The sequence below is a fragment of the Amblyomma maculatum genome, chromosome 1 (genome assembly GCF_055883805.1).
Source record: "Amblyomma maculatum isolate TAMU_Amacu chromosome 1, ASM5588380v1, whole genome shotgun sequence".
Taxonomy (NCBI): domain Eukaryota; kingdom Metazoa; phylum Arthropoda; class Arachnida; order Ixodida; family Ixodidae; genus Amblyomma; species Amblyomma maculatum.
This window is the reverse complement of record NC_139344.1, coordinates 307,651,333-307,723,421: the sequence shown is the minus strand read 5'-3', so window position 1 is coordinate 307,723,421 and position 72,089 is coordinate 307,651,333. Positions and strand designations below refer to the sequence as shown.

At 46.3% G+C, this 72,089-nt stretch overlaps 1 protein-coding gene and 1 pseudogene across 1 annotated transcript; one reads left to right on the top strand and one right to left on the bottom strand.

The window, feature by feature from the left end:
* Nucleotides 1–28,298: 28,298 nt before the first annotated feature.
* LOC146207020 (synaptic vesicular amine transporter-like) lies at nt 28,299–63,074 on the bottom strand. Its single transcript, XM_084576084.1, has 3 exons — nt 63,007–63,074; nt 28,457–28,515; nt 28,299–28,399 (listed from the first exon to the last, which is right to left on the bottom strand). The coding sequence occupies exons 1-3, from the start codon at nt 63,072–63,074 to the stop codon at nt 28,299–28,301; spliced, it is 228 nt and encodes a 75-aa protein (XP_084432210.1).
* A 5,306-nt stretch (nt 63,075–68,380) lies between these two features.
* Nucleotides 68,381–69,372, top strand: LOC146207019 (uncharacterized; annotated as a pseudogene).
* The last annotated feature ends 2,717 nt before the right edge of the window (nt 69,373–72,089 follow it).

Here is a 72,089-nt window from a genome sequence, read left to right as displayed (position 1 = left end):
GGGCCTATCTCGTCGCTCGTTTCGCTTGCGTTTCTATGGGCGCGCCTGGAACGGGCGCGTGATTTGGACACATAGGGACGCTCCCCGGCTTGATTTTTTTTTTGGTGGAAGGTATGCACCTTTATATTTCTGCCATTTTTCTAGATTATAATTCGACTAGGGGCCGCATGAATGATTTCTGAACTGATATGTAGCTTTGCGGTTTACGACAAACACGAGTAATAGAATATTTACCGCAAGTACTCCTGTGAGCGTTGTGTAAAAAGCATCGAAAGGAGTGCAAGTCGACCATGTGAGCCTTCACAGCTGCCAACATGTGCAAAGTTTCAGGTACTGTCGCGCCGAAAAAAAAAAAGATAACAGTTACGTTCGCGCACTCCAATGTTTGAATTTCTTTTCGCCGTTCTTTTTTCCAGTTGATAACAAAAAACACTAATGTCCTGATTTATTTCATTAAGGACAACTGTAGAAGGCTTTTCCTGCAACCCGAATGTAAATATGACGCAAGAAATTTAAGCAGCGGAACCCGTAGGCGCGCCTTTGCTCGCATTTTTTTTATTAGCATGCAAATGTGCATGTCGTGCATTAAAGCTGAATTTGAAGGTATGATGCTATAGTGCGATTCCATGTAAGATCAAACGAAGGATGGTCGGCCGACCTTATAAATTGATTTTAAAATTTAAAAATTGTTGACCGATGACTGGAAAGAAGATATTGTAAGGAAGAAGATGATACAGCGCCGAAGCTAACGACGATGAAGAAGCCGATCAGCTGGCGCGCGCACTGAGAGCTCGGACTGTTTTGTTCGGACGATTTTGTGCCTCGTTCTACGATTTCCTTGTGTCACCGGTCGCCGTCTTGAGTCTCCGAATAACTCCCAATAAACCCCTCTTCATTTGGTGGAACGTGCGGAGGTACGACCCTTAAACGATCACCGTGATGCTCCGCAGCCGTACGATACCTATGGCGACAAACGAGGTAGGCCAACAGCCGGTGGCAGCCCCTTCGCAGTCCATCTCATGCTCCGGTACCATTCGGCAGCGAGATCCCGCAGTTTTCAGCGGGCAGGGCGACCAGGACGTTGAAGATTGATTGGCCTCGTACGAGCGGGTGAGTCGTCATAACAACTGGGATGACCGCATGAAGCTCAACAACGTCATCTTCTACCTGAGTGATGTTGCTAACCTCTGGTATCGAAACCATAAGGCAGACATGCCAACTTGGGCCAACTTCAAGGCAAAGTTCACTGACGCTTTCGGTCGACCCGCAGTGCGGAAACTACGCGCTGAAAAAGCCTTGCGGGTACGAGGTCTGCATGAAGGGGAAACATTCACGAGCTACATTGAAGACGTCGTGGATTTATGTAAGCGTGTCGACCCGTCTATGGATGAGGCTACCAAGATAAAGTACATAATGAAGGGCATTGATGTAGATGCATTTCACATGCTGTGGGCAAAGAGCCCAACCACAGTGGCCTCAGTTTACAATCTTTGCCAGAGTTTCGATGAAATGCTCAAGCAACGCCTCTGCACTCGTCGCTCTTTCGCACCTGCTGCGTCCATCTCTGGCCTGGCTGTGAGCAGTGACCTTTTGGCTCACATCAAAGATTTTGTTCGAGATGAGGTCTCCCGACAGCTTGGGCTTTTGTCTGGTCCACGCCCGTCGTCTACAGCCCAGGTACTTACCCTTGCGATCCGACACACCATCACGCAGGAGGTTGCCGATGCACTTCCCAATTTTGGCAAGCCAGCGCCTGTCACACCACATGTCGACCCTGTTCCACTGCAGCCCACACCTCTTGCTGCACCACTAAGTTACAACCCCCCTGTGGTCGTGCCGCCTCTACCTGTACCAGTACAAATGCCTCCCACATATGCAGAAGTGACCGCCCGCCCTCCGCCGCCACAGTCTTTTGCGTACGTGCCGACTATGGCGCCACCGACTGTCGCTCCACGGTACCTATCAACGACGCCTCCCTACAATCCTTGGCGCACGAATGACAACCGGCCTATCTGCTATGCCTGCGGTATTCCAGGCCACGTCGCCCGCCTGTGCCGTCGTACTATGCGTTCTGCCCCTACACGCACTATGGCTGACATCAGTTATCAGTACGACACTTTACGCCCACCTTCGGGGACATCTCCAGGGCAGCCGCACAGGTCATCGGGCCGCCAGAACATTCCATTGCACCGCTCGCCGTCCCCTCGCCGTCGGTCCTTGTCGCCAATGCGGCGTCGCAGCATGACAAAAGACTCGGAAAACTAGCAGCCGCAGTTCCTGGGGCACGAACTGCGCACATTTCGCCTACCACAAGTCCTCGTCTGTCTCCGCCGAACATTCTCGAAGTTTTTGTCGACAGTATTCGTGCCCTTGCACTCGTCGATAACGGGGCCACTCTGTCAGTCATTAGCGAAAGTTTTTGCCGCTCGCTTCATAAAGTCACCACCCCGCCTTCTGGACTTTCTCTTCGCACCGCCAGCGCCGATTCCGTTCGTCCGTCTGCTGCTTGCACAGCGCGTGTAGTCATCGCGGACGTCTTATACGCCGTCGAGTTTTTAGTGCTTGCATGATGCTCGCATGACTTAATTCTTGGCTGGGATTTCCTTTCCCGCCACAATGCTGTTATTGACAGCGCCCGCGCCCACGTCGCCTTCTCTGCGCTCTGTGATGCGGTTCTTGACCATTCGCCATCTTTTTCTTGCGCCAAACTTGTTGTCGCCGACGACACCGACATTCCGCCCAACTGTGCTGTGATTGTTCCCGTGTGTGTACCGTTTTCTTTCGATGCGACTGTTCTTTTTGCGCCTTCTCTCATGTTCGCCTCTCGCCGTCACCTCCTTCTTCTCTTTGCTGTCATTGATATTAACTGCGATGCCGCTGACATAGTTGTTGCAAATGCCTCCACCGCTGTGGTCCCGCTACTTCGTGGAGAATGCCTTGGTCATGTTGAAGTTGCTGACCTCATCTCGCCGTTTGAAGTTGATGGGCATCTACCACAGAGTGCCCACGTAGCCTCCGTAACGCCGATTACTGAGTCTTCCGATATACCAAGTTGGGACCTTTTTCAATCGTCTGAGGCCAGTGACCTCGACCCGACTCACCGTGAACAACTGTTTGCTCTCCTCAACCAGTTCCGTTCTTCGTTTGGTGCTCAGACGACTTCCTTGGGCCGTGCGACTGAGGTTGTTCACCACGTCGACACCGGCAGTCATGCCCCTCTTCGCCAGCGCCCTTACCGTGTTTCGCCTACGGAGCGCCGTGTTATTGCTGACCAAGTCGACGACATGCTACAACGTAGTGTAATTCAGCCTTCATCTAGTCCGTGGTCGTCTCCTGTGGTACTTGTGAAAAAGAAGGATGGCTCCATAAGATTTTGCGTTGACTACCGCCGTCTTAACAAAATTACTCGTAAAGACGTATACCCACTACCCCGCATTGACGACGCCATCGATTGTTTACAAGGAGCCGAGTTCTTTTCGTCCCTGGACCTGCGTTCTGGCTATTGGCAAGTCCCTATGGCCGAGTATGACCGACCCAAGACCGCCTTTGTTACCCCTGATTGACTATATGAGTTCACTGTGATGCCGTTTGGTCTTTGCAACGCTCCTGCTACGTTTGAGCGAATGATGAACAACATATTACGTGGCCTCAAGTGGAACATTTGTCTTTGTTATTTGGATGACATCGTCGTTTTCTCTCCCGATTTTCCGACGCACCTCGTGCGCTTGCACCAAATCCTGAACTGTCTCACTGGCGCCGGTCTCCAACTTAACCTGATGAAATGTCGTTTTGGCGCCCGCAAGCTGACAATACTGGGTCATGTCGTGTCCAAAGATGACGTCCTGCCCGATCCTGACAAACTACGTGCGGTCACTGAATTCCCGAAACCGACGTCTGTTAAAGAGCTGCGCAGCTTCGTCGGCCTATGCTCATATTTTCGCCGTTTTGTCCGCAATTTCGCTACCGTCATTGCACCGCTTACAAAATTACTGAATGGTCCCGCCAACTTGTCTACATGGACCCCACTCTGCGACGATGCTTTCACTACGCTCCCACGTCTACAAACTTCACCGCCCATTCTCCGCCATTACACCCATCCGCTCCTACAGAGGTGCACACTGACGCCAGCGGCATCGGCCTCGGTGCTGTCCTCGCTCAACGCAAGCAAGGCTTTTCCGAATATGTGGTTGCTTACGCTAGCCGAGCGCTAACGAAAGCTGAATCTAACTACACCGTCACAGAAAAGGAGTGTCTTGCAATTGTGTGGGCCTTAACGAAGTTTCGCTCTTACTTATATGGCCGTCACTTCAACGTCATCACCGAACACCATGCCCTCTGCTGGTTGGCTTCCCTGAAAGACCCTTCTGGGCGCCTCGGCCGCTGGGCTCTTCGCCTTAAAGACTTTGACTTTGAAGTGATATATCGATCGGGACGCAAACACTCCGACGCTGACGCCTTGTCGCGCTCGCCGCTGCCTTCTCCTGCACCCTCGCAATCGATATCCGAACCCTGCGTTGCAGCTCTCACCTCCGACGACCTGCCTTTTGAACAACTCCAGGATCCCTGGATATCTTCGCTCCTAGACGTCCTCACCGCGTCCTCAACGTCTTCGTTCCCGCGAGCCTTCGTCGCCATGCTTCCCATTTTACGATCTGGGGTGGTCTTCTGTATCGCAAAAGCTATCGCCCGGATGGTCGCAAATGGCTCTTGGTCATTCCCGCCATCTTCGCACAGAAATTTGTGCCCATCACCATGTCGACCCGCAAAGCGCACATGCTGGCCTGTTGAAGACATACGAGCGTCTTCGCCAGCGGTACTACTGGCGGGGGATGTACAACTTTTTCCGCTGCTATATTCGGTCCTGTACTGCTTGTCAGCAGCGGAAGTCGACTCCGCACCCTTCCGTCGGCCCATTACAGCCTTTGCCTTGTCCAGCGCGAGCCTTTGATCGTGTCGGCATTGACCTCTATGGTCCCCTTCCATCTTCGGCATCAGGCAACGGCTGGATAATAGTCTCCATGGATCACCTCACTCGCTATGCGGAGACTGCAGCCCCGGCTACGGCTAGTGCTGCGTCACTTCGTTCTACGTCACGGGGCTCCTCGTGAACTTCTCAGTGACCGCGGCCGCGTCTTCCTATCTCAAGTGGTCAACGAGCTGTTGCAAGCTTGCCAAACAATACATCGAACCACCACAGCTTACCGTCCTCAAACCAACGGCCTCACAGAAAGGTTTAACCGAACGCTTGGTGACATGCTCGCCATGTACGTTTCTTCTGACGTGTCTAATTGGGATCAGGTGCTTCCATACATCACCTATGTCTATAACACAGCGTCTCAGGCAATGACTGGATTTTCCCCATTCTTTCTCCTCTACGGTCGTGAGCCTTCCTGTCTACTGGACACCATACTTCCTTACCACCCCGACAGTTCAGAGTACAGTTCTCTTTCTGCTGTTGCCCGTAATGCTGAGCAGTGCCGTCAGCTGGCGCGCTCATTCACGTCGGACATTCAAGATCTTCGCCGACATGAGAGCGATCATGGAAAGCCCGCTTCTGACTTTCCTACCAACACCCTCGTTTGGCTGTGTGTTCCGGCTGATTCAAAATTCTCTGCAAAGTATAATGGCCCTTATCGTGTATTAGAGCGTATATCACCAGTTAACTACGTCGTGGAGCCGGCAACGCCTTCTTCAGACCACCGTCGCCGCGGGCGAGAAGTTGTTCACGTCAGTCGACTTAAGCCATACTACGACCCCCTTGTCATACCCTCGCCCTAAGTCGCCAGGATGGCTCCCTCTTTCCGCCGGGGCAATTGTAAGGAAGAAGATGACACAGCGCCGAAGCTAACGACGATGAAGAAGCCGATCAGCTGGCGCGTGCACTGAGAGCTCGGACTGTTTTGTTCGGACGATATTGTGCGTCGCTCTACGATCGCCTTGTGTCACCAGTCGCCGTCTCCAGTCCTCCGAATAACTCCCAATAAACCCCTCTTTAATATCTGCAATTGGTTTTGCTGCCAAGTTTTTTTTCGGGGCACAGAAAATTAATAATAACGAGTGGAGTGACGCGGTTATGTTCATTGCTGTTTTTGAGAACTTTCGTTATTGATTACAGAAAGTATAATAAAGTTAGGAAGCTAAAAATGATCTCACTAAAAATATGCAAGTTTTTGTTTGTATTCAATTATTTTTAACTTTTTGCGAAGTGTAGGTTTTTCATTTGCATGAACAATAAAGGAGAGGTTGGTGCCGCATAGCGGTTCCGGTTACTGCTTCCCACCAAATTTATAAGAAACACCTGGCCTGTTTTTATAATATTTCTTGAAGTATAATAGTTGGTTCACAGGAAAGGAAAGTTGCAGTATCTGTCATAAATGTTCTGTGAACACCTGGACAGCGCCTTAAGGGAAGGGAGGAAGTTGGGAATGAAAGCGGAAAGAGAGAAAGTGGAGGGCTTAGGAGTAATTTCGACTAGCCGGGGATCTTTAGTGGCTGTTCCTGGCCCTACGGGGCTGGACCGGGAGGTCAACGCGCTTGCGGCGGGGGCTAGCCGGCCACCGAATTTTTATTTTGACGTGCACTGACATCGCACAGCAAACAAATGCCTTTTTTCGCCTCCATCGAAACGCAGCCGCCGGCGGTCGGGATCGAAACCTAGTACTTGGACACAGTAGTCGGGCATCTTAACCACTGCACCACCGCGGCGGGACAAAATGGCCCAGGAAATGAAATTTTGTCTATTTTGCAGTCCTTTGTCTCAAAAAAAGCTTGTGGTAGAGCGGCAATACTTCCACACTATGTTCTCAGCATATTCATCTATCAAGCTGCGAAAGCTTATATTTATGAGAGCACGTTGTTGGGCTAGTCGGTCATACATACTTAAAAAAGGGAATTGCGCTAAAAAAAGAGACACGGACGAGGAGAGGACATGGACGGGCGCAAACTCGCGACTGATTTTATTCAGAAAGAACACAAATATATATATACCTTGAAGCTTATCCAATCAATGCCTAAGCGCACATGCCATGAAAGTTCTCTCTTTCTTATACAATTTGATACTAGAATCGCTTACGCATTCATCACCTGACTTATCAATGAAAAAAGCCTCTGCGAGTTCACGTGCTACCTGGTTACGACTGCGCCTTAAGATTTTGGTTCTAGCCAGCAAAGGCTGGCATGCTTTATCAGGCGTAGCCAAAGGGCATGCGCCGCAATGTAAGGGCAAATTTGACCCTTTTCCGTTATTCATAGAGAGCTGATGTTCCCTTAGTCGTTCATTTATACAACGGCCCGTCTGGCCGATGTAAACTTTTCCGCAAGTCAGGGGGATCTCATATACAGCCCCAACAGAGCACCTGACAAACTGAGTGGCGTGACGTTTCGTGCAGTCTCGCACGCATTCCTCACCGGAGACAATCCGGGGGCACAAAGAGGCCAACTTGCGCGGGGCAGAAAATACCACCGGCACACCGTAGCGATTGGCTACATTCTTCAGGTTGTGGGACACCCTATGGATATAGGGGACAACCGCCGGTCTGGTCTTCGGTTGACCGCCACCTTCTTGAGGTGTTCTAGCATTAAAACTTTGCAGAAGCTTCTCTGCCACAGCAGCCACGACTGAAACAGGGAAACCAGCTTTCTCTAACCTGCCAACCTTATATTTATATAGCGTTTCTTTATATTTATATATTTATATTTATATAGCGTTTCAATACAGACGTACGATCACACTAATTTGAAGATAACAGCGAACAATGAAAATTTCTGAAGACAACTTCGTCCCCCTACTTTTTTACTTCAGCTCTCAAATTCATGAAAACATATTGCATAATTTCGTAGTGCTAGTAATTTCGGCCACTCCAATAACGCAAAATAACGGCTTGAGGGGCTAGTTGGTGCTGCATACTATTCAGAAATGTGGCGCAACAAACACAAACACAAGAGAAGAGACACCGCGCGTGTATCTTCTCTTGTGTTTGTGGTTGTTGCGCCACATTTCTGAATAGTATCCAATAACGCCCTTGCGCAAGTCTCAGCGCACGACGCGATTTGTGCGATTTGTGAATCGCACACTATTTTCCAACTGTGGCATAATATTGTATTTAGTCATTTATGTCTCCACGTTGCAAATTAGCTGGCAGACACCTGATTGATTCGGAAATTTGTACGTGTGGCGTTCCTGAAGCGCTTGTGGCATCGGACAGCACCGAGATGTTTTTCGAATTTTACCTTCACCAAAACACGGATTGCACAAAAAATACGATAAAGTGCAATGAGCAAGCAACGTATTCCTAATATTATTAGTGAAATGAAACTGTGAAGGTCACGGCGAAAAGAATGTTTTTTGGCTGCAATCGTTTATTTTCATCATTCGACGACGCACATTACCTTCATTCCTGTGCACAGTTTCTTTGTTTCTTTCGCGCAGTCCAGGCTATGCGTGCCGGTATCAAGTGTTAACCGCAGATCGAACGCGCGGCAAAACACCCAGTCTGACCGTTGGATGCCGTCTGCTGAGATAAACACGCGCATCCGGCGATAGATAGCTTTGCTTTTTTTGCGTGTTTGATACTTCGCTTTGCCACGGGAGCCCCACGTTCATTCTGATATCATCTGACGCAGCACACTTTTTCATGTGGCAACGGTTGTCGCGCCCTCGAGGGTGAAGCGGGTGCTCAAACCTCCCCGACAGCGGTTTGATCCTGCTTCCTTCACCGCCATATTATCGGCGTCTGGTTGCGGTGCGAACAAGGGACGGATAGAATAGCGAAGCTCCATTGCACATGCGTTAAACAGCTACCCAAGAGTCATTGACTGGTGGCATGATGTCACGAAGCTGCTCTTTAGTTGGCAATACGTGGCAATAATCTGCCAGAAGCGCGCCCGGTGCGCGCTTCCGAGCTGCGAGCGCAGCGTGTCGTCTGCTCGAGCAGACGACGCGCCTCTGTTCGCTCGGAAATGGAGTTATTTGTTTAGTCAGCGTTACGATAGTTTCTACCTGCTCAGAAGTCGGTGTGTAAATATCTATAAAGAAATGTCTAAGGGTTGGGGCCTTTTAATGATGATTTAAGTGGAAATTTATATATCAGCGCGAGCGCCGGTGCTCCATAAGCACGCCAGCAGAACCGGCGAAGAGTATGGCCCCCAGAACACGTGCTGCCCCAACCGGCTGCCCTCTCTTCCGGTCACACTAAGCGGCCGCGCGCTCGCTGCAGCGCGGCCGCGCCGTCGGAGCACCTCTCTTTCTTCCACCGTGCTCAGGAGCGAGGGCGAAAGCTGTGCTAGAACCCTCTTACGCTACCTATAGCTTCAAGACTGCCAGAACCGAGACCCCCGTAAGCTACAAGCAGATAAATTAAGGGGAAATGAGGGTGCTCGTTATAATACATGAAGGAAAGAAGCCAACAGTCGGCGAGGCCAAGGAAAGCATTGGGGATGGTACTTCGTCTTTTTTTTTTTTAATTTTTACTTGGATAATCACAGAAATTAGTAATTTAATCTGTTTAGGGGAAATATAAATAAACGCAAAGTAGAAGAAAAAACAACGTGCCGATGGTGGGAACCGAACCCACGACCTCCGAATATCGCGTCCGGTGCTCTTCCCACTGAGCTACATCGGCCGCTGTCCCCCCTGCTACTTTCTTAGGTATTTATGTTGTCTGTATACGAACCTTGAGAGTGTTCACCAGCGCCACCCTCAACCATAGCGGCGGACGTGGAACGTCCTGTGTTACCGCCAGCGTCACGTAGAACGTGATCAGGAGCGAGGGCGAAAGCTGTGCTAGAACCCTCTTACGCTACCTGTGGCTTCAAGACTGCCAGAACCGAGACCCCCGTAAGCTACAAGCAGATACATTGGTGAACACTTTCAAGGTTCGTATACAGACAACATAAATACCCAAGAAAGTAGCAGGGGGGACAGCGGCTGATGTAGCTCAGATGGATGAGCACCAGACGCGATATTCGGAGGTCGTGGGTTCGGTTCCCACCATCGGCACGTTGTTTTTTCTTCTTCTTCGTGTTTAATTACCTTTCCCCTAAACAGATTACATTACTAATTTCTGTGATTATCCAAGTAAAAATTAAAAAAAAGACAAAGTACCATCCCCAATGCTTCCCTTGGCCTCGCCGACTGTTGGCTTCTTTCCTTCATGTATTATAACGAGCACCCTCATTTCCCCTTAATTTATCTGCCTATAAAGAAAGGTGTTAAGCAAGGAGACACGATTTCTCAGTACTGTTCACAGCTTGCCTAGAAGAAGTATTCAAAGACTTGGAATTGGAGCAGTTAGGGATAAGGGTAGATTGAGAATACTTCAGTAATTTGCGATTTGCTGATGACATTGCCTTGCTAAGTAACTCAGGGGTATGATTTGCAAAGAATGATTGATGACCTAGACAGGAAAAGTCACAAGGTAGGCTTGAAATTCAATATGCAGAAGACCAAGGTAATGTTGAATAGCCAAGGGAAAGAACAGCAGTTTACGTTAGGTAGCGAAGTACTGAAAGTAGTAGGCGAATATGTCTACTTAGGACAGGTAGTAACTGCAGATCCAGACAATGAAAGGAAATAACAAAGAGAATAAGATTAGGATGCAGTGAATTTGGCAAGCCCTCCCAGATTATGACTAGCAGCTTACCGGTATCGCTTAAGAGGAAAGTATACAACAGTTGCATCTTACCAGTACTTACCTATGGGACTGAAACATGGAGGCTAACAAAGAGGGTTCTACTTAAGTTGAGAACAACGCAGATGGCTATGGAAAGCAAAATGGTAAGGATAACGTTAAAAGATGGGAAATGTGATGAGTGGGTCAGAGAAATAACTCAGGTCGCTGACATTCTAGCAGAAATCAAGAAGAAATGGGCATGGGCAGGACATGTAGTGCGAAGAGAGGATAACCGATGGTCGCTTAGGGTAACAAACTGGATTCCAAGGGAAGGAAAGCGTAGCAGGGGGCGGCAGAAAGTTAGGTGGGCGGATGAGGTTAAGAAGTTCGCAGGGGTCAAGTGGATGCAGCTAGCACAGAAACGGGTTAAGTGGAGAAATATGGGAGAGGCCTTCGCCCTGCAGTGGGTGTAGTCAGGCTGATGATGATGATGATCGATGAACCGATGAGTGGATGCATGGATGCATGGATGGATGGATGGATGATGGACAGGCGGACGGATGTATGGACGGAAGGATGAATGGATACATAATCTCCTGTATAAGTTTTCAAAGCTGTTTTTGTTAGGCTGCATTTATTCTGCGAAAAGCATTGCTTAAAAAATATTTCCGGCATAAATGTAACAACTGCCCTCGTATCCAAAAGCATGGAGACGGGCGTTTTTTTAATTTGCACGGAAACCTTGTAGCCGCGTGTCCGTCCCCCGTGGATAGCACGACGTGATAGGTATGCGAATCGTCAGATTCTTCGTCTGTCGCTTCCGCGTAGTTTACCGGATGGGTTTTCTTTCCTTGGAACATCGATTGTAAATGTCCAGTGTGAGGTTATTTTCTTTGAATCTTCTGGCCACCTTGTTCTGTGGCTTATTCAGAGACAGCAATCTAAATAGACGGCCAGACTGACCAAGCTAACAACGAATAATTTATGTACACATATGGACGGGACGAGAGTAGGGCAAGCAAGTAGGTCAAAGACTAAACACTAAGTTATCTACAGTCACCAGTTCGTTGGGTGGAGAAGCCGGTGCAGACGCTCCGGGTGGTCAGAGTTTTGCAGGGTCGGTGCAGTAAGGCCTCAGTAAGCATCAACGAATTAGCGGTGAGGGTGAGGGCATAAGAGTTCAGGATCTCGCTACAGAATAGGTATTCAGCTCTAACCGAGGATGGCGACATTACCCTAAAAGCAAGGAACAACAATTTCAGAGATATCATTACTGAGTGCGCGGTAGAAGTAGGCGGTAGGATAGTTAGAGAGGATACCGGTAAGCTGTCTAAGGAGACGAAAGATTTGATTAAGAAACCCCAGAGAATGAAAGCTTCCAATTCAACAGACCGGATCGAATTGGCCGAGATATCGAAGCTAATTAATAAGCGCAAGGTGGCCGATATAAGGAAGTATACATGGAGAAAATTGACCATGCTGTAAAAAATGGGGGAAGCCTTAAAGCGGTAAAGAAGAAATTGGGCATAGGCAAAAACCAGATGTATGCAATAAGGGACAAGGCGGGCAACGTCATCACGAATATGGATAAGATAGTCAAAGTAGCCGAGGAGTTCTATACAAATCTCTACAGTAGCCAAAGGAGTCACGACCGTAATGAGATTGGCGGTAGGGACAAACATTCAGACGTTCCACCAGTGACGAAGGACGAGGTCAAGAAAGCATTAGAAACTATGAAAAGGGGGAAATCAGATGGAGAGGATCAGATAACTACGGATTTGCTGAAGGACGGGGGGGATATCGTGTTAGAAAAACTGGCCACCTTGTATACGCAGTGCCTGGTGTCATCGAAGGTACCGGAACCATGGAAGGATGCAAACAATATCCTCATTCATAAGAAAGGGGACTCTAAGGACCTTAAAAATTACAGACCAATCAGCTTACTGTCTGCTGCGTATAAGGTAGTTACTAAGGTAATCGCTAATAGAATCAGGACAACCTTAGACTTCAATCAAGCAAAGGATGAAGCAGGGTTCGGAAACGGTACTCTACTATCGATCATAGCCATACCATCAATCAGGTGATTGAAAAATGCTCGGAATATAACCAGCCCTTATACATAGCATTCATTGATTACGAAAAAGCATTTGACTCAGTTGAAACCTCGGCGGTGATGCAGGCATTGCGAAATCAGGGGGTAGACGAGCCGTACGTGAAAGTTCTGGAAGATATATACAGTGGCTGCACAGCAACCATAGTTCTGCATAAAGACAGTAACAAAATTCCCATAAATAAAGGTGTTAGGCAAGGAGACACAATCTCCCCAGTACTATTCACAGCTTGCTTAGAGGAAGTATTCAGACTTGGAATGGGAGCAGTTAGGGATAATGGTAGATGGAGAATACCTCAGTAATCTACGATTTGCTGATGACATTGCCTGGCTAAGCAACTCGGGAGATGAACTACAAATAATGATTGATGACCTAGACAGGAAAAGTAGAAGGGTAGGCTTGAAAATCAATATGCAGAAGACTAAGGTAATGTTCAACAGCCTCGGGAAGGAACAGCAGTTTACATTAGGTAGCCAAGTACTGGAAGTAGTAGGCGAATATGTCTACTTAGGAGAGGTAGTAACCGCAGATCCGGACCATGAGAAGGAAATAACAAGAAGAATAAGATTGGGATGGAGCGCATTTGGCAAGCACTCGCAGATTATGTCTAGCAGCTTACCGGTATCCCTAAAGAGGAAAGTATATAACAGTTGCGTCTTACCTGTACTCACCTATGGCGCTGAAACGTGGAGGCTAACCAAGAGAGTTCTACTTAAGTTGAGGACAACCCAGAGGACTATGGAACGAAAAATGGTAGGGGTAACATTAAGAGATAGGAAGCGTGCAGAGTGGGTCAGAGAAATAACTCAAGTTACCGACATTCTAGTGGAAATTAAGAAGAAGAAATGGACGTGGGCAGGACATGTAGTGCGGAGAGAGGATAACCGATGGTCTCTTAGGGTAACAAACTGGATTCCAAGGGAAGGAAAGCGTAGCAGGGGGCGGCAGAAAGTTAGATGGGCGGATGAGATTAAGAAGTTCGCAGGGGTCAAGTGGATGCAGCTAGCACAGAATAGGGTGAAGTGGAGAAATGTGGGAGAGGCCTTCGCCCTGCAGTGGGTATAGTCAGGCTGATGATGATGATGATGACGTACAGAGCGTCCGGTGAAGTCCATGTGTACTGGCGCCTCCTGTGCTGTTGAAAATGAGTATTCACTATGGTCAGGTTGTTTTCTTGACAAAACTCTACTAGCCTCTGCCCAGATTCATTTGGCTCGCCAAACCGAACTTGTCTATAATTCCGGATATTTCTTCACTCCCGACCTTAGCATTCCAGTCTCCTATGAGAAAAACGACGTCTGATGATGGGGTGCGGTTTAAAAGGCATTGTAGGTCCGCATAAAATCTCTCAACGTCAGCTTCTTCAGCAGTAGTGGTCGGTGCGTAGACTTGGATAACTGTTATGTTGAAAGGGTCACCTTGGATCCAAAGTGAAATCATTCGGTCGTTTTTGGGGTTGTACCCTAGCACTGCTTTGCCCATTCTTCTGTTTACTATGAGAGCGACCCCATTCCTTCTCTTGGATTCGTGCCCACAATAAAAGACATGATGGTCGCCGGAGTTAAATTCTCCCATTCCGGTCCACTTGAGCTCGCTGATACCCAAGATATCAATGTTCAATCTGTCCATTTCTCGCTTGACGACATCCAGTTTACCTTGCGTCATAGATCTTACATTCCATGTTGCTATGTGATATATCTCCTTGCAACATCGGACTTTCCGGTCGCTTCCCGACACATCCACAACTGAGCGTCCTTTTGGCTTTAGCCCAGCCGCTTCATTCGTCCTTGAGCTACCAGGAATCGCCCTTTGTTCGAACAATCCCCAGTAACATGTGGGACGCCTTCCAACCTGGGGGGCTCATCTTCCGGCGCCATATCATTAATGGTGTTGTGACTGGCCATAGGGTTTTCTTGGCAGGAAATACTGGAGTGGGTTGCCATTACCTTCTCCAGTGAATCACATTTTGTCAGAACTCTCTGCCGTGACCTGTCTGTCTTGGGTGGCCCTACACAGCAGAGCTCACGACTTCATCGAGTTTCGCAAGCCCCTTCGCCACGACACGGCAGTGATCCATGAAATGGTTTTCATTTCCCATGCGTATGTGTTACAGAAGTGTGTACGCTTGTGAAGTGCCTTCTACATGTGGTGTTTAACGCAAACGGGCATTTATCGTGTCGGCAAGTGTCCGGGCTTCTTTTTGCTTTGCTCAGGCGGAAAGACTGCTGCACCGCTTTATGTTAGGGATGTTCGAATGAAGAAGGCATGGACGATTTTTTTTTCTGCGTGACTAAGAGGTATATGCGCCGACTACATTGCACTCGCGCTGAAATCGCACTGGTTGGTTCGGTGCCGGTGATACGAAGGCGGACAGCGTACTGCGCGGCTGACGCAATCGCCTGTAAAGGTAAGCATATTCTCACGCATATTGCGCTTTGTGGGAACAGTGTCCTACCGGATTGCTGCATTCTGTGTCTTTTTGTGCCGGAACGCTCCAGAATGTGCTGAAATGAAAACGTGGGACACGCGCTTGTTTTCACCTGGCTGCCAAAATGACATCGCACATGTGGTAGATGTCGCGGCGAGTTACGCAGACTTCGCGCAAGAACATTAGTCTCAACTTTCTTGAACAGAAATAATATATGTGCTATGTTTCCTTGCATTTTGTACGCGCAGGAGGTTCAAGAAACGATTTTCGTTTCTTGACAGTTTGACACTTGCGCTCAGTTCGCAACGACTCGGTTTTGTACTACCGATTCCGTTCGTGCGGCAAGGTCATGTTGGCGTACTACCTTAATTCTCCTAGCACTCTCGACTCCCCCCTCCCCCCTCCTCTCTTATCTCTTACACTTCGCGCTCACTCTCCTGAAACCTCCTTCATGCTTCGTCATCTCCTTTCACTCGGAGCGCTGCGAACCCCCCCCCCCCCCTTTTTTTTTTCTTTTTATTTCCTCAGAGCATAGGCGCGCGCCATCCTGTTGCTCAGGGAGCGTGCTCCCGCAGCCCTTCTGCTTACACTTTAAGTTCAAGGAGGCTATGTTCGTTCTCGGCGGCCGTTCAGCACGGCACGCCTCTGCGCTCGTGCTCTCGGCATCGAAGTGCGCCGGTCGGCCGGCCTGGTTGCATAATAGTTTATTCCAAACTGCATAAACTATATGCCGCTATCATCAGCCTATGTTAACTTCCCCGCGTCTGAATTTGCCTTTTTTAATCACAATGGGAGCATTTTTCATTTTACGGGGACCATAGTTTGCGGTTGCATGGAGTGTGAAGTTGCATTTTTATTATGCTGCTTTTTTTATGGCGTTTACTTTCGCTCTCGAAGAATCATTTAGGTACGTATTTTATTTTCAGCAAGACTTCAATTAAGGCACTTGTACACGTGCTAAGTCAGCTGATGTGGTTCAAACCATCCAGTTTTTATTATTTTTGTGGTCACATTTCAACATAACTGTTTGACCGCATTACTTGATTTTTGTAGTGCCTTTAGACTAGAATAAATGGATATTCGATACTGATGCCTCAGCATTCAAGTAGAGGTCGACAGCTGGAATTCTGTGGCCAAATATTGTACCGGATGTTGCTACTACAGAGTTTGATTCTGACCAGATGTTTACTTTTTTTTTCTTTTGCTTAAATGTACATATGAAGCGGTTATCATAGCCTTAGTCGCATATGTTTACCTGCTTTGCTCATCACAGTGCGCATATTGCAGGCAAATTTGTGACTTACTGTTGTTAAAGAATTTGCAATGTATGCCTTGAAAGCAGTTTACTGATTTAAAGGGCCCAGAAAACAATTTGACTTTCATATGCTAACGATGCATGTCTGTAGATTGTGTCTAAGAATTGAAGCCTACTTTTTAAAGCTGAGCGTGGACCCTTAGTTTAGAGATATATTACATATTTTATTGCCATTCAACCGTGTGCCAAGTTCAGGGGAGGAGGATCATAATTTTTGCTTTGTTATTTTATATATTAGACCTTCCTTAATATTGCTTGCAGTTCGGTGATGAGTGGAAAAATACTGATGGTTTTTGTAGTTTTCTAACCTTAGTAAATATTTGTATTTGCTGTTTGCTAATGCCAGCTTTTTTTATTTTTCAGATATGTACAAAGGCATCAATTGCCTTAGCTTTTGTACGATAATTTTTAATATTCAGTTACTTAAAACATTGAGTAAAATAATTTCTTTATGGCTACCATTCACACAAACTTGCAGTTCTTACATGACTTCAACATGCTTATCAACAAGGACGGCAAAGAGGCAGTTGAAATTGGCCTTAACAAGACACTTGTCTTGGTTTTGAAGGACGCCATTCGTGCAAGAAAAAAGGACATTGCCCGGGTGCTCGAAGTATGTTCTGAGGGAATACGTGAAAGGAGAAAGAAGTGTAGGTATTAAGCTGTTTCCTTCTGTTTGCTGCATGTGCTATCTAAATGCTAATAGCCTACATTTTTTGCCTTTTTGCACTGCCTTACAGTTATACTAAAAACATGGCTAAGCATCAGAAAGAATAATAAAACCATAACTACCCTGTGCATGTCTTCATATGTAACAATTTTCACATTAGCTAAATTTAAATTACCTATTGTGCTTCTGCATTGTAATGGTGCAGCCTTTTCGAATCTGTTCAACTAGTAGCAGAGAATTAGGCGATACCTAATTCAAATCTTCACAAACTTTGCTAATTTTTGCTCTAAGATGTTTGGCTTTCAGTTTGCTTGCCTCTACATGTTTTCAATTTTGTTTATTTGCCTTCCTAAATTAGACAATAAATTATCGCCTCAAAACTCGGCTGTCTCTTTTTACCTGCAAGGAGATACAACATTGTTGTGTTGCTTATTTCTGTTGTATATGTACAGACAGTATGCATTCTGCAACTCTTGGCAAACATTGGGAACTAGCCGGGAGCTCTTGATGTTATGTTTGTATCATTTGTAAGTTTTCTCTTTGTCATTTGAATATTCAGGACGCCTACTTGAAATCGACGTTATTAGCGAATTTTCTTTGTTTCTAAAATGGCTTACAGTCTAACTTGTAATATGTATTAGTGATTCATAATTCAAATAGAAATACTACGCAGGTTTTCATCACAACTGTGAATTCTTTCCTGTGAAAGGATTATTTGCACTGTAAGTACAATCAAAAGCACTTTTAAGAAACTCCTGCCATCACATGCTTACCACGTCGTATTGCATACAAGAGTCACCTGATGAAGCACTGATAATGTCAAGATTGGTGCAGTGCGCCATTTGACTAAGCACTCTGCTGCAGTGGACCAGCAGTGCTTTATCAGATGGCTCTTGCAGGCAACTTGGTGGGGTTTAGCATTTGCTGACAAGGGGTCTCTCAACCTGCGCATGCATGCTAGTACCTAACATGTTCTTAATGTCTGGAATATATAAATCTGAGACTGCTTCAAAAGAAAAATTTGCCGCATTGTCTTATCCTACAGGCTTCTGAAGGTGGGTAATGCAGTTTCATAGTGGTTTTTAAAAAATGCTGTAACTTGCTAGCCAAGTTTGAAATGATGTAATAATTTTAATTCTTCTGAGATTAGGTTTACCACATTGGTTGGGAGAAAATATACTGCTGTGTTTCAAGGTTCATGCTGTACAAATATAATGCCTTCAACTACAGATGCTAACATTTCATGCATTAACCATGTGGCACTGTCAAAGACATTCTCATTTATAGTAAACATTCTCAATAAATCCAAATTGTTATTTTTGCATTTCAAGTTAGTCAACATATTCTTAGTATTCGAACCTTTAGTACTTCAAAGTGCTCAGACTGCCTGCCGTTATAACGATGACAACTTCTTGAACACTTGAGCTTTCTGCCGCCTCTTGAGGCTCACCACTGATGTTCTGGATGCCTATGCATACAATGTGCTATGCGTGGAAAATGTTTTAACATACCATGCTTCAATGTTGACATTTTTTAGAGCTTCTGCTGTTTGGTTGTTTGGTAATGCTCTGCTGTTGCACATGTAATTGTCGCTCAACTCAAAGCTCCAGCGTACACTTTCAATGAATAATGTGTGATGAAGTTTCAGAACTGTCACATAGAGCAGCGAGAACACTTTTTCCTTGTTACTAAACCTTAAATGTAAACACTTCAGGAAGCATTGCGATGACCTAGGGCTTGGCTGGTTCATACTTAGCACAAGAAGAAGTGCAAAAGTTCAGAAATGCATTATGTGTTATGTATTACATGCACTTTGTTTTTTTTTTTTTTTTGTAGTGCCCCATCACTAAGTATGCTCTTTCCACGTTTTTTTGTTTGGTTCTCAGTATCTACTTGGCCAGTGCAGGGTATGCTGTAGACCTTGTGTGAAGCCTTCAATTGAGCCAGCTGTTAATATTTTAGTAGTAAACACCGTGTTCGAGTGCTGTCAACAAATCATTACAAATTTTGAAGGTAGCCTATAACTAATGTTATTTTCAGTTGCAAGATATTCAGCAGTGGGTAAAGTGAGCATCAGAACTGCACCAATCATGGTTGCTTAAGGAAGATGCTCTCCCATTAATGCTAGAAAAAAGAAACTGCCTTAATTTTATATTCAAGTGCACATTGAGTTCCAAGAAAACAGTGCTTACTGGGGCACTGTTATTCAATTGCCCCATTTCTCTGCCTATTTCGAAAATGATACTGGGACCAGTGCAGCCACAGCATCCATTCAGCACTATTTTCAGTGCATTATGGGATACCAGCAATGCACCTGCATCGTTGTAAAGTAAATGTCAGTATTTTCTCCCATCATACAAGTGCAACCAGTGTCTTCGCGTCACAGCTTCGCTGAATCTCGCAGCCCACTAGCGTACCCAACAAAAATGTGTGAAAAAGAATTGGTTTCGCACTGGAAGGTGGTGGTTTCTGTAATAGGGTAGTTCAATTTACAAATGCTGTTAAACCATTATGTAAAATACAAGGCAGTATTTTTGCCTTTTGGCCTTCCTTTCCAGCTTTTTTTTTAATGTGTTACCATTTTCCAAACACTTTTTTCCGGTTGAAATCATTCGAATGCTGTTAGGAGTGATAGAAATCCAGCTAGTATTTTTTCCTTCTGCATACTTTAACAAGCTATTGGTTATTTACATTTTTAACTATCATATTAAACATTCCAGTTCATGTGAAACGAAAAGTTTGTGGGACAGCATGGAAGTTCTCTAACCCAGGTGCTTTTGATGAGTGTAGCCATTTTTATATAAACAAAATAGCTTGCATAATCTGAAAATACCATGCAACAGTATGCTTCATGAATAAAAATGGGTTGACCTTACGTGCTCTCATTTATGACTTGATCAAACACTGCCAGCTTTGTGCCTCCTGAATCAACCATAACAGTATACTCTGCATTGTTAATTGTAAGATAACCACCAGTGGTTTCTGATGGGGCCCTTTTCCAGCACACTGCTGTACACTAAAGGGGCATTGGTGTATTCTAAATATAGAGTAGAAAATATGTTGAATTTGATCATGCGCAGTGCACATTTATACTGCTGCTCTCTTATCCACTTCTTTCACAATTTTATCAAGGAACAGGAAGAAAAGCCTGCCACGCCGTGCGTCGGATATACTGGGAGCAGCATCAAAGAAGCTGAAGAGCATTTCTTTTTCATTGAGCAGCGGAAGCTTCTTCGAGTCATCGACTCTACGCAGGGTATTGTTCCAAAAATGGGTCTATTTTGGCTGTTTAATCTGTGATATGACAAGGCGTCCGATAATGTTTGCTGCTTTATAGAGCACCTCTTTTTGGGCGTATGTGTGTCGAAGTCAAGATGCGCTGCACGACGCTTTATTTCATTGCACAAGGCCGAATTTTATGCAAGCGCACGCGTTGACACTGACAAAGCGTAGGATTATTATTGTGTACTCCGATTATTGTTGCAAACGACTAAAATTTTTGTTGTTTTTTAAGAAATGTCACCATGCTGTTGTGTGCATTGTTCGGATATGTTTTTCAAAAAACATAGTATACTTAATTTTCTGCATTTGTTGGAACTCCTTTGCTTCTTTCATTTTTTGAGGTATTTACGTACATAACATGTATGTTTTTGCCCGTCTGCTAGGCTCTCGGTTGAGAGCGGCCGTATTGTTAAATAAATGAGGTTCCATAGCGCGAATCAATGAAGGAACAGAACACAAGTACCCCCCTGACCCCCTCCCCCCACTAGCACCCGAGCACCCACTAGTCCGAACCCTGACCCTTCTATGCCGAATAAAATACTTCCAGGTTCCTTCTGTGTTTGAAGCTGTGACATTTTTTCGTAACATGCTCTGTGAATTTGAGAAAACAATCATATTGGTATGGGCCATTCGAGATGTCAAAATAATGGCATTCAGCATCTATTTACATGCTCATTTGGCATTACAGGTGGTTACCATGTATACCATTAAGCTTGATTGCAAATGTGCACATAGGAAAAGCATTAAAGAACGTGTAGTGGCAAAGGTAATTCCTAATTATGGAATGCAATATATGCAGGTTATCCGCACTGATTTTTTTCAAGGGGTGTAAGGGTGCAATGCCACTGTTCCCACCTTGCAATAGGGTGCAAAGGTGATGAAAACACCCCAGTGCATTGGCCCCATAGAAGGGTGTTATGACCAACCGAATCACCATCTTTGAGGGTGTACTGGCACACTGAAGCCACTTTTTTTCAAGGGTGCATGGGTGTTAGTTATAAACATGCGAAAACACCTAAAGAGGTGTTTTTGTTTTTACAGTGTACGAAATGACCAATATCTCAAACGACGACTTGTAATGACCACTACTGATTCTAAATAAGTTACCGGCTTAGTTATGAGTGTTAAGGACTACAATGACTACGCTGGCAGACTCATCATGACTGGGAAACGACCAATATATTAAACGACGACTTGAAATGACTTCAACTGTGGCAAACGCTGAAAGGCAAACGTAGGAAAAGGGTAGGCTTTCGCCGTCCTCCGCTTAAGAGACATCTAAGAGACCCTCTAATTTTATCGGCTGCGCTCGCTTCAGGCAAAGGCAGCAGCGAGGAGTGCAAATGCACTCGCTTCCTCTAAATGAAAGCGGCACTGAGGTTAAAAAGTCCAGATGCTGAAGATAATGCCCTACCAGCTGCCGTTGAATTTACTGCAAGGGGCAACAGATTGGACTTGTTGATGACTGTTTATAGGTTGACAGAGCAAACAACGTGACGGGAACACAGGAGAACAAGACGGCACAACCGCGCTGGTTGTGTCGTCCTCTTTTCCTGTGCTCCCTTCATGTTTTTTAACCTATTTAGTTACCAAGGAGCAGGCCAGTGAATTAGAATTTTTAACAATGTGTGAAGTAGATGAACACGATGAGGTAGCACCAGAAGCTTTTCTCGCAGGTTATGTTGCGAGGACATATAAAAAAAAAAGGTACGATGTTTCTTTTTTTTATTTAAGCATACAATTTGTTCTAAATTTTGCCGCTAGTCTGAGTGGCCTTGCAAGCAAAGTAGCCTGTGCATACAACATTTGTTTATACTCTTGAGACTGTTTGAGCCGATGCGATAAACTGAAAAGCCGCGTTCCACAGAAAATCCGGCGCCCGCTTTGTCGGCGGAAAGTCGGAAAAATACTCCTCTGGCCAGAGGCACTTTTGTTGGTATTATGGCCAGACACTCTTGCCACAGTTAGAACACATGACATGTTCAATGTGGCAGGAGCTGCCAAACCAAAGGAGTCAATAAGACGTAAGGGTGATTGGGAATTGAAAGTGGGAGCCTTAGATTCCAAGTCAGGCACACTATCCTCCTATAGGGCACGCTCGTATGGCTTCGGTAAAGAGGGGCTTTATATACTTATGTGTAGGGTGCTGTTTCATATAATGCAGTGGCTTAAGGCTGTATTATAATGATATGCGGCAGAGGAAGTAATTAAGGGATACGATGAGTAAGCAGATAGCAAAGTGCGGGTACGCTAACGAAGCTCCGCAAGGAGACTGAAGAACCCCAATTTTTGTTTATCACTACCAAAGTTGTTGCAAAATTTATGCAATATTTGATAATGGTTTTGGGGCGGCATGTCTGTCGTGCAAGAGGCTAGTTGATTTTCCCTGGCGCAGTCAACTGACGCAGTCGCGACAGGAGTGCAACGTCTTTCTGCTCGAGGCATCTGACGGAAGGTGGAAAGATCAAGTTAGTGAACAAGCTGCACAGCGGTACGTCCTAAAGGAGGAAATGTGAGTCAGTGTCGAAATACTGACACCAGAAGCTTCTACGGAGACTGCTGGTTGAGATCAACGGGACGCAGAGGGCTCAAGTCAGTGAGGAGCTGAAGGAGCTAGGCGACCGACGAGTTGTGGAGGGTTCTATAGTACGTTTGTTGCGAAAAGAATCAGGCGTCCGTGTTGAGGTTCAAGAGAGGAACCAGGTGGCCAGTAAGTCAAAAGAAGTCGAAGTGAGCACGCTGCTGTGGAACCGAGTCGTCGTACCAAGAAAGTTCAAGCCAGGAAGCTGCTTGAAGAACAAGGCGGCATCATCAGGAGGTTCAATTCAGCGAGCTGCTGCGAGAGCCAAGGCTGCAGGTTTCGTCAGGTAAAACTACGAGTCAGTCAATTGTAAATATGTTTTCTTCTTTTTTTTTATCTTTCTGTTTGATTTATTAATTGTTAATAAATAGTTAACCTTTCCGGAAGTGTCTTCGAGTAATGTGATTGAGCAACATCGAACCTGCAAGACGTCAAACATCCTACAACCCATCATCATCCAGAGAGATCCAGAGGGAAAATCAACTAGGCTGTTGCAGGAAATATGAGTCAGCTGGACCAGTTACAGGTTAATAAAAACCAAGGACAATGGAGGCTTCAAGTACCCTGCAAAGGAAGAAATCAAGCTTTGTCAGCTTACGAGCACCTTCATTAACAGGATAATGAAGTCTGAAGAGCTCCGGCGAAGTAGCAAGCTGTGTAAACTTTTGATTTCAGCATTAGTTTCTCACTATATACAGTGGCTGCAGCTAATCTATGAAAACAATGATCGTGCCCATGCTGAGGAGCTATGCAAGATATCGTTAAATTGCTGCACCCACTGATAGCGAGCTGGGCTAGAAATGTCAACTCAACAGTGGAGCGATGTTTATGGCTATGGCATAACCCTATTGCAAAAACCAGCGTCTCCAGTGCGAAACCAGTAAGATTTTCGCGCTGGTTTTGCAGTGGATCTGCTGGGCACGCTGGAGGTCTGCGATATTCACTGGAGCAGTAACGGGAAGACACTGGCTGCACTGGTGCGATGGGAGAAAAACGCTGGGATTAGACTTTTGACGCTGGGTGTGTCGCTGGCATCCGCGATGCACTGGGAGAAGCGCTGTATGTGCGCTGGGCCGCACTGGTCCCAGTGCCCCAGTATAGCCGGTGTGGCCTGCGGCGTCAGCCGGAGTAGCATCCCTCAGGGGCCAACCGGGCAACAGCGTACTTTCAATCGATCATCGGGGGGCATATGAAAAATATGGTTCAAGCAAGCGCTTTTTGCTGCGAAGTCGTTGCGCATTTGTAAGAAAACAAAGGCAGTATCTTTTTTCTAGAGTTTCCATGTTTCGATAGGTCGTTTCGAGCGTTTCGAGAGCGACAACGATCGCCGCGCCTCGATCTCATGACAGAGTGACGATTAACGCACTACTAAAGCTGGAATTGAATAATATGGGCTACCATGCATAACCAACTTCACAGCTGATCTTAAGGGCACTCTAACACAATGATTACTGCCAAAATGTTCAATGCGGGCTCAATCGCAGGCGAGCGTAGCCTGCACCACGGTCCAGTATCAACAGCAGAAAGAAAAACTAAAACGAGGAAGAGAGTAGTTTACCGAGCGATGGGTCCATGAGAGAAAAAGCAACAGCATACAGCGCTTGTAATACATAATATTTGGCGTGTTTCTCAAGCTTTTGCGCGCCTTCTTACTCTGCGTATCAAGCAGCCGAGCCCTCGGTCATCGCAACGCTTCCCGCAATGTTTACATACAAATAAGGTTTAGTTACACGCAATTAGGGTCATCGCTGCGGCGCTTGCCGGTATTGAAGCTTGGTCGCACGTTTTTCCTTGAAGGCTTCTATTAAAGCTTCGTGTTCAGCGAAAATTACGCCCACGGTAGCAGTGCACCACCCAAGAGCCGGCGTTGGTAAATTTGCCAGCGATGTCAAACTCCACATGTTAAAATGATTCCAGTGCACAAAATAGCGCGCATAGGCACCCAGAACATTAGCTGCAAGTCGTGAGAGCAGACAGCAAGATAAAATGATCAAGAAGTTGCAATTGTTAGAGCGGTAGCAATGGCCTGTAGACTGCGAAACATGAAGTCCCAACCTTATAAATGCCGGTCATGACATAAAATATAAAAATGTTTATAGAAAATCCAGTTCTCGGCGTGGCCAAGTGGTTAGCGTGCTGAGCTAGGGATTGGTATGTACCTAGGGACTTATTTCGAAGCACGCTTGGTGCACTTATTTTTTTTCTTTTTTTTTACTTTTTTTTTAGGTTTTTTTATGTACCTAACCTGTTTCGTTACTTTTTAATTTTTATCCCACGCTTTTTTTTTCGGGCGAACAGTGCCGCCAGCGCGGAGCGTCCCAGTTTGCCGCGTCCCAGTGCGCCCAGTGTCCAGCGCCATACTGGGACCATAATCAGGTATGGCGCTGGGGCGCTGGCTCCCAGTGGCACTGGTTTTTGCAATAGGGAAACCTCTCTCAATAAATGTTTTCCGTCTCGCGAATGGTAATTGCCTTCCTTCTTTTGTGTGTGGCCATGTACTCGGCTGCTCGCTGAATCTCGGCTGCAGTTGCGCTCATGAAGCGTGAACATTCTTGCGATCGCAGGTAAGAATTAGTTTCACAACAGGAACACTCGATGCGCGTTCTTCCATTGAAATTTAGAAACCAGTAAAATTATATGACTTTGCGAGCAGCCAATGAAAATAGTAATAAAAACGTTCGGCGCATATACGTAGCACCTTCAGGCAGACCGGCACTATGAAGCGTGCTTACTCTGATCGGTCATGCAAAATGCGAGAAGCCCTGGCGGATAGCGTTCTGGCGTACAAAGTTTAAGGTCTCCAACTAAGTCGAAGATACCAAGTTATCATCTAGATTTTACCTAATAAACACCTTCATATTTCCACCGTAACATTTGTCAGAATGAGATAGAAAGGTTGGTTTCACAGAGGATTTTCACGGAGGCTGCTCACACAGTAGATTTTTTTATTGGACAGCGCTAGCAGTTTCGAACAGGTTGACATCAATTTGTGTATAAAAGCTGTATGCAGGAATGAGTAAACGGTATGAAAATGACATACAGAATTCGCGACATAGTGATTTAAGTGATTATGCATTAGGCTACCACGGCAGCTGAACAGCTTCGAATTGTTCCCAGCCGGGTGACATATCTCCATTTCAACTTGATCCGAATGCAACATCACGGTAATGCCAGCACTCCAATCGAGTGGCCTTGAACCACTATCACATTAAGTTTTTCGGGGTACCTTCCAGCATACATGCTTGCCGAGCAAACGCTAAGTGCTGACATGCTCACACTAAGACATGACAGCATATACGATTTCATGTTGCCAAATTGCATGAAGCGGAGCTCTTATATCCTTAAAATAACAGGCTCCTACTACGCCGACGCCTCACTCAAAGCGCAGCCAGGCGCAGCTCTCCGCGCACGATAGCGCGCGACTGTCCCCGAGCCGTGGCGCCGCGGCGGTGGCGACGGGAAGTAGGCGCCTCCCGCCGGTTTCGGGCGACGCAGCAGGCCGCACCTAGTGCGCTTCCATCGAGTGGCCGTATCTATGCTCGTCCGCTGTCAGCTTGCTGCCAGCCTTGGGTGAACTTGAGCGCCCAAACGGCCGCGTCTCCGTCGACTGTCGATTTATGGGCCTCCGGCTTTCCGGTTCTGCCTTCGTAACCGTTATACATCAGCACGTCGAGCACGGCGAACCTGCGCCGCAGTGCCAAATGGCCCGGATAGCCCGGCTTCATCCATTGCGACGCAACGCGACGCTAACGCACTCACGCATGTGCAACGCTGCCCAGCGACGACCGCCAAGTCCGCAACCGACACGCCCTTCTCTCACTGTCTTGTTCTCTAACTGGGTGCGTCATGCTGTCGCTCCGCCCTCTAGTGTTAAGTCGCGTGATGCGGGCGTCGCTACTCTCCCTTCCTCCTCTTCAGAGAGAGCGGTTGCTACTACAGCTCTGCGGCCGCTCCACCTCCTCAATGCTGAGCCGCGAGACGCGCGCGTAGCCACCTTCTTTTTCTCCACTTCAAGTTCATGAAGAGAGAGAGTGAGCGGCTTCGGACAGACATCGGCGAAACCCGTGATTGCGGCTAGTAGTGCTACGCACTAAAACAGACCACAACGACTCAAGAAGACACCGAGTCTAGCCGACTGCACTCTTCCACGCACCTTCGCTATAGTGTAACCATGTTGTCCAAGCCCCAGGCACCCAGAGCATCGGAAACGACGCTACGACAATGAAGCACAGCCATGAAAGCATCGCTCAACGCTTGCCGACACGCAGAAAGGTGAGTCGCAGTCAATCATCCAAGCTTCTTTCCTTCTTCTGCGTCGCGGGTTGCGCAGGTGTTCGCAGGAGAGGTCAATTTCGGCAAATGTATCCCAGTGACTCGGTCGCGGGCGTCGTGAATGGATGCCAGACATTTGTTCAGCTGAGAAAGCCAGCCAAGGAGCGTCGTTGAACGCCCCTAAAGACGGCACCTAAGACCAAGTACCCGTGATTGGACGCAGAAGGCGGGAAGACGACAAGAGAGGCTGACCCGACACTGTCATCAGAAAGCGATTCCTGAGCGATCCCCTAAGCAGGCGTCTCAGCTCTCAGTTTGCTGGGATTTTTAACCCTCCAATGTTATAAATATGTAAATAAAGTTTCACCTTAATTTTCCAACTACAAGCCACGACCCATCTTGCTTCCTCCACCGACTATCACCCTTTACGTGCTCGATTATAGCTCTTTTCGCCTGCGCAGGTTTGAGTCATTAGCGATAACCACCCGGATTCTCTCTCCCTCCTAATTTGTGGCGTTTGCTTCCGGTTATCGCTGACTGAGACAGCCTTGCCCGAACTTAGTTTGTTCGCTACCTCTCCCACTTTTCGAGCTGCTCCATTTCAATAGCTATCCTGGTCTGTATGACATATTTAGTCTTCGCTGCTTATTGCAGTGCCGGACCCATCCTCGTGGATCGCGCTGGCATGTCCGTTATTGTCCTTTCCGATAGCGGTACCGACCTTTTTTATACTTGAAAAGCTAGTTGTCTATTCAGGTTTTTATTTTTCCTTCCAGCTGGCGACATGCAACGCAGTAGGCCCACGCAGGGCCTCCGACAATATGGACCCTTCTACCTGTGAGCAGCACCGGTTGTATAAGGCTGTGGTTTCTTATATAGTGCGATGTCCAAGTGGCATATTCTGCGAGCAACTTTAGTTGCTGTACGGAAAATTATGTGCTGCGGAGTTGTTTAGCGATGGCTGGCTTCGCACTACTTTAAGAGCCTATAGTGTCCCGTATGTCAGGCCTGGAAGCAAGCTGTTATTTGCTAAAAACGACACTTACCAGCGATCTTGAGGCAGGATGAGCCGACACCGTGGAGAGCCCTAGCAGCCAGCAGCACGCTGAACGCCCGTCCCGCGGCAAACACTGCGGCAAGGGAACCCATTGCGAACCTTCCGAGAGGCAGCACACAGCATTGCTCACGCGTGCAGGAGACCAGCAGCACGGCGTCGCCCAGCGCAAGGATCTTCCTGCAGCCCAGCCTGCGAATGATGCTCTAATAAACTGAAGGCCCTGGTTCTCTTGGTAAACTAGAGGGCTGCAAACATACAGCTCGACCGCACGACAGTGGGCCTGGGGTGTTACTATCTTCCATGTTGCTCCGTCGCTGGCGCCGTGTATAAAAGCTGCTTGAAATAAGGCGCACTCTGCAAATTCGTTGTAAAAATCAGCTGCTTTTGCTATCAAGGTAGCCATGGTCGAAATATTAAACAGCCATTAGGGTATGTGTCTTAAAGAACCTTTTAACCGAAGATGAGGACAATAATCCCCTGCTAAAGGAGAGCGGGACTCTGTCGCATGCATTCTTTCGAAAAAAAAGCTGTTCCTGAAGAGGCGCCACTCCGCTGTCCCCTCCAACCTAGCGGCCATAAATTATTTAGTTTTGGCATCACGTGCCTTGTCCATGGCAATTTCCTTTCCAAGGTTCGTAATAATATGACTTGGGCCTTTCAAACCCTGTGCTCTGTCTTCGCGTTAAAGATACTGACAAGGACGACGAAGAAGTGGGCCGTGGCTTGGGCAGGAGAGCTCGCGCTAGTCCCCCGCAATTCATTAAAGTCATCTTACGGTCATCAGTCTTATCTCTGTTCTTCGGCTTGTTGTTCCGTAACATTTTGGTTGGAGACGCGGGGTACGTTCATCATCACTGCTCATCCCAGCCTGCAGCATCGGCATTCTGCGTCTTTTTGCGCCGTCGGCATAAGTTCTAGGAGGCATCGCAAGCCTGGTCCCCAGCCAGTGTGACCCATCTCGACCTCTTCGTCCCACCACCCACCCCTCCTGACCAAAAGGCACGAAGAAGGAGAGAGTGAACCGACACGCCAGCCACACGACGAGACGCAACGAGAGAGCCGAATGTCCATGTGACCCTATTGACTCGATGCGCCGACCAAAAGACCCCAACGACCCAACGTCGCTACACATGTAGACAGGACCCCCAGCCCATGCCATGCGGTGCGTAATTTGGCCATCGAATCTTGGCGACCTGTGGCTCGAAACCATCCTGGGCCGGTCCTCATCGGGGTATCTTCTTCTTCTTCTCCCTCGTTATAATGGCACATACCCACAGTGGGGGATTGGCCAGAATTCGTTGTAGGTGACATAATATAATTGGTAATGTCATTTGACTGTATAATAGATAACCTAATAATTAGGAGTTAGTGTTGCTGAAATAATTTGAAATTTTTAGGCGATAGTAATAGAAAACGATCGGGGTATCATCATGACAAGCCGTTGTCTTCTTCCTCTTGTATCTTCAAGCATCCAGTCACGCCCATCATCATGTTATGAATCTCATCGACAACGAAGATTCCACGATCGGGACTATCGCTCGATGGCCCCCGGTTATGTTACGGAAGAAGCGGGCACTGGCGTAGTCACGCTAGACCTGCCGCGATTCATTAAAAATCATCTCACGGTCATCGGACATCTTCTCTGTGTTGATCGACGCGCAGCCCGGTAACAATATATATGAATTCCTACTCTTCTGAATAGAGTTTTCAGAATTTTAGTTAACGTCAATGCTGAGTATGCTGGCAAAACAAACTTTTATATTGAGGAAGGCCGGCTGATATCTCTACCTTTTTATGCTTCTCAATTTAAACAAGTCTTTAATTTTAATGACTTTGATTATTGACCGGGTTACTTTAAATAACCTTGTTCAATTTTTGATTTAGCTTTCCTCAAACCTCTCTTGCTAACCTCTACAGCCGATTCTTTCACATTTACTTTGTTAACTCTACACCCCAGGGACTCTGCTAGAGTGACTATGTCCGCATCGACGCCTGAATGGATATTGCCACACTCCAGTACAAGATATTAAATTGTTTCTGGGCAACTAGCGCACGCAGCAAGAGTTTCGTCTTCTTGATTAAACATCCTTTTGCAGCTTCGGGCTCTAAGACATTCTGATCTAGCTTCCAGAAGAAGGCCGCTGCTTCTTGAGTTGAAGTAGAAGGTCTCCTTATATACGAGTTTTTCATTTTCTATATATGTCTAGGGTAGGCTTCTTTTCCTTTGCATTATTCCAATTTAGTATCTGTGTTCTTTACCAGCCTTTACATACTTGTTAGTTTTCTAGTCCTTTTCCAACACTGTGAGTGAATGCCCTTTCAGTATAAGTATCTAAATACTTTAGCTGCCCACCTATTGTCGTTCATTTTCCTTAGGCGCTCTTCGTACAATATTTTGCTACCATTCTTTCCTGAACTCCAGTATCAACCCCGCCCATCGCATCTTTGACCGCACAAACCATGGGAAGGCTGTCTGCCGTCCCCCTGCCCCGACATCAGCACATTTATCACTCTTCTTTGTCAAGTCAGCAAGGGATTGGAATGACCTGCCAGATGCCATCGTGGACGACACAGACCCATCATCATTCAGATCATCAATCGAAAATTTCATATGCTGAATGTACCACTCCCTTATGTCATCATCATCATCATCAGCCTGACTATACGCACTGCAGGGCGAAGGCCTCTCCCATATTTCTCCACTTAACCCGGTTCTGTGCTAGCTGCATCCACTTGACCCCTGCGAACTTCTTAATTTCATCCGCCCACCTAACTTTCTGCCGCCCCCTGCTACGCTTTCCTTCCCTTGGAATCCAGTTTGTTACCCTAAGCGACCAAAGGTTATCCTCTCTTCGCACTACATGTCCTGCCCATGCCCATTTCTTCTTCCTAATTTCCACTAGAATGTCGGCAAATTGAGTTATTTCTCTGACCCACTCAGCACGCTTCCTATCTCTTAATGTTACCCCTACCATTTTTCGTTCCATAGCCCTCTGGGTTGTCCTCAACTTAAGTAGAGCTCTCTTGGGTAGCCTCCACGTTTCAGCCCCATAGGTGAGTACAGGTAAGATGCAACTGTTGTATACTTTCCTCTTGAGCGATACCGGTAAGCTGCTAGTCATAATCTGCTAGTGCTTGCCAAATGCGCTCCATCCCAATCTTATTCTTCTTGTTATTTCCTTTTAATGGTCCGGATCTGCGGTTACTACCTGTCCTAAGTAGGCATATTCGCCTACTAATTCCAGTACTTCGCTGCCTAATGTAAACTGCTGTTCCTTCCCGAGGCTGTTACCCCTTCAATGGGGCCTTTGAGGTATTCGTAAATAAACAAATAAGTGTACGTTCATGCCCGTTGGCAAATATTGGTCGCTCGTTTAGACTGGAAATCGAAAATCTTATGTACTTTCGTGTACGTTTGCAAATATTGTTCTGTCATTTATGCACGACTGCCAACATCTGATATACGTTTGTTTATGTAGGCAAATGTTGTTCGCTCATTAAGATCGCCCTGATTACATGAGGTATCTCTTGATCAACGTCGCCCGGGTGTTTAGTCAGACTGCTAGCGAGGGTTGATCAACATTTTCCCCTTAGACTACCAACATCTCACGTATCTTGAACTGCCTTTGCTGACAATAGTTCAGTTAAGTTCAGTCGTTCAGTCGTGTCCGACTCTTCGTGACCCTATGGACCATATCACGCCACGCTTTCCGGTCTCTCACTATCTTTCTAACATCACATAACTTCATTTGCAGCGCCTCGAGGATGCATCTAACCATCGCGTTCGCTGCCTACCCCTTCTCCGGTGACCCTCAACCTTTCTCAACATCAAATCCTTCTCCAGCGACTCCTCTCTTCTCATCAGATGACCAAAGTAGCTGAGCTTTAACTTTAGAATTTGACCCTCCAATGAGCAGTCAGGGTTTATGGTTGACAATATCGACTGATTTGATCTTCTGGCAGTCCAAGGAACTCTCAAGAGTCTTTGCCAGTCCGCCAGCACCACAATTCAAACGCGTCAATACTTCGGCGGTCAGCGTTCTTGACAGTCCAACTCTCGCATTCATACATCACAACTGGAAAGACCATAGCAATAGTTATACGGATCTTGGTTGGCAGACTAAGGTCTCTGCTCTTTATTAGGCGGTCAAGGCTAGCCATGGCTCGCTTTCCCAGAAGCAGGCGTCTCCTAATTTCATGGCTGCAGTCTCATTCCGATGTAATCTTGGAGCCGAAGAAGAGAAAATCTGTCACAGCTTCCACTTCTTGTCCATTGATGTTCCAGGACAACACTGTTCCGTTAGTTAAGATGATGTGGCTTTTCAGCATGAGACCTTCCTCTAAGAACTTTGGTGTTCCATATTAGTCTTTAGAGCTTTTAGGGAAACAATAAACAGCACATTGAGCTTGCTCGTGTGAGTAGGTTATGCAACCAGGCGCACATAAATTGCAAGAATAATTCTCGTCCACCTTATCTGATAGCGGTTCATGAACCTTTAGGCAACATTAGCTACCGGGCATTGTTACATCAGAAAACTAGAAGCAGTCGCATCCCTACGCTTTTCCAGTTGGCTGCATTCTCAGAGTACGTGCGGTTTTAGAGATATACACCCCGAACGTTTGCATTATATTCATGTAAATACGCACGCAAGACACAGACAGCGTCTGTAAACACACTTGACGCCATTGGCCTTTGATTTGGATGTTCCTTCCAATTCGACATTCAAACGCGAAGGGTGTATGCATTCTCTTGTATGCATTCGGCACATGGAGGTTCGTGAAGCCGTTTAGGCGGTATCCCTTACGATGTGGGGATTGAATTCCCGGAGCGACGCGAAACACGCAGCCGGTACTGCAATTTTCCTAGCTGGAGACCCCCGGTGGAGTCACTGCGAAAGGGAGCTCTTCCGAGAACTGTTGTCATAACATTCGTTCCGTTCTTCCCGTGTCGGTCTTGCATCCCGATGGGACCATCTCCTGGTGACGCAATAAGACCAACGCTATAGGCGGACAGGAGGACAGCCATCGGGCAGCGCAGGTGCGTACGTTGTGTAACGATATCTACCATTGGGCTACCAGTCGAGCATTTCGCTCTGATACCGCTGTGGAATGTGTGGAATGCGCCGCGGAGAGGAGGAGCATGGACGAGGAGCGCGACATCAGAATCGGGTACGGCCACGGGTCGCACGGGTTCGGGTCGCACGCGGATGCCACGTGCTACAGGGGACCGCAGCTTCGTAGGGGGGCGCTGCAAGCGCCAATGAAAAGCGCCCTCTTCGGCGGCGTCCCGATAGTTGACCGGGCAGGCCGGTTCCCCCTCCCATTGAGCAGCTGCGCGAGTGGCTCTTGAAAGGGGTCAGTTCTGCACGTGCTGGGCTGCTGCAGATCTGTTTGTGCAGTCGCGTGCTTTCTCCTTGATACTTGAACGCTTACACTGTAAAAACCAAAACACCTTTTTGGGCATTTGTCTGAATCAAAACACCCTTACACCCTGCGTTTAGGGTGTTCGTGCCATTGGAAATCACCTCTTGCATACCAAAGGGGTGCTTTGGTTGGAGAATATGCCTTAGGGTGTTACAGGCAAGCAATATCACCTAACATGCTGGGGGTATATGGCTGCGTAACTTCGTAGCCTTTATACACAAGCGGCGCTGCTAATATAACCCAACACCTAAATAAAGCACCAAAAGTAAAGCTAAAATTAAAATTACACACGAGTGCTTTCTAAAAATGAAACAGAAACTGAAACAAAATTTCACCGCCATGAGGCCGCCGGTAGTTACGATGGCTACGAACGCTCTTTTCAAATTTCACAATATGGCCGTTAGTATTGTGGGGTGCGTTTCGACCACGTTTCGGCGAATGCTGAATGTGCTTCTTCGATTGCTTACCCTCGTGAAATGTGTTGCATTTCCCATGCTTATGTGTTACAGAAGTGTGTACGCTTGCGAAGTGCCTTCTACATGTGGTGTTTAATGCAAACGGGCATTTATCGTCTCGGCAAGTGTCCGGACTTCGTTTTGCTTTGCTCAGGCGGTACGACTGCTGCACCGTTTTATGTTTGAGATGTTCGAAAGAAGAAGGCATGGACGATTTTTTTTTTCTGCGTGACTAAGAGGTATATGCGCCGACTACATTGCACTCGCGCTGAAATCGCACTGGTTGGTTCGGTGCCGGTGATACGAAGGCGGACAGCGTACTGCGCGGCTGACGCAATCGCCTGTGAAGGTAAGCATATTCTCACGCATATTGCGCTTTGTGGGAACAGTGTCCTACCGGATTGCTGCATTCTGTGTCTTTTTGTGCTGGAACGCTCCAGAGAGTTGAAATGAAAACGTGGGACACGGGCTTGTTTTCACCTGGCTGCCAAAATGACTTCGCACTTGTGGTAGATGTCGCGGCGAGTTACGCAGATTTCGCGCAAGAACATCAGTCTCAACTTTCTTGAACAGAAATATTGTATGTGCTATGTTTCCTTGCATTTTGTACGCGCAGGAGGTTCACGAAACGATTTTCGTTTCTTGACAGTTTGATACTTGCGCTCAGTTCACAACGACTCGGTTTTGTTCTACCGTTTCCGTTCGTGCGGCAAGGTCATGTTGGCGTACTACCTTAATTCTCCTAGCACTCGCGACTCCCCCCTCCTCTTTTATCTCTTACACTTCGCACTCGCTCACCTGGAACCTCCTTCATGCTTCGTCATCTCCTTTCACTCGATGCGCTGCGAACCCCCCCCCCCCCCCCCCCCCCTTTTTTTTTGTACTCGGAGCATAGGCGCGCGCCGTCCTTCTGTTCGGGGAGCGTCCTCCCGCAGTCCTTCTGTTTACACGTTTTGTTCGAGGAGGCTATGTTCGTTCTCGGCGGCCGTTCAGCGCGGCACGCCTCTGCGCTCGTGCTCTCGGCATCGAAGTGCGCCGGTCGGCAGGCCTGGTTGCATAATAGTTTATTCCAAACTGCGTAAACTATATGCCGCTATCATCAGCCTATGTTAACTTCCCCGCGTCTGAATTTGCCTTTTTTAATCACAATGGGAGCATTTTTCATTTTACGGGGACCATAGTTTGCGGTTGCATGGAGTGTGAAGTTGCATTTTTATTATGCTGCTTCTGTAATGGCGTTTACTTTCGCTCTCGAAGAATCATTTAGCTACGTATTTTATTTTCAGCAAGACTTCAATTGAGGCACTTGTACACGTGCTAAGTCAGCTGATGTGGTTCAAACCATCCAGTTTTCATTATTTTTGTGGTCACATTTCAACATAACTGTTTGACCGCATTACTTGATTTTTGTAGTGTCTTTAGACTAGAATAAATGGATATTTGATACTGATGCCTCAGCATTCAAGTAGAGGTCGACAGCTTGAATTCTGTGGCCAAATATTGTACCGGATGTTGCTACTACAGAGTTTGATTCTGACCAGATGTTTACTTTTTTTTTCTTTTGCTTAAATGTACATATGAAGCGGTTATCATAGCCTTAGTCGCATATGTTTACCTGCTTTGCTCATCACAGTGCGCATATTGCAGGCAAATTTGTGACTTATTAAAAAATTTGTAATGTATGTGTTGAAAGCAGTTTACTGACTTAAAGGGCCCAGAAAACAATTTGACTTTCATATGCTAACGATGCATGTCCGCAGATTGTCTCTAACAATTGAAGCCTACTTTTTTAAGCTGAGCGTGGACCCTTAGTTTAGAGATATATTACATATTTTATTGCCATTCAGCCGTGTGCCAAATTGAGGGGAGGAGGAGCATAATTTTTGCTTTGTTATTTTTTATATTAGACCTTCCTTAATATTGCTTGCAGTTCGGTGATGAGTGGAAAAATACTGATCGTTTTTGCAGTTTTCTAACCTTAGTAAATATTTGTATTTGCTGTTTGCTAATGCCAGTTTTTTTTTCAGATATGTACAAAGGCATCAATTGCCTTAGCTTTTGTACAATGATTTTTAATATTCAGTTACTTATAACATTCAGTAAAATGAATTCTTTATGGATACCATTCACACAAACTTGCAGTTCTTACACGACTTCAACATGCTGATCAAGAAGGACGGCAAAGAGGCAGTTGAAATTGGCCTTAACAAGACACTTGTCTTAGTTTTGAAGGACAGCATTCGTGCAAGAAAAAAGGACATTGCCCGGGTGCTCGAAGTATGTTCTAAGGGAATACGTGAAAGGAGAAAGAAGTGTAGGTATTAAGCTGTTTCCTTCTGTTGCTGCACGTGCTATCTAGTTGGCAGTTTTTCGCTAAATGCCTACATTTTTGCCATTTTGCATTGCCTTATAGATATACTAAAAACATGGCTAAGCATCAGAAAGAATAATAAAACCATTACTAGCCTGTGCATTTCTTCATATAACAATTTTCGCATTAGCTAAATTTAAATTACCTATTGTTCTTCTCCATTGCAATGGTGCAGCCTTTTCGAATCTGTTCAACTAGTAGCAGAGAATTAGATGATACCTAATTCAAAGCTTCACAAGCTTTCTTAATTTTTGCTGTAAGATGTTTGGCTTTCAGTTTCCGTGTTTTCAATTTTGTTTATTTGCTTTCCTAAATTAGACAATAAATTATCGCCTCAAAACTCGGCTGTCTCTTTTTACCTGCAAGGAGGTACACCATTGTTGTGTTGCTTATTTCTATTGTATATGTACAGACAGTATGCATTCTGCAACTCTTGGCAAACATTGGGAACCAGCCGGGAGCTCTGGATGTTATGTTTGTATCATTTGTAAGTTTTCTCTTTGTCATTTGAATATTCAGGAAGCCTACATGAAACCGACATTATTAGCGAATTTTCTTTGTTTCTAAAATGGCTTACAGTCTAACTTGTAATATGTATTAGTGATTCATAATTCAAATAGAAATACTACACAGGCTTTCATCACAACTGTGAATTCTTTCCTGTAAAAGGATTAATTACACTGTAAGTACAATCAAAAGCACTTGTAAGAGACCCCTGCCAACACATGCTTACCACGTCTTATTGCATACAAGAGTCACCTGATGAAGCACTGGTAATGTCACGATTGGTGCAGTGTGCCATTTGACTAAACACTCTGCTGCAGTGGACCAGCAGTGCTTTATCAAATGGCTCTTGCAGGCAGCTTGGTGGGGTTTAGCATTTGCTGGCAAGGGGTCTCTCAACGTGCTCATGCATGCTAGTACCTAACATGTTCTTAATGTCTGGAATATATAAATCTGAGACTGCTTCAAAAGAAAAATTTGCCGCATTGTCTTATCCTACAGGCAAGGGGGGTAATGCAGTTTAATAATAATAATAATAATAATAATAATAATAATAATAATAATAATAATAATAATAATAATAATAATAATAATAATAATAATAATAATAATAATAATAATAATAGTAATAGTAATAATAATAATAATAATAATAATAATAATCATCAGCCTGACTATACCCACTGCAGGGCGAAGGCCTCTCCCATATTTCTCCACTTAACCCGATTCTGTGCTAGCTGCATCCACTTGGCCCCTGCGAACTTCTTAATCTCATCCGCCCACCTAACTTTCTGCCGCCCCCTGCTACGCTTTCCTTCCCTTGGAATCCAGTTTGTTACCCTAAGAGACCATCGGTTATCCTCCCTTCGCACTACATGTCCTGCCCATGTCCATTTCTTCTTCTTAATTTCCACTAGAATGCCGGTAATGAGCTATTTCTCTGACCCACTCTGCACGCTTCCTATCTCTTAATGTTACCCCAACCATTTTCCGTTCCATAGCCCTCTGCTTTCCCCTCAACTTAAGTAGAACTCTCTTGGTTAGCCTCCACGTTTGAGCGCCATAGGTGAGTACAGGTAAGATGGAACTGTTATATACTTTCCTCTTGAGGGATACAGGTAAGCTGCTAGGCATAATCTGCGGGTGCTTGCCAAATGCGCTCCATCCCAATCTTATTCTTCTTGTTATTTCCTTCTCATGGTCCGGATCTGCGGCTACTCCCTGTCCTAAGTAGACATATTCGCCTACTACTTCCAGTACTTCGCTACCTAATGTAAACTGCTGTTCCTTCCCGAGGCTGTTGAACATTACCTTAGTCTTCTGCATATTGATTTTCAAGCCTACCTATCTAATTTTCCTGTCTAGGTCATCAATCATTATTTGTAGTTCATCTCCCGAGTTGCTTAGCAAGGCAATGTCATCAGCAAATCGTAGATAACTGAGGTATTCTCCATCTACCCTTATCCCTAACTTCTCCCATTCCAAGTCTCTGAATACTTCCTCTAAGCAAGCTGTGAATAGTACTGGGGAGATTGTGTCTCCTTGCCTAACACCTTTATTTATGGGAATTTCGTTACTTTCTTTATGCAGAACTATGGTTGCTGTGCAGCCACTGTATATATCTTCCAGAACTTTCACGTACGGTTCGTCTACCCCCTGATTTCGCAATGCCTGCATCACCGCCGAGGTTTCAAATGAGTCAAATGCTTTTTCGTAATCAATGAATTCTATGTATAAGGGCTGGTTATATTCCGAGCATTTTTCAATCATCTGATTGATGGTATGGATATGATCGATAGTAGTACCGTTTCCGAAACCCTGCTTGATCCTTTGCTTGATTGAAGTCTAAGGTTGTCCTGATTCTATTAGCGATTACCTTAGTAAATACCTTATACGTAACAGACAGTAAGCTGATTGGTCTGTAATTTTTAAGGTCCTCAGAGTCCCCTTTCTTATGAATGAGGATAATGTTTGCATCCTTCCATGGTTCCGGTACCTTCGATGACACCAGGCACTGCGTATACAAGGTGGCCAGTTTTTCTAGCACGATATCCCCCACGTCCTTCAGCAAATCCGTAGTTATCTGATCCTTTCCAGCTGATTTCCCCCTTTTCATAGTTTCAAATGCTTTCTTGACCTCGTCCTTCGTCACTGGTGGAACGTCTGAATGTTTGTCCCTACCGCCAATCTCATTACGGACGTGACTACTTTGGCTACTGTAGAGATTTGTATAGAACTCCTCGGCTACTTTGACTATCTTATCCATATTCGTGATGACGTTGCCCGCCTTGTCCCCTATCGCATACATCTGGTTTTTGCTTATGCCCAATTTCTTCTTTACCGCTTTAAGGCTTCCCCCGTTTTTTACAGCATGCTCAATTTTCTCCATGTTATACTTCCTTATATCGGCCACCTTGCGCTTATTGATTAGCTTTGATATCTCGGCCAATTCGATCCGGTCTGTTGAATTGGAAGCTTTCATACTCTGGCGTTTCTTAATCAAATCTTTGGCCTCCTTAGGCAGCTTACCGGTATCCTCTCTAACTATCCTACCGCCTACTTTTACCGCGCACTCAGTAATGATATCTCTGAAATTGTTGTTCCTTGCTTCTAGGGTAATGTCGCCATCCTCGGTTAGAGCTGAATACCTATTCTGTAGCGAGATCCTGAACTCTTCTGCCCTCCCCCTCACCGCTAATTCGTTGATGGGTTTCTTTTTTACTAATCTGTTGCGTTCCTTCTTCAGATTTAGGCTAATTCAGGACCTCACCATCCTGTGGTCACTGCATCGCACTTTCCCGATTACCTCTACATCTTGCATAATGGCGGGGGTTGAACACATTATGAAGTCGATTTCATTTTTAGTCTCCCCTTTCGGACTTTTCCATGTCCATTTCCGGTTCTTCCGTTTGCTGAAGAAGGTATTCGTGATTCGTAAGTTATTGCGCTCTGCAAACTCAACTAGTAACTCCCCCCTGCTATTCCCAGAACCAATGCCATATTCACCTACTGCCTGGTCTCCTGCCTGCTTTTTCCCTACCTTGGCATTGAAGTCGCCCATTAGTACTGTATACTGCGTGTTTACTTTTCGCATTGCCGATTCTACATCTTCGCAGAAGCTTTCAACTGCCTGGTCATCATAACTACATGTAGGTGCATAGGCCTGTAGAACCTTCAGTTTATACCGCTTATTAAGCTTAATTGCGATGCCTGACACCCTCTCATTAATACTATAGAATTCATCGATATTACCCGCTATATACTTATTGACAAGGAAACCTACTCCTTGTTCTCGCCTCTCCGGTAAACCTCGATAACACAGTACATGCCCATCCTTCAGTACAGTATATGCCTCATTCGGCCTCCTAACCTCACTTACCCCTATGACATCCCATTTCATACCTTCTAGTTCCTGTAAGAGCACTGCTAAACTAGCTTCACTAGCTAGGGTTCTAGCATTAAACGTTGCCAGGGTCAGTTTCCAATGGCGGCCTGTCCAGCGGAGCCAGGCTTTCTTAGCACCCCCTGCTGCGTCACAGGTCTGACCGCCGCCGTGGTCAGTTGTTCCGCAGCCGCTGGTGACTGAGGGCCGGGGTTTTGTGGAGCTTATCATGAGAGGTTGCGGCCAATTACTTCACCAGGGTGGCCAACTCCTGTTCTGGTGAGGGAGTGCGTTGCCGGAGGTGTTCACCGGCAGCAGGTCGCACCACAAACCTGTTTATGCAATTCGATCGACACGCGGATTCTTTTTTTTTTTTTTTAATCCGGTGGAGAATTGCGCGGCACCGGGATTTTAACCCCGGTCCTCTTGCATGCGATGCGGATGTTCTACCGCTACGGCACCGCGTTGCAGTTTAATAGTGGTTTTAAAAAAAATGCTGTAATTTGCTAGCCAAGTTTGAAATGATGTAATAATTTTAATGCTTCTAAGATCAGGTTTACCACGTTGGTTGGGAGAAAATACTGCTATGTTTCAAAGGTCATGCTGTACAAATATAATGCCTTCAACTACAGATGCTAACATTTCATGCATTAACCATGTGGCACTGTCATAGGCATTCTCATTTACAGTAAACATTCTCAATAAATCGAAATTGTTATTTTTGCATTTCAAGTTAGTCAACATATTCTTAGTATTCGAACCTTTAGTATTTCAAAGTGCTCAGACTGCCTGCCGCTATAACGATTACAACTTCTTGAACACTTGAGCTTTCTGCCGCCTCTTGAGGCTCACCACTGATGTTCTGGCTGTCTATGCATACAATGTGCTATGCGTGGAAAATGTTTTAACATGCCATGCTTCAGTGTTGACATTTTTTGGAACTTCTGCTGTTTGGTTGTTTGGTAATGCTCTGCTGTTGCACATGTAATTGTCTCTCAACTCAAAGCTCCAGCGTACACTTTCAATGAATAATGTGTGATGAAGTTTCAGAACTGCCACATAAAGCAGCGAGAACACTTTTTCCTTGTTACTAAACCTTAAATGTAAACACTTCAGGAAGCATTGCGATGACCTAGGGCTTGGCTGGTTCATACTTAGCACAAGAAGAAGTGCAAAAGTTCATAAATGTATTATGTGTTATGTATTACATGCACTTTGTTTGTTTTTTGTAGTGCCCCATTACTAAGTATGCTCTTTCCACGTTCTTTTGTCTGGTTCTGCAGTATGTACTTGGCCAATACAGGGTATGCTGTAGGCCTTGTGTGAAGCCTTCAATTGAGCCAGCTGTTAATATTTTAGTAGTAAACACAGTGTCCCGGTGCTTTCAACAAATCATTACAAATGTTGAAGGTAGCCTCTAACTAATTTTATTTTCAGTTGCAAGATATTCAGCAGTGGGTAAAGTGAGGATCAGAACTGCACCAATCATGGTTGTTTAAGAAATGTGCTCTCCCAATAATGCTAGAAAAAAGAAACTGCCTTAATTTTATATTCAAGTGCACATTGAGTTCCAAGAAAACAGTGCTTACTGGGGCACTGTTATTCAATTGCCCCATTTCTCTGCCTATTTCGAAAGTGATACTTGGACCAGTGCAGCCCCAGCATCCATTCAGCACTTGTTTCAGTGCATTGTGGGATACCAGCAATGCACCTGCATCGTTGTAAAGTAAATGTCAGTATTTTCTCCCATCATACAAGTGCAACCAGTGTCTTCGCATCACAGCTTCGCTTAATCTCGCAGACCACCAGCGTACCCAACAGAAATGTGTGAAAAAGAATTGGTTTCGCACTGGAAGGTGGTGGTTTCAGTAATAGGGTAGTTCAATTTACAAATGCTGTTAAACCATTACGTAAAATACAAGGCAGTATTTTTGCCTTTTGGCCTGCATTACCAGTTTTTTTTAATTTGTTGCCATTTTTGAAACAATTTTTTCCGGTTGAAATCATTCGAATGCTGTTAGGAGTGATAGAAATCCAGCTAGTATTTTTTCCTTCTGCATACTTTAACAAGCTATTAGTTATTTACATTTTTAACTATCACATTAAACATTCCAGTTCATGTGAAATGAAAAGTTTGTGGGGCAGCATGGAAGTTCTCTAATCCAGGTACTTTTGATGAGTGTAGCCATTTTTATTAAAAAAAAATAGCTTGCATAATCTGAGAATGCCAAGCAACAGTATGCTGCATGAATAAAAATGGCTTGACCTTACGTGCTCTCATTTATGACTTGATCAAACTCTGCCAGCTTTGTGCCTCCTGAATCAACCATAACAGTATACTCTGCATTGTTAATTGTAAGATAACCACCAGTGGTTTCCGATGGGGCCCTTTTCCAGCACACTGCTGTACACTAAAGGGGCATTGGTGTATTGTAAATATAGAGTAGAAAATATTGTCACGTAGCCGTTTAGGCCCGTAACTAGAAGGTTGGGTTTTAATTAGGGGTTGAGCTAGCAGGCGCAGAAGAGCAGGGTCGGAGCACCGAGAGACGGCAACGAACTTCGGCTTCTTCTCGAACGCCACGGGGCACTTCTTCGAGTCCGTGCACGAGACTTTCGATGAGCAGCCGCCTAGCGGGTGCTGTTGCACACGCTACATTACCCCCCTCTCTAAAAAAAAAATGTCAACTTGATGAATTCGAAAGCAGAGATAAAAAAACAAAAACAAGAAACATGTAGGCGGTGCGCTAATTTCCGCGCGAAAAGTACGGCTTCATGCGCACGACATGGACCACCTCAGATTTCTGCTGGCGACGAGTAGAAGAGAAGCCGTCCGGAAGCACTTCGTACGTGACGTCGCTCAGCTGACGGAGCACTTTGTATGGGCCAAAGTACTGCTTCAGAAGTTTTTCGGATAGTCCCCGACGTCGAATCGGAGTCCAAAGCCACACTCTATCGCCCGGTTCGAAAGTCACTACATGGGTAGTGCCGCTTAGTTGCATGACAGATTCCAGTAGCTTGGCAGTGAAAGCAGTGCCTCGGTCCGTTATTATAACTGTCGGGGCGCCGTGCCTCAGGACGATGCGTTCGATGAAAAATTTCGCTGCCTCGATTGCCGTACCACGCTGGAGGGCCTTCGTTTCAGCGTAACGCGTGAGGTAATCTGTAGCGACAATTACCCACCTGTTGCCGGAATCAGAAATTGGAAAAGGACCCAACAGATCCATGCCAACTTGTTCGAATGGGCATCTTGGCACTTGAACAGGATGCAGTAAACCGGCCGGTTTCACAGGCGGTGTTTTCCTTCGCTGGCAATCATGGCATGTTCTCACGTAATGTCGTACTGCGGTCGCTCGCAAGGTTTGGCCAGTAATAACTCTTCTTAATTCGGGCCAGAGTTCGAGCATACCCCAGGTGACCCGCGGTGGGCTCGTCATGACATGCCTGTAAGATTTCTTCTCGAAGAGACTCTGGTACGACGAGGAGGTAATCTCTTCCCGTCGGAGCGAAGTTGATCTTGTATAAAACATTGTTTCGCATGCAAAACGATGAATGCGTTCTGGCGAAGAGACGGGGAACTTCTGTAGAGCGCGCTTCTAGAAAATTGATAAGTGGTGCGAGAGCCGGGTCGTCACGTTGCTGCTGCGAAACAGTGAGCGCGTCGACGGCTGCGATAAGGGGGAAGTCTGGTTCTTCGTCTTCCCGCGCAGCCTCGACAGGTGAACGGGACAAGCAGTCGGCGTCGTTGTGCTGACGTCCAGACTTATACACGATGGTCATGTCGAACTCCTGTAGCCGTAAACTCCATCGTGCAAGACGTCCGGAGGGGTCTCGCAAGTTCGTTAACCAGCACAAAGAGTGATGGTCACTCACAACCCGAAAGTGCCGGCCATAAAGATAGGGTCGAAATTTCATCACCGCCCATACAACAGCCAGACATTCTTTTTCGGTGGTGGAATAGTTCGATTCGGCACGGGACAAAGTCCGGCTGGCGTATGCGATAACTCGCTCGGCACCGTCTTGCCACTGGACGAGTACAGCGCCTAGACCCACGTTGCTGGCATCTGTGTGCACCAGAGTCTCGGCATTCGCATCGAAATGGGCAAGCACAGGTGTTGTCTGCAAGCGGTGCCGTAACTCGTCGAATGCCTTTTGCTCTTCGTCCGTCCAGGTGAAGGTGACATCATCCCGGGTGAGACGTGTCAACGGAGCGGCAATGCGCGAAAAGTTTTCAATAAACCTTCGGTAATAGGCGCAGAGGCCCAAGAAACGGCGAACTGTCTTCTTGTTACATGGAGTAGGGAATTTGGTGACGGCTGTTGTTTTAGCGGGATCGGGACGAACTCCTCGATGGCTGACGACATGGCCCAAGAACAGGAGCTCTTCATAGCCAAAGTGACACTTTTGTGGTTTTAACGTGAGGCCGGCAGATCTGATAGCCCGTAGCACAGCGGAGAGACGTTGGAGGTGTTCCTCGAACGTTGGTGAAAACACAACAACGTCGTCCAGGTAGACTAGACACATCTGCCATTTAAGACCAGATAGAACTGCGTCCATCATTCGCTGGAATGTCGCTGGAGCGGAGCACAATCCGAAAGGTAGGACTTTGAATTCATAAAGTCCGTCGGGCGTGACAAACGCTGTCTTCTCGCGATCACGTTCATCAACTTCGATCTGCCAGTAACCGCTCTTAAGATCAAGCGATGAAAAGTAGCGCGCGTGGCGCAACCGGTCTAATGAGTCATCAATGCGTGGCAGCGGGTAGACGTCTTTTTTTGTGACTTGATTGAGCTTACGGTAGTCCACACAGAACCTTAAACTTCCGTCTTTCTTCTTAACGAGGACAACAGGCGAAGCCCAGGGACTCCTCGATGGTTGTATGACACCGTCATTTAACATCTCGTCTACCTGTTGAGCAATGACTTCGCGTTCCCGCGGTGACACTCGGTAGGGGTTCTGTCGGACTGGTCGGGTGCGATCGTCGGTTATTATACGGTGCTTGGTCAAGGGCGTCTGTTTAACCGCGGAGGCGGATGAGAAGCAGTCTTGAAACTGAAAGAGTAGCCCGACGAGTCTGTCCTTCTCTGCCGGTGATAGAGCGGGATTCACATCAGGGTCGAAGTTGGGCGTTTGGCTGGCAGACGTGTTGGTCTCAAGAACAAAGCAGTCGTGGGCTGCTTCTGCGACACCTTCAAAGTAGGCTACCGTGGTGCCTTTAGCGATGCGTTGCCGTTCGTTCCCGAAGTTCGTAATCAGCACGTGAGCTAGACCATTAGTCAGATGAACTATACCGCGTGCAACACAGACTCCATGATGTAACAGAAGCTCTGTGTAGTGTTCGGCAATGCCGGCAGCACAGGACTGGTCGTCGCACCTGACTGTGACGAGAGCAGACGAACGTGGCAGCATAGATACATCCGCGTCAACGATGCGTAAAGGTGCGTGGCGTCGTTCGGAGTCAGCGGTCGTCGTTGCAGGCGTCGAAAATGTGACAGTACGGCGAGGAACATTAATAATGGCCCCATGCTCACGTAAAAAGTCCATGCCGAGTATGAGGTCCTTGCAGCAGTGCGGCAGGATAACAAAAACGGCTACAAAGGCTGAATCGGCGATGGTTACTCGGGCAGTGCATCGTCCGATCGGCGTCATAAGGTGAGCGCCAGCAGTACGAATTTGCGGCCCCAGCCATTCAGTTTTAACCTTGGAGAGCCGATCTGCGAAATTCTTGCTTATTATTGAAAAGTCTGCTCCGGTATCTACCAAAGCGGTTACTGGGTGTCCGTCGACGAGAACGGAAAGGTCGGCGCTAACAACGTGATCGGCTTGAGGTTGACTGGGAGTTTCGGGTTCATGGGGCGGCGGAGGCATCGTGGTCACAGCATCGGGCTGAGTCGTCACGGGAGGGTCTTCGGGACATCGATTCCGTTCATCAGCAACCTGCCCCCCTGAGGTCGCTGCCTTCAGTTTCCCCGGTGAGGGCTTGGCGACCGGCGCCTCGGCACATGATTAAACTCACGGCGGCCGGGTGACGAGTAGCGCACGGGAGAAGACTGTGCACTGTCGCTCGAAGAGGTTGCACGGGTTGCCAGATATTCTTGGATTTCTGGAGGGCGTTCGCCGACCCGGGGACGCGGGGAATCACGAGCAAAACCCCGAAGACCGAGTTCCCGGTATGGACAACGACGGTACAAGTGGCCGGGTTCTCCGCAGTGGTAGCACAGCGGCCGTTGGCGAGGAGTGCGCCAGACGTCTGCCTTCCGAACCGGTTGCTGCATGACGGGGCTCTGCTGGGATGGCGGCTGGTAGAACAGTGGCTGAGGAGCGGACGGCTGCATGACGAGGCTCTGCTGGGATGGCGGCTGGTAGGACGGTTGGCAGAACGGTGGCTGCAAAGTGGGCGGCGGCTGTGCTTCGAAACGAAGCTGTTGCACAGGAGGCACTGCAGGCCGACGAAGAGCCGCTGCGTAGTTCATAGAACATGGCTCCGACGGTGACTAAGGCGGTGACAATGTCTGACGTATTTCTTCCCGCACGGCTTCGGTGACAGCCACGGCAGTCGGGTTAGGCGATCCAAGATTGAACTTGAGGAGCTCCTCGCGAACTACCTCGCGGATCAGCTCACGCAGAGAGTGATAGTCAGTGGACCTGTTCAATGTGGCCACACTGCTGAAGGGCTGACCACAGGCAGACTCCGTGCGCCGGTATCTTTGCTGCAGGGCTCGCTCAATGAGGGTAGCTTCATTGATGAAGTCCGCGACGGTTCGAGGTGGACTCCGAACCAGACCAGCGAAGAGGGGTTCTTTTACGCCCTGCATCAGGTGGCGCAACTTCGCTGATTCCGTCATGTCGGGATCAGCCCGTCGGCAAAGACGCGTCATGTCCTCGGCGAACATGGCCACACTTTCGTTAGGTAGTTGCACACGAGCTTCTAGGAGGCGGCGTGCGCGATCACGGCGGTCGTGGTTGGCAAAGGTTTCCCGCAGCTGCTGGCGAAAGGAATCCCAGTTTTGAAGACTGGCCTCCCTATTCTCATACCACGTTTTAGCACAGTCTTCAAGTGCGAAATACACATTGCGCAGCTTCTGAGCCGGGTTCCACTGATTAAATTGCGCCACTCGCTCGAACTGGTCGATCCAGTCGTCGACATCTTCCCCAGTACCGCCATGGAAACTCGGGGGCGTACGAGGCTGCAGAAGCAGCAACTGATGCTGACTTGCCTGGGTCATTGTAGAAGTCTCTAACTGCTGGTCAGCTGGCGTCGGTGCAGGTAGAGGAGCGAATTCCGGCGCCAGACCCTGGAGGCGACGGCTGCAGCGATGAACGGGTGTAGATACGAGCGGAAGCCGGTTGGGACTCGATGAGCGGCTGCGAGAGGCCCGAGACATGTAGTTCAAGGCCTCACCTCCACCAGTGTCACGTAGCCGTTTAGGCCCGTAACTAGAAGGTTGGGTTTTAATTAGGGGTTGAGCTAGCAGGCGCAGAAGAGCAGGGTCGGAGCACCGAGAGACGGCAACGAACTTCGGCTTCTTCTCGAACGCCACGGGGCACTTCTTCGAGTCCGTGCACGAGACTTTCGATGAGCAGCCGCCTAGCGGGTGCTGTTGCACACGCTACAATATGTTGAATTTGCTCAGGCGCAATGCACATTTATACAGCTGCTCTCTTATGCACTTCTTTCACATTTTATCAAGAAACAGGAAGAAAAGGCTGCCACGCCATGCGTCGGCTATACTGGGAGCCGCATCAAAGAAGCTGAAGAGCATTTCTTCATTGAGCAGCGGAAGCTTCTTCGAGTCGACGCTATACTGGGAGCCGCATCAAAGAAGCTGAAGAGCATTTCTTCATTGAGCAGCGGAAGCTTCTTCGAGTCATTGACTCTACGTAGGGTATTGTTCCAAAAATGGGTCGATTTTGGCGGTTCAATCTGCGATATGACAACGCGTCCGATAATTTGTGCTGCTTTATAGAGCACCTCTTTTTGGGCGTATGTGTGTCGAAGTCGAGATGCATTGCACGACGCTTTATTTCATCGCACAAGGCCGAATTTTATGCAAGTGCACACATTAACACTGACAAAGCGTAGGATTATTATTGTGTACTCCGATTATTGTTGCTTACGACTAAAATTTTTGTTGTCATTTTTTAAGAAATGTCACCATGCTGTTGTGTGCATTGTTCGGATATGTTTTTCAAAAAAAATTTATACTTTGTTGTTGGCATTTGTTTGAACTGTTTTGCTTCTTTCATTTTTTTTAGGTATTTACGTACATAACATGTATGTTTTTGCCCGTCTGCTAGGCTCTCGGTTGAGAGCGGCCGTATTGTTAAATAAATGAGGTTCCATAGCGCGCATCAATGAAGGAACAGAACACAGGTACGCCCCTGACCCCCTCCCCCCACTAGCACCCGAGCACCCACTAGTCCGAACCCTGACCCTTCTATGCGGAATAAAATACTTCCAGTTTCCTTCTGTGTTTGAAGCTGTGACATTTTTTCGTAACATGCTTTGTGAATTTGAGAAAACAATCATACTGGCGTGGGTCATTCGAGATGTCAAAATAATGGCATGCAGCATATCTTATCATGCTCATTTGGCATTACAGGTGGTTACCAGGTATACCATTAAGCTTGATTGCAAATGTGCACATAGGAAAAGCATTAAAGAACGTGTAGTGGCAAAGGTAATTCCCAATTAGGGAATGCAATATATGCAGGTTATCCGCACTGATTTCTTTCAAGGGGTGTAAGGGTGCAATGCCACTGTTCCCACCCTGCAATAGGGTGTAAAGAGGATGAAAACACCCCAGTGCATTGGCCCTATAGAAGGGTGTTATGACCAACCGAATCACCATCTTTGAGGGTGTACTGGCACACTGAAGCCACTGCTTTTCTAGGGTGCATAGGTGTTAGTTATAGAATGCGAAAACACTTAAGAGGTGTTTTTGTTTTTACAATGTAGGCAGGCATATTCTACAGAGAATAAGGAAAATTTTTCACAGCATACGCGAAAAAAAAAACTTGTGCATCATGTCCCCTCCGTGAGGCAAATTGACGAAAACGCCATTGTGTAAACGGCGCTTTTAGTGCCGCAAATAAATAAGTGGCAAAACAGTTTACAGCGTGGAAAGTAAATCTTTTTACATAGTCATCTTCACAATGCAAAATTCTATTCGATGGCTCAGTGTCGGGCACGAAACTTCGCTGTATTAATAGATTGAATTTTGATACGCTTTCTGCTAATAATAATGAAAATTACCTTTATTTTAACACAAATTAAGAGTCCTGAAGGCGATATGCGAGGATGAAGAGAAAGAAGAGACCATGCACCGAATATGTCTACCAACTGCTCGCTTACGGTTCAAAGAAAAATGTCGTAAGCTTGGTTAATAAGTGCCAAAGAGAAAAGCTATTGCTTATTTATTTCATGCTATCACAGCGCTCGCGTACCCTCAAGACAACCTATCTGCAGCGCCATCGATGATAAGCGAATGCTCACTGATGTCGATGACAAGCATTATAGCCATTTTTGTATGACAAAATAGCTTGCATAATCTAAAATTACCATGCAACAGCATGCTCCATGAATAAAAATGGGTTGACCTTAGGTGCTCTCATTTATGACTTGCTATGGCTCCTGAACCAGGCATATGCTTTGTTAATTGTGAGATAACCACCAGTGGTTTCCGATGGGGCCCTTTTCCAGCGCACTGCTGTACACTAAAGGGGTATTGGCGTATTCTAAATATAGAGTGGAAAATATGTTGAATTTGCTTTTTGCCAGGTGCAGTGCACATTTATACTGCTGCTCTCTTATCCACTTCTTTCACAATTTTATCAAGGAACAGGAAGAAAAGCCTGCCACGCCGTGCGTCGGATATGCTGGGAGCAGCATCAAAGAAGCTAAAGAGCATTTCCCCTTGATTGAGCAGCGGAAGCTTCTTCGAGTCATCGACTCTGCTTAGGGTATTGTTCCAATAATGGGTCGATTTTGGCTGTTCAATCAGGCATGTGACAAGGGGTCCGACAATTTGTGCTGCTTTTTAGAGCACGTCTTTTTGGGCGTCTGCGTGTCGAAGCCAAGATGCGCTGCACGACGCTTTATTTCATCGCCTAAGGCCGAGTTTTATGCAAGCGCACGCGTTGACACATGACATAGCGTAGGATTAAAATTGTGTACTCCGATTACTGTTGCATACGACTAAAAGTTTTGTTGTTGTTTTTTAAGAAATGTCACCATACTGTTGTGTGCATTGTTCGGTTCTGTTTTTCACAAAAAATGTATACTTTGTTGTCTGCATTGGTTGGAACTGTTTTGCTTCTTTCATTTTTTTAGGTATTTACGTACATACCATGCATGATTTTGCCCGTCTGCTAGGCTCTCGGTTGAGAGCGGCAGTATTGTTAAATAAATGAGGTTCCATAGCGCGCATCAATGAAGAAACAGAGCACAAGTGCCCCCCGACTCCTCCCCCCCCACCAGCACCCGAGCAGCAACTAGCCCTAACCCTTCTATGACAAATAAAGGACTTCCAGTTTCCTTCTGTGTGTGAACTGTGACATTCTTCGTAAATGCTCTGTGAATTTGAGAAAACAATCATACTGGCATGGGCCATTCGAGATGTCAAAATAATGGCATGCAGCATCTCTTTACATGCTCATTTGGCATTACAGGTGGCTGCCAGGTATACCATTAAGCTTGATTGCAAATGTGCACATAGGAAAAGCATTAAAGAATGTGTAGTGGCAAAAGTAATTCCTAATTAGGGAATGCAGTATATGAAGGTTATCCGCACTGATTTTTTTCCGGGGGTGTAAGGGTGCAATGCCAGTGCTCCCACTCTGCAATAGGGTGTAAGGTTAATGAGAACACCCCAGTGCATTGGCCCCATAGAAGGGTGTTATGACCAACCGAATCACCATCTTTGAGGGTGTACTGGCACTCTGAAGCCACTTTTCATTTCAAGGGTGCATGGGTGTTAGTTATAGACATGCGAAAACAACTAATAAGGTGTTTTTGTTTTTACAGTGTATGACTTTTCACAATTCTTTTTCTTTCTTTTTTCGAAACTGCATTCGGCCGCATGAACACTCGTTAGTAAATAACGATAATGGAGAAATGCTTAACTAAATGCTACGATTCCGTGCGAAAGTTTGGTAAATAAATGTTTCTACAATAAATAATGCCATACTTTTTCAATTGGAAACAAGTTAGTTGCAGGCCGTTCATGGCAAAATATTGTGGGTGCGTCTCCTCTGTCTCTCTACTCGTAAATTGTGCGGCAAAGATGTTTCATCGCGAACATCGTTTTTAGCATTCATGACTATGCTCACCAAAGCAGCAGCTTACAAGGAGTGGCAAGTGCACCTCTGCGGCTGGAATTCGGTGGCACTGCAAGCATTGTGCTGTGTGCTTTTAATAAAAAGAGCCAAAGAGGGGCCATTTCGCACCCCTGTACACAATAACTTTTTACCCTTTCTGAACGCCGTGGAATGCTGGCCAGTCTCGCAGCGACCACCAACATCTCTTTTGTGCACCTGCGAGTGAGACGGTGCGTGCATACAATGAAGGAGAGGATGCCAACGGCACGAGCAGCGCGCACCAGTCGGGACTTGGGTGGTTCGCTGCGCTCCCCTGGCGACGTTCCCGACCAGTAGTTCAGAAATGACCGCCAGAGGAAGGAGGCGGCGCTGGTGTAGTGGGAGCAAACTTCAGGCGCGCTCCCCTATAGCTATTCACGTAACTGCGCATGAGTAGCTGCGTGTATAGCCGGAGACGAGACACGGCGCCCGCAGCACAGTCGTTTCACATGTAGAAGGAGAGAACGGCCGCTGTTCTGCGCCGGTATCGACAGGAGCGGCTCAATTCCTCGGATCAAGTATTTGTTGTATGGCAACTGGTCATTCAGCAGAGACAGAATGAATACCGATAAGCCAAGCCAGCCGCAGAGACGCTTCAACAGGGAGAAGACCGCGTCGCCAAGGGGAGACGCCACGATGCAGAGTGTAACAGGAGGCGCATAGTAGTTCAGATGCAGCCTTCAGATAATCAAGGGGAACAAACGACAGCGACAGAAGTGGATGTAAAGGCCCGTCGTGTAACTGGTCACGCCACTCGACTGTCAGAAATTTCATCTTAGATCACTTCGTGAGCAATTCGTTTAGACACATGTGCAGTGTGTGTGAAAGACTGTGGCACAGGAGACCTGACATCGTTGAATAGCACAATGTATGATACTGCGCTTGGCTTCCCAGATCGGCCGGATGAAGCTTCTTGCATCGGAATGTCAATCTCTCCCAATCGCCGGCTATAGCTTGGTTGCTGATGCCAGTCGTGTTGAACCTAAAGGCCCGACCACATGGCAACGCTCCTTTGGCGTCACTTCAGCGTCTCGTCTATGAGCGTCCTCGCTCGACGCGCGCTGGAAATGGTGACCAAACATATGAGGGCGGTACGAACTGGCGTCTGCAAGCGAAAACATGGGTGAATCCTGGAAGTTCGAACAATTGTCCCCCGTCCGTAGTTAAAATCACGCTATTCAGTGACGGCGGGACCTTACTGGAGAGGGTGGGGGAGGCAAGGCAACAAAAGGCGCAGACATGCGCGCGGAAAAAACAGGAGCTGTTGCTTCCGCGGAAACGAGTTGGGCCTGTGGGAGTGGGTGCTGCAGCTGCCCATGCGTGGCTTGTCATTGGTCCCCACCTGCGAACCATTTCCGGCGTCGACACTGAGATCTCGCGCCTCCAGAAGCCTGCGTCTTTCAGCGTCGCCTCGCTTATAGGGCCAGAATTGCACCTCCGGAAACGTCGATAGCCGAGACGCCGACGCGGCGCCGAAGAAACGCTGCCATGTGGTTTGGACTTAAAGGCCGAACCGAAGCGTTTCTTCGGCGCCACGTCAGCGTCTAGGCAATCGGCGTTTGAATCGAGGCGACGCTAAAAGACGCAGTTATCTGGCGGTACCAGATCTCAGTGTCGACGCCGGTAATGATCCGAAGGCGGGTACCAATGACAAGCCACCCATGGGCAAGTGCAGCACCCACCGCCACAGGCGTAACTCGTTTCCGCGAAAGCACAAGCTCCTCTTTTTTCCGCGCGCATGCCTGCGCCTTTGTTCCCCTTGCATCCCCCACCCTCCCCAGTAAGTTCTCGTCGTCGCTGAAAAGGAAGATTTTAGCTACGGACGGGGCATAATTGTTCGAACTTCTAGGATTCCCCATGCCTTGGCTTGCAGACGCCAGTTCGTACGCCGTCATGTGTTGGTCACTCTCTCGGGCGCGCGCCGAGCGACGACGCCCGTAGACGAGACGCTGACGTGACGCCCAAGAAACGGTGCCATGTCGCCGGGCCTTAAAAAGAAAGCTGGAGTCTGCATCTACGTAAGACAAAGTATCACTGCTGTCAGACATCTTCCTTCGATCGCAGTGACCAATGGAGAAGCCTGCTGTGTTAGACCATGGCCTCCGAGATCACCTCCGCGCTCACGTTTCTCTCCGGAATACCAGTGTGGGCAGCGTGAGGTCATGCCCAATTTTCAGCCCGGCCGCAAACCATGCGGAACCCATTCGGCTGTTTAGTGGGCAGCCCGTTTCGTGCTAGCCCGTCTTCTATTTGCTTTAGGCCCACATTTCCATGGGATCTGCCCCTAAAGTGCCCCACAAAAGACCGATGCGGGCAGAAGCGAGAAGGAGCACTTTCCAGCCCGGCTACAGGTCATGCGGAAATTGTCTAGGTTTTTGGTGGGCAGCCCCATTTGGGGCAGTCTAGGAATTTTCTGCATGAATCCAACATTTCCGTCTTACCTTCCCTCGAGTACCCCTCAAGAGTCCCATGTAGGTATTGGGCGGGAATGCCCGTATTTAACCTCACCTCGGCCATTGCGTGACTTATAGGGCTTTTGAGTGGGCAGCCCCATTTAGATTAGCCCAGGATTTTTCCACACAAAGCCAAAATGTCCTTTGCAAAAAAAAAAATTCCTAAAATTCCCCAAACGGGACCCTTGAGGGCCAGATGTGGGAATATGTATTCATTTAGCCTTTTCCACGCCTATATGATGCCCAGATTGAAAAAGCAAGGGCAAGCCCAATTTGTGCTCGCCCGTTTGATCGCTAAAGGGGGCCCTCATGGGTGTTAATGTGGTTTCCCTAGCCCAACTTGACCATACGGGCCCCAGGTGGGCCACGTATTGTGTGCTACATGTATTTTTATTCGCAAGCACAGTTGAAGAAAGCAGTGGCCCGGTTCCCGGCGCTCTGTACTGGTCAGCTCTAGCAGAAGCTATCCACCAAGACGCATGCACTCGAAGGCGACACAAAAATCTTGTCCCGAATTGTTGGAATGCACTCACCATCAACGCGCCACGGACGTCTTCTTCTCCCCCCCCCCCTCCCAATCGAGCCTCAACCTGTTGAAGCACTGAAGACACCTGCAGTACTGGCTCCTCGAAACCCACTCCTTTATTCATGTCAACAACGTGAGGGGTCACATGATATTTTATGACGTCAGGTCCGGTTGTGAGGCACGCGTGTTTTCCCTAGACTGTTCCTGGATTCCCCATGCCTTCGAGAGCGCCGGCGGGCCGCGGCGCACCGCAAGCAGAGGGCAGCTACCAGCCGATGGGCCGATAGCTGCCAGCTGGCGAAGCGCAAGGCTAACTTTAAGCGCGGTGTGACGCCGTGAAAATGGCAGCCAAATCAACAAATAACACATGTACGCCACAAGTCCCGAAGAAGTTTCCGAACTAGTCTGTCACACTGCATGAATTGCCAGGGAAAAGATAGTTGAATTGATCTTCTGTTTAGATCTGTCTGAGGTCTCTCAGCAACAAAAACAATCGAGATTCGTCAACGCGGTTTGACCTGTTCGTCGGCCGGCCGGGCGAATTTTCTAGCGAAAACTGTACACCATGCAGCTAAAGTAGTGGTGATCGACCCCGCTTCTGTGCATTTCGTATTTGCAATCACATTCTTTTCAAAACGTTTAATTGCAAAATAGCTTTATCGGTGCGACGTCTTGCAGGTGCGCGGGCTCTCGGCAACGGTCGCCCGCCCCGTTACCGCGCGTCCCGATAACATTGTCTTTTGCTAAGCATGAAATAGTTCATTATAAATTGTTTTAACTAGAAGTGCGCGCGGTGAATGTTCTAATGGCTAAAACGGCGTAATTTTCTATCTTTAAAGTAACGTGGAAAAATGCATATATGATGCCAGCCGGCAACATCGGGGCGCAGGCGCTTCGTGGTGATTGCGTCCTAGCTGCAGTAGCTAAGTAGTCGATCTCTGTAGGGGGTTAAAAAAAAGCCTTGAGGATAAAGTGAATAGTGATAGTGACACGATGAAAAAGAGTGTGCTAGTTTGAAGTGACATATACTAGGTCATCCAATGTGTTTCAGATCAGAATTGTGATGCTGGAGTGATGTAAATGATCACACACAAAAAAACGAAGTAAGCTGTAGTATTAAAAGATGAACTCTCACTGTTCGGGTTACCCTGTTGCCAGAAACAAACGCCTCATGCATATCCTTTTGTAATTTGGTCTACGATTATTATATGGTATGCAAGTCATTTCACTTGCATACCATATCAGAGCTTGTTTTAGATAAGGCTTAATTAAGACAATCCCCATCTTACGCTTATAGAGAAAATGCCTTTACAAATGAAAGCTGTTGGAGCATCATAAAGTCATAATACAACCAGATTTCAGGACATTCAGCCTCAGGATTTCAGTCTAGCAAGATTAATGTTTTACATTGTGACTAAGGTTGTCAGGCTATATTTGGGTAAATAGGGGCTTTAAGATATGTACTTTGTAAGTAGTACAGAACTGTGTGTAGCCTTAAGAAGACATGAAAACTTTTGCAGTGTAGATCACATGAAGTGTAATGGCGTTGTATGTTTTGTAACTGGTATGTTTGCTGTTAAATTGAGATCCGCGTGGTGCATGCATCTTTTAATAACTTACTGTTGGTTCTGATGAAACGCGTGGTCCATTTCAGCTTGTCATGCTTTCGCATGTCCAATATTTAATAAACAACGCCTAATGACTGCTGCATTTCTTTCATGGCAACAAGTTTTGCATTCATCATACATGTCAAGTGATTCCTAACTGGACCTGTAGCCTGAAACTGACTGCTGACTGCCATCGCTAATACAGCGCGTATTTATCGTTTTTCATAAAAACATTGAAATGCTTACGTAACTTTCATAACCTTGAGAAAATGTTTGCACTCGATCGTTATATTAATTGCCTGCAGTCCAGAAATTCTGCACATTTATTTGGCTACATTATACTTACAAACATATCATCATCATCAGCCTAACTATACCCACTGCAGGGCGAAGGCCTCTCCCATATTTCTCCAATTAAACCGGTTCTGTGCTAGCTGCATCCACTTGACCCCTGCGAACTTCTTAACCTCATCCGCCCACCTAACTTTCTGCCGCCCCCTGCTACGCTTTCCTTCCCTTGGAATCCAGTTTGTTACCCTAAGCGACCATCGGTTATCCTCTCTTCGCACTACATGTCCTGCCCATGTCCATTTCTTCTTAATTTCTACTAGAATGTCGGTAACTTGAGTTATTTCTCTGACCCACTCTGCACGCTTTCTATCTCTTAATGTTACCCCTACCATTTTTCGTTCCATAGCCCTCTGGGTTGTCCTCAACTTAAGTAGAACTCTCTTGGTTAGCCTCCACGTTTCAGCGCCATAGGTGAGTACAGGCAAGATGCAACTGTTGTATACTTTCCTCTTGAGCGATACCGGTAAGCTGCTAGTCATAATCTGCGAGTGCTTGCCAAATGCGCTCCATCCCAATCTTATTCTTCTTGTTATTTCCTTTTCATGATCCGGATCTGCGGTTACTACCTGTCCTAAGTAGACATATTCGCCTACTACTTCCAGTATTTCGCTACCTAATGTAAACTGCTGTTCCTTCCCGAGGCTGTTGAACATTACCTTAGTCTTCTGCATATTGAATTTCAAGCCTACCTTTCTGCTTTTCCTGTCTAGTTCATCAATCCTTATTTGCAGTTCATCCCCCGAGTTGCTTAGCAAGGCAATGTCATCAGCAAATCGCAGATTATTGATGTATTCTCAATCTACCCTTATCCCTAACTGCTCCCCTTCCAAGTCTCTGAATACTTCCTCTAAACAAGCTGTGAATAGTACTGGGGAGATTGCGTCTCCTTGCCTAACACCTTTCTGTATGGGAATTTTGTTACTTTATTTATGCAGAACTATGGTTGCTGTGCAGCCACTGTATATATCTTCCAGCACTTTCACGTACGGCTCGTCTACCCCCTGATTTCGCAATGCCTGCGTCACCTAATAAGGCGGAAACTTGGGCGAGTTGGAAAGCATTTGAACTCATCTTTTCTAGCGCTTCTATAACACACAAGGGACATTAGATGAAGGAGGAATCATATGAACAGGACAGACGCTAGTCTTCAACTGTCATTTATTGAAGCAACATGTCATATATACGATCTCAAAGTGCACATCACACATGCGTAGTGAGGGTGCCACGCTTAACGTACGATAGCTCTTTATCAGATAAATATACAGATGGAGTGTTGACACAGTTTTGGCCTTCTTTATTTATACATTGGGCTTCGACAATTTCCCTTTCTGGTTGAGCCTTATTGGTTGCTAGTAGGCGCGTGTTCGAAGGATCGGTGTGCAGGGTACGGGGTTTGGGTCGCCGGAGTGTTTTTTGATGAGACACCGCTTGCAGTGATCAGCGAGATTCCCCCCAGCTGATATCGATCCCGCAGCCAAACGATGCTCTCTCATCCTTTCATTTAAGCATCGACCTGACTGTCCAATATAAACCTTGCCACACGTGAGCGGGATTTCGTACACGACACTGACTTTGCACGGGACGAACTGCGTTTGGTGCTTTTAAGCACAAATCGGCTGTCTTGCCGCACCGTTCACAAGAGGGCACAGCCGCACAAGCTTTCTTGGGGCAGTCCATACAAGATCGATGCCGCACTTTTTTGTTAACTTTTTTAAACGGTGCGACACGTTGTGCACATAGGGCATAGCCACAAGTCGAGTACGCCGATGGGGATCTTCACGGTTTTGTCGCCGTCCGATTCTGACTTCTTTCAGTAGCTTTTCAGCCACAGATGTAATGGTTTCTTCAGGAAACCCAGCGTTCTTTAGGCGAAGGTTTTGCAATGCCCCGCTTTCAGGGATGCAATGTTGACAAGACTTGATGAGAGCAGCGCCGGACTATACCCACTGCAGTGCGAAGGCCTCAACGATTTCCGTCCAAATAAACCGGTCCTGTGCTAGCTGCAAACTCTTGACACCTGCGAACTTCTTAACCTGACCCACTCACCTAACTTAATGCCGCCCCCTGTTGCACTTTCCTTCCCTTGGAATCCAATTTGTTACCCTAAGCGACCATCGGTTATCCTCTCTTTGAGCCTTGCCCAGTAATGGGTAGCGAATGCCAAATGGAAAATTCCGAAAATATTAAGAAGCAAGAAGTGCAGCGGTGGAGTAGCGGCAGAACAACCGCCTCGCATGCAAGAGGACCGGGGTTCAAATCCCGGTGCCGCGCAATTCTCCACAAGATTAAAAAAAAAATCCGCGTGTCGATGGCATTGCATAAACAGGTTTCGGGTGCGACCTGATGCCAGTGACCACCTCCGGCAACGAACTCCCTCGCCAGAACAGAAGTTGGCCACCCTGATGCAGTAATTGGCCGCAACCTCTCATGATAAGCTTCATAAAACACCGGCCCTCAGTCACCAGCGGCTGCGGAACAACTGACCACGGCGGTGGTCAGACCTGTGACGCAGCAGGGGGTGCTAAGAACTTCTGGCTCCGCTGGACAGGCCGCCATTGGAAACTGACCCAGGCAAAGTTTCACGTAGAACCCTAGCTAGTGAAGCTAGTTTAGCAGTGCTGTTAGAGGAACTAGAAGGTTTGAAATGAGATGTCATAGGGCATAGTGACGCTAGGAGGCCGAATGAGGCATACACTGCACTGAAGGATGGGCATGTACTGTGTTATCGAGGCTTACCAGAGAGGCGACAGCTAGGAGTAGGTTTTCTTGTCAATATGTATATAGCGGGTAATATAGATGAATTCCATAGTATTAATGAGAGGGTGGCAGTCATCGTATTTAGGCCTAATTAGCGGTATAAACTGAAGGTGCACCTACATGTAGTTATGATGACCAGACAGTTGAAAGCTTCTACGAAGATGTAGAATCGGCAATGCGAAAAGTAAACACGCAGTATACAGTACTAATGGGCGACTTCAATGCCAAGGTAGGGAAAAAGCAGGCAGGAGACCAGGCAGTAGGTGACTATGGCATTTGTTCTAAGAATAGCAGGAGGGAGTTACTAGTTCAGTTTGCAGAGTGCAATAACTAGAGTATCGTGAATACCTTCTTCATCAAACGGAAGAACCGGAAATCGACATGGAAAAGTCCGAACGGGGACACTAAAAATGAAATTCGCCTCATAATGTGTTCAACCCACGCCATTGTGCAAGATGTAGAGGTTATCGGGAAAGTGCGATGCAGTGACTACAGGATGGTGAAGTCCCGAATTAGCCTAAATCTGAATAAGGAACGAAACAGATTAGTAAGAAAGAAACCCATCAACGAATTAGCGGTGAAGGGGAGGGCAGAAGAATTCAAGATCTCGCTGCAGAATAGATATTCAGCTCTAACCGAGGATGGCGATATTACCCTAGAAGCAATGAACAATAATTTCAGAGATATCATTACTGAGTGTGCGGTAGAAGTAGGCGGTAGGATAGTTAGAGAGGATACTGGTAAGCTGTCTAAGTTGACGAAAGATTTGATTAAGAAACGCCAGAGTATGAAAACTTCCAATCCAACAGACCAGATCGAATTGGCCGAGATATCAAAGCTAATCAATAAGCGCAAGGTGGCCGATATAAGGAAGTATAACATGGAGAAAATTGAGCATGCTGTAAAGAACGGGGGAAGCCCTAAAGCGGTACAGAAGAAATTGGGCATAGGCAAAAACCAGATGTATGCGATAAGGGACAAGGCGGGCAACGTCATCACTAATATGGAAAAGATAGTCAAAGTAGCCGAGGAGTTCTATACAGATCTCTACAGTAGCCAATGTAGTCAGGACCGTAACGAGATTGGCGGCAGGGTAAAACAGTCAAACGTTCCACCAGTGACGAAGGACCAGGTCAAGAAAGCATTAGAAACTATGAAAAGCGGGAAATCAGCTGGAAAGGATCAGATAACTACAGATTTGCTGATGGATGGGGGGGATATCGTGCTATAAAAACTGGCCACCCTGTATAGGCAGTGCCTGGTGTCATCGATGGTACCGGAATCATGGAAAAATGCAAACATTATCCTCATTCATAAGAAAGGGGACTCTAAGGACCTTAAAATTACAGCCCAATCAACTTACTGTCTGTTACGCATAAGGTATTTACTAAGGTAATCGCTAACAGAATCAGGACAACCTTAGACTGCAATGGTTGGTTTGGTTTGTGGGGTTTAACGTCCCAAAGCAACTCAGGCTATGAGAGACGCCGCAGTGGAGGACTCCGGAAATTTCGACCACTTGGGGTTCTTTAACGTGCACTGACATCGCACAGCACACGGGCGCCTTGCTTTTCGCCTGCATCTAAAAGCTGCCGCCGAGGCCGGGATTCGATCCCGCGTCCTTGGGAACAGTAGTCGAGCGCCGTAACCACTGCGCCACCCTGGCGGGGTCCTTAGACTGCAATCAAGCAAAGGATCAAGCAGGTTTTCGGAAACGGTACTCCACTATCGATCATATCCATACCATCAATCAGGTGATTGGAAAATGCTCGGAATTAACCAGCCCTTATACATAGCATTATTTGATTACGAAAAAGCATTTGACTGAGTTGAAACATCGGCGGAGATGCAGGCATTGTGAAATCAGGGGTTAGACGAGCCGTACGGGAAAGTGCTGAAAAACATATATAGTGGCTGCACAGCAACCATAATTCAGCATAAGGAAAGTAACAAAATTCCCATAAAGAAAGGTGTTAGGCAATGAGACACAATCTCCCTAGTACTAATCACAGCTTGTTTAGAGGAAGTATTCAGAGACTTGGAATGGGAGCAGTTAGGGATAAGGGTAGATGGAGAATACCTCAGTAATCTACGATATGCTGATGACATTGCCTTGCTAAGCAACTCGGGGGATGAACTGCAAATAATGATTGAGGACCTGGACAGGAAAAGTAGAAAGGTAGGCTTGAAAATCAATATGCGGAAGACTAAGGTTATGTTCAACAGCCTCGGGAAGGAACAGCAGTTTACATTAGGTAGCGAAGTACTGGAAGTAGTAGGCGATTATGTCTACTTAGGACAGGTAGTAACCGCAGATCTGGACCATGAAAAATATATAACAAGAAGAATAAGATTGGGATAGAGCGCGTTTGGCAAGCACTTTCAGATTATGACTAGCAGCTTACCGGTATCGCTCAACAGTGAAGTGTACAACAGTTGCATCTTACCTGTACTCACCTATGGGGCTGAGACGTGGAGGCTAACCAAGAGAGTTGTACTTAAGTTGAGGCCAACCCAGAGGGCTATGGAACGAAAAATGGTAGGGGTAACATTAAGAGATAGGAAGCGTGCAGAGTGGGTCAGAGAAATAACTCAAGTTACCGACATTCTAGTGGAAATTAAGAAGAAATGGGCATGGGCAGGACATGTAGTGCGAAGAGAGGATACCCGATGGTCGCTTAGGGTAACAAACTGGATTCCAAGGGAAGGAAAGCGTAGCAGGGGCGGCAGAAAGTTAGGTGGGCAGATGAAGTTAGCGGGGGTCAAGTGGATGCAGCTAGCACAGAGCCGGGGTCGAGAAATATGGGAGAGGCCTTCGCCCTGCAGTGGGTATAGTCAGGCTGATGATGATAATGATGATGATGATGATGACGAGAAAATCTATAAAATGGTTAAAGCGGCATGGGCACTGTAGCGGCAGCGTGCAGTTCAGCTTGGGAAGAAAGTGCGCGTGTGCGAATGCCAGCCGATCATAAAAGCGGTGTTGAAACAAGTATCACCATTCACTCCAATGCCCTTGTTTTTCAGACGGCAAGTGCTGCCTCGATCCGGCCCTTCAGTTGGTTAGCGTTGATGTGGGCCTTGATTACAGCAGTCTTCTGAACGTGTGCGCGCCTCCTCGAATATCCAAGAAGATCAGGCTAACGATGAGTCACATAATAAATATGTGTCATACATGTATGTTTTATATGTTGGTAATAATTATTCAGTGTTAAAGCTGAAAATGCTTCCCGAATTCTATGATCTGTTATCAAGGTGGCTAGTTTCCACGAACGGCCAGAAAGCAGTGACACGCATTGTTCAAGCGTTTATTTTATGAGACATCTTATAACGTTTCTAAGAAAATATCCTACCACAAACGCTTTATAGACGTTTTTCGTTGCCAATTTTTGTGACGTCTTTCGGTCTGGCGCAAGGCACCTGCATACACGCTTGGATTCATTTGAACACATTTCTGAGGCGTCTGTTTAGTGGGCCGTCCGGCCTGCTTACCGGGTTGTCCACATTCCAGCGAGTGGGTTGACGAGTAGTTCGACGAAGGCCTTCGAGGCCAGCACCATTCCAAGTGACTGCGTCCCGTTCGACCCACGGCGAAGCAGCTCCTCCGGCAGGATTGGCACTGCGCCGAAACAAATTTTCTAGGTGTTCTGCTCTCTGAAGGCGTGATCCGAAAAGAAAGGGGCTGAGGGCGAAGACCTTGATCCATCGAAAGCGTTGTGAACAATATTATAAAGATTCTTTTAGAACTTGTTTCACTGCTGCTTGAAACAATGCTTGGCTGGGATGAGAGCGCGCCAAACTGGTGGTAAATTGATCCCTCGGAACAAAGACTAGTGCCACAGAACGACATCCGCACACCTCCTTTACAGCGAGAGCTATCTTTTCGTAACTTGTGATATCAAATTGTCATCCTTCTTAAGGTGGGAGAGCGGGTGGTCGCGAGAAGGAATAGTGCGCGCAGATTTTTTCTCAAGCGATTGCCCCAACAACAATAGCGTTCGTAAAATTATTAGACATCTGATGACAGGCAGTTGCTGTTTCAAAGCACCATCTGTTGCAGCATCGAAGCGAAACGAGGGCTGACAACGCCCAGCCAGCACTTCCTGGACGCCGGGGGGCATTACGCCACCACGTGGAGCGCATCTCTAGCAAGAAAATGTAGCTTCTATGGTTACTATTAGGCTTGTGTGTGATGCCGTTTTTTTTTTACTTGACTTCGCCATGCATCCTACAAGGTCAACCTGTCCGGCCGCTAGACCTTCGAAAAGGTGGTGATGATCTCGACCTGATTAAGTGTAGGAGTCCACTTTTCTTTGGTTTACGCCCAAAAGTATACTGCGATTTGCTTTCCCTAAAACTTACAAAATACGCCGAAAAAGGCGGTGTTAAAGGGGCTATCGCGGAAGCTTGAGCTTCCCCCTTACTCAAAGCCGTGCATGCTTAACACAGCTTGCACTTGTATCACTAGGCTCAAGCCATGTTTAAACCCGCGCATTTTTTTTTTCTACACAGAATTACGAACATATCCGGCTATTTCTTGATACCCTACGACTTCTGTATGTGTGGATTCGACTGCATTCAACTTCAGACTTGCTCTGTGCGTATTCCAGAAAGCAAAATCGGCTCCACAATTCTCTAAATACTGTTCAATACTTTTGTCATCTCTTGCATTACCACCACTGCGCGCGCCAAAGTGATATCCCGGTTATACGCTCCGTGCACCGCCTGTAGGGGTGCCACTGAAAGCCACCTACCGGCGGCTGCGGAAAGCACACGCGGGGCACAGCCCCGGCTGTCTCATTGAGCAAAGTTCGCACATGTGATCTGGCGCTTGTGCGGGTGCGTGGCGATTATTTACATAGCGACAGCATCCGCAAATGAATTGAATTGTTCGAATTCGGACTTCTGTTCAAAGTAGCTAGAAGTCGGACTTTCATCCGAAGTGGGATGACCCGACCCGCGTTCACGCAAAATGCTTGCCGCAGACAATCGTCACCAAGACCGCCTACGCCGTAAAGCTTATCATGAGCCCCATCACTCTTTTTGCACTTTAATATGAATACCCACGTTTTCACTGTGTTTGGAGAAAAACCTGACTCCAGTTTGTTTTCCTGGAATGCAAAATGGTACTGTTTCGCGCGCCTGATCAAGCGGCCGTTGAGAGGGGAGAAGAACAGGCGCTTTGACGACACGCTCCTGTACAGGCAAACATGCTGGACTAATCGGAAATAATTTGTGCAATCTTAATTTAATTCGACACAATTGTAACACACCGTTGAAACATCGAGAGCGCACTGTTTGTAGCTCAAACCAGGACTATTTTAAGCAGCGTTAGTTTTTGTTGCGACTGCTCCCCTTCCCCCTTCCGCACGTTGTCTCCTTTCGAGATCCACTAGATACTGCAGGGGAGAATTCCGCTTCGCTAAGCCTTCACCATTGCGGACGAAAGTCGCACACGGCATCACGATTGTGGCTTTATCTATTACTGCTTTTGAATGTAAGCTTAAGAAGCGAGTGCGGCAACCTCGGCTGCTCAGAGGTACCTTCTTACGTTGTCATGTCCTATCACCAAAAGCTAGTGGCTTACCGCAATTTTTCGAGATGCCTACGCGTGTAGCTTGTACATATCCCAAGTCGCTCTTGGTATGAAACAAGAAGACAGCTGTAGTACACTCTGTAATTGATTGACCTCTTCATCTTACATGCTAAAGTTTGCATTTCAAATGCATGCTTTTCTTTTTTTTTTTTTTGCTGCTGTTGTTAAAAGGCTTAACAGGTGAAAAGCTTCGTGTGACAATTTTCTGCCATGTAATTACTTAACTTGAAGTACACATGTTGAACTAAAACCTGGAAAACCCCCAAAAATAATTGTACACTTTTTTCTCATTAGATGTTCTTCCTGCAGACCATCTGTAAGCTGTTGAATACAGTAGGTAGGTATGCTGGGTTCTTCGGGTCATTTTACCAGTCGTCATTAACGAACTGCTGGCTGCAGACAGCTGTTTTGTCAGCTCCCACGAACTCCCATCTTTACTAAATTTGAAAGCAAAGCAAACGTGCGTCCAGCCTGCTGCAAGAGCTATCATTTACGAAGTGAGCCCCGGCGAATAAAATATCACAACTTTCAAATAAATTTCCAGCCAGGAGCTTCCAATTCAAATAGATAATGGAAGGTTAATTAGGGACGTTTGATGCAACAGATGTTTGGTTTGGGCTAGTTGGTAGCAGTTTCTTGAAGACGTAGCGCAAAAAAGACGGGGACAACTAACACGGATGTAGACAGGACAGGCGCTGACAACTTTATTTTCGAGGAAAACCGCAGCACAATTTATGTCAAAACTCACGTGACACTCACGGGGCCTTATACTACGACCAAATACAGTTTAACAAAGGGCGGCCGACCCGGAAAAATCATAAAAGAAACAAGGGGGGCCGGAAAGCATTATCAACAGATTATATAAAACTCATTGTGAACTTATTACAACATCGTGGCCAAGGGATGGTGCCAAAGAACCCAACAACGAGCGAGCCTAAAAGGGCCCAAAACAAGGGAAGTAAAAGTAGAGTCATAGGTCAAAACCAGAAAAAAACGTGCGAGGCAAAAGCAGAGTCAAAACTAAAAACAGATGAAACACTCCTGAGTGATTTTAGTTTTTACTCTGCTTTTGCTTCCCACGGATCGTCTGATTTTGCTTATGACTCCGCTTTTGCTTCGCACGTTTCTTATGTCTTTAGTTTTTTACTCTGCTTTTGCTTCGCGCGTTTGGTCTGTTTGTAGTTCATGACTCTGTTTTTGCTTCGCACAGACTGTCCGCTTTTAGATTTGACTCCGCTTTTGCTTCGCACGTTTCGTCTGTCTTTAATTTTTGACTCTGCTTTTGCTTCGCACGTTTTATCTGTTTTTAGTTGTGACTCTGCTTTTGCTTCGCACGTTTTATCTGTTTTTAGTTTTGACTCTGCTTTTGCCTCGCACGTTTTTTTCTGGTTTTGACCTATGACTCTACTTTTACTTCCCTTGTTTTGGGCCCTTTTAGGCTCGCTCGTTGTTGGGTTCTTTGGCACCATCCCTTGGCCACGATGTTGTAATAAGTTCACAGTGAGTTTTATATAATCTGTTGATAATGCTTTCCGGCCCCCCTTGTTTCTTTTATGATTTTTCCGGGTCGGCCGCCCTTTGTTAAACTGTATTTGGTCGTAGTATAAGGCCCCATGAGTGTCACGTGAGTTTTGACATAAATTGTGCTGCGGTTTTCCTCGAAAATAAAGTTGTCAGCGCCTGTCCTGTCTACATCCGTGTTAGTTGTCCCCGTCTTTTTTGCGCTATGTCTTCAAGAATTAGGGACGACTTAAGTAAAAGTCCCAGTTGGGACATTGAGTTAGCACCAACCATCGCAACGTGTGGCAGTGTTTCAACTTCATGCCTATTAGAAACAACATTATTGCACAAATAAGAGAGCTGCAGCATGCTCATTCGGCAAGTGCACGTACCTACCTAATGATATTCTATAACTGAAAACATAAGGGTCAGTTGTGCAAAATTCTTAATAGGGGTGAACGAATAGTACTTTTTCCAAACCGAATCGAATACCAATAGTACACTCTTGCTATCAAATCGAATACGAATAACGTAGCTAAAAACCGAACGAATACGAATCGAATACTCTGCAAGTTATGCTCATATCATTTGTACGTTAATTACGAAACATAAAAAGTCTCTGAAATTCAATTCTATTCAAAATGCTGTTAGATATATAGTTCACAACAATGCACAGCTACGTCAACCTTGACTACATGTGAGATCAAGTCTAAATCTTTAAAAACAGAGTGCACAGTGCCATAAGGAAAAGAAATTAGCGCTCAGTAAAGTCAAGTAGAGTTGGCAGGGGTTAATAAGATTACTAGATGACGCTTGGCTAGAACTACAGCCTGGCATTACTAGAACACACAAGTAGAAATTGAGTACTGTCAACATGGCATCAGTCGAAGAAACATATACCAAGACAAGACTTTCTCAGACTAGCCATCCAAAATTTTAAGTATTCTTGTCTAGATTAAGACACTAGCACTACTGGGAAATCCCACAGAAAATGTGGATACAAGACTAGACTAATCTTTGAGTTATTACTTAAGCAATTATTTACTAGGAATGAAACTTGTCGCAACAGTTATGAGAAACGACCATTCACAAAGATAAAATTTGATAACGCAAATGGTGGGACATTTGATGTAGTGTAGATGCAGTGAAACAAAGCGCATCTAAAAGGTCTGAATGAGTATACGACACGACAACGGCGGCCTTGCCGTGATGATGTCACCTCAAGTACCTTTGTTTGTGCAGGTTTGCGCATCGCTCCTGATCCTTGTCTCCGACACACCGACAGTTATAAAGGCCGTCGGACAGCAGAAATCTTATTCCCAAGTTGCGATCAACGAAACGCTGTGGCGGCTTACTGGATTTATCGCCGACGCCTCTCGCCGTGCACCAAGTATGGCCGATCATCGCCTCGTGGAAAACGTCCTCTGCGCACCTTCGATGAGCACAGTGACGTCACACCACCGACATACGTAACGGAGCCTGCCGGCTATAAATCTGCTGCCCCGACCAACGTTCACCAGTGGACACGGCGGCCCTACCGTAATGATGTCACCTCAAGTACCTTTGTTTGTGCAGGTTTGCGCATCGCTCCTGATCCTTGTCTCCGACACACCGACAGTTATAAAGGCCGTCGGACAGCAGAAATCTTATTCCCAAGTTGCGATCAACGAAACGCTGTGACGGCCTCCTGGATTTATCGCCGACGCCTCTCGCCGTGCACCAAGTATGGCCGATAATCGCCTCGTGGAAAACGTCCTCTGCGCACCTTCGATGAGCACAGTGACGTCACACCACCGACATACGTAACGGAGCCTGCCGGCTATAAATCTGCTGCCCCGACCAACGTTCACCAGTGGACACGGCGGCCCTGCCGTGATGTCACCTCAAGTACCTTTGTTTGTGCAGGTTAGTGCAAAAAGATACGGTTTTCGTAGCGCGCACCTCTGTCTAGTTGTGCTGCCGTGTCCACAAGCACTGCTTGATTGTTTCAATGACTATCTTTCATTGGTATGCATACTGCTGAAGCTTTGAGGGGATGTAGAGGAAAACCCTGGGCCTGTTTCAGAAGCTATCCTAAATGAAATTCTCAAAACTCAAAAAGAAATATTGGCCACAGTTACTGTAATTCAAGAAAAACAAACATCATCTGAGGCAGACATAGTAAAAATGGAAATAAGACTCGATTCCATCGAAGAGAAGCTCGTGGTTCTAGAGGAGTCCTAAATAAGGCTATCTAATATTGAGACTACTATGAGTGATTGCCAGGCGGAAATTGCTGCACTAGCTAAAACACTTCATGACTTGGAAAATCTGTCCTGGTGGAACGATCTGATTATAAGAGGTATACTGAAAGAAGAAAATGAAAACGAAGAAGCATTGCTGAGGAAAGTAAACGACGAAGTTTTTGAGGTAAAACTCGGAGAGAAGCTAAGTACCATTGAGAGAATGCACCGTCTTGGTAAGCTGTCTCCGGGACAGCATCGCCCAGTTATCCTTAAGATTGGTGATTTTAGGGAAAAAACTAAGATTATGAATAATTGCTACAAGCTTAAAGGAGGGCAAATACGCATTTCAGAGGACTATTCTAAAAGAGTGCATAATATAAGGAAGACCTCTGGAATTCCACTGCAGACGAAAGGAAAAACGGGGCCAAGGTTACGATGGTATTCGATAAGATGAAGGTGAACAAAAGCCTTTACGCCTGGGACGAAACTACGAAACAAAGGTACAAATGTCATACCCATTCTGGGAGTAGCGATTGACGCAGAAAAACAGGATCAAAACCGTTCAAAGTCATAAATGTTAATGCCAGAAGCATATTAAATAAAATTGTCGAATTATTGAGCATAATCATAGAATATGAACCAGACATAGTAGTAGTCACCGAAACGTGGCTGCATACGGATATACTCGACGTTGAAGTTACTCCTCCTTACTATAAAATAGTAATAAAGGACCGAGAAGACAGAGGTGGGGGAGTTGCAATAATTATCAAGGACAGCATAGCATTTTCTGTACTTCCATATGTAAATGGCGTAGAAGCGCTATGGGTCAAAATAAAACTAGATAAACAGTCTTCATCGAGGGTGTATACAGGGCTCCAAATGCTCCGGTAGACGTTTTGGTAAATCTACGAACATTTATGGACTCCTACCTGCCTCACGATAGTAGGACGTTATTACTTGGATATTTCAACCTACCCGGCATTGGCTGGTGTTCGAAATTACCTGGAACGCGAGAAGTGCCTAGTTGTGAGCAGTTACTTGATCTGGCTTTTTGTCATAATTTAGTTCAAGTTGTATCTGATTACACAAAGATATGTCCTACAACATCATCTATACTGGATTTGATTTTTGTTTCTGAACGTATAGAAACTTCTCTCTGTGAATGTGAAATCTTGGATGGCTTGTCCGATCATAGGATGGTTTTGTTATCCTTAAAGGCATCACCAGATTCCACAGGTACTTTGCCCAAAAAACGTTTCTTTAATTTTCATGACGCTGATGATGCTGCCGTGATTGACTGCCTCGATTATTCATATGAAGATTTTGTGCAGCTGTATGACTCTGATGCTAGTACCAACCAACTACGGGAATTCTTTTCGGAATTAGCAGAGCGATGCCTTAATCAATTTGTTCCTAAGAAATTTAAGAGCACCAATAAAAGGAGTCCCTGGATAACTAGAGACATTCTTCATCTCAAACGAAGAATTAAACGTAAGGCTTCCCCACCCAACCCAAACCCTGAAAATAAACAATGTATTCGCCGCATGAGCCAGGATTTAAAGAGTCAAAAGACAGGTTCTATAATGTGACGCTGACGAAATTTCTTCGCGATTCGCCTGGTAAATTTTCGCGCTATATAAGTCCGTCAAAGGTTCTGCACCATGCTGAGACCGAGAAGAACGCCCATAAACGTGCCGAAGATTTTAATATATATTTTTTACCTGTTTACATACGTGATGCTGAAACCTAAAGGCCTCCTATTACTGACTTAGAAATTGATGACTAAGGTGTTCTAAATCTGCTATTACATATTGATATCAAGAAAAGCCACAGTCGTATCCCTCACGAGGTTTTATATAGGTACGCCGAATGGGTATCTAAATACTTGACCAAAATATTTCGGTCTTCTTTTACTAGTGGATGCTTCCAACTGACTGGAAGCAAGCAAAAGGTATACCAGTCCATAAAAGCGGAAATAATTCAGTTAGCAATTATCGCCCGATCTCGCTCACTAGTACAGTTTCGAAGTTGCTTGAACATATCATATCTAAACACCAGCTCAACTACCTCGACCAGCATGATATCCTGTATTATCGCCAGCATGGCTTCCGAAAGGGACTGTCCACAACTACCCAACTGATAGACATAGTTCATAACCTCGCCGAAACAATAAATTCACGTGGTCAAACAGGCATTATATACCTTGACTTTGCGAAAACATCTGATAAAATGTCACGCCAAAAATTGTTATGTAAGGTTAATGCGGTCTTTAAAAATCAAACACTAACACAATGGTTTTCCGCGTATATATCCTCTCGTGAACAGTATGCATTTGTTAGAGGTTGTGAATCTAGCATTCTTCCTGTTGCTTCTGGTATGCCGCAAGGTACCGTTTTAGGCCGACTCCTCCTTCTTATCTTCATTAATGATTTGCAAAGTAACATTGAGATTCCAATAAGACTTTTTGCTGACGACTGCGTGATGTACAGTAGCGTAAATACGATTGATGATCAGATTTAAATTAAATTTAAACCTACAAAGAATAGTCAAATGGTGCAACGACTAGCAGATGGAGTTAAACTTAAAAAAGTCTGTGTTCATGTCAGTAACTAGGAAAAAGAATGTTCTTAGTTTCAATTATCAAATAAATGGTTACATGCTAGAAAGAGGTGATCAGTATAAATACCTAGGCATAACTTTTGCATCAGACCTACGATGGAATATCCACATTGAAAATGTAATTTCCAAAGCTTTAAAAAAACACTATGGTACCTGCGACGCACTAAGCACTTTACCCGGAGGTAAAGTGCCTGGCTTACAAAGCCCTAGTCAGACCAATTATTGAATATGCTAAAGTAGTATGGAATCCTCACACAGCAACTAATTGTCACAAGCTAGATAGGATTCAGCGACTCGCTGCAAGGTTTATCTTTAACAAATACCGCTGTAACCATTCTTCAGCAAACCTCTGCCAACAGGCCCAACTACCAATGCTAGAAAGCAGAACCAGGTATGAAAGACTAAAACTCTACCTCCTTATCAATAATTATCTAAAAATGAATAAATCAGATTACTTTGAGTTCAAAACTAAAGAGACATCAAGGCATCGTCATAGTAGGTTCATCCCATTGCCGGCTATAAAAAATAATTGCTTCAAGTTTAGTTATTTTTCGCGAACTTGCAAAGACTGGAACTCTCTTCCAGATTCTCCTGTTCGATCTTCATCATTTTGTGAATTTGTACGCCATTTAAAA

What these genes read in the sequence shown, in the direction of transcription:
- LOC146207020 (XM_084576084.1), bottom strand. Translation starts at nt 63,074, where the DNA reads ATGGTGCTGGCCTCGAAGGCCTTCGTCGAACTACTCGTCAACCCACTC. An exon ending in GCTGGAATGTGGACAACCCG is followed by an intron (nt 28,516 to 63,006) that starts GTAAGCAGGCCG and finishes CATCATTCGCAG; the next exon opens with GCTGGGCTGCAGGAAGATCC. An exon ending in GCTGCTGGTCTCCTGCACGC is followed by an intron (nt 28,400 to 28,456) that starts GTGAGCAATGCT and finishes CCCTTGCCGCAG; the next exon opens with TGTTTGCCGCGGGACGGGCG.